Source organism: Manduca sexta, chromosome 22 (assembly GCF_014839805.1).
Source record: "Manduca sexta isolate Smith_Timp_Sample1 chromosome 22, JHU_Msex_v1.0, whole genome shotgun sequence".
Lineage (NCBI taxonomy): Eukaryota > Metazoa > Arthropoda > Insecta > Lepidoptera > Sphingidae > Manduca > Manduca sexta.
This window is the reverse complement of record NC_051136.1, coordinates 8,492,243-8,564,331: the sequence shown is the minus strand read 5'-3', so window position 1 is coordinate 8,564,331 and position 72,089 is coordinate 8,492,243. Positions and strand designations below refer to the sequence as shown.

Sequence of the window (72,089 nt, the reverse complement as noted above, 5' to 3'; positions counted from 1 at the left end):
AACTAAATAATATTATAATTAAAGCTTTGCTTCTTGACGGTGTTAGTTTTTGTTAAAAGTATTCTATGTTTAAAGGGTCAACATTTTTATATTAATATTTTAACCAATTACGTAAATTTTATGTTCTTTGATTTAATTATGTAAGATAAAATAGTAATTTATGATATTGTATGGGCGACGCTTATTGACACTGTAATAATGTTATGAAAGGATTGCAAATTATGCAAAAGTATTAAGTAAAGAACATCTTACGTAGTACTCATATTTCGTTGATTCTTTCACATCGCTCAAGTTACTATGCTCGAATCTAGGACTATATGATAGCGTCAAATGTGAGGCATTTATTTTCGCTTTATTATTTTTAATTAAAATCCAATAAATATTTTATATTAGATGTATTTTTTTTATTTAACACTAGAAGTAATTAATTGCAGAAAAAAATGGGAATACATATTTCATATTCAATTTTTAACGGAGAATTTATTTACACTGGCTCATCTGTTGTATTAACTAAACTTAGTGATGTTTTGCGTTTAATGAGTTCTAAACTACTTAAATGAATGGGTTTATTTATCAATTAATTTATTTATTAACACATATCAAATACAACCTTACGGTCGTTTGCCAAATTAGATTTTTTATCCTTATTCGGCAGACATATAAATTTTAAAGGCGATGTGTACTGATGGCTTATAAACATGAATAGGTATATAGACAACGTTCCGTTATACCGCATAAATCGTTTGGCCGAGCGTAAGCGAGTTGTTGCAGTAGTTTATGTTCCTGAATACTGTGTTTAGGTTCCGAGTCACTCAACGCAAACATTATTCCTGATGGATATTGCAGATACGGTAAATAACGGGTCTCTCCTTTCAACTGGTATTTTAGGCTGATACCAATTGACGATATTAGAAGAGAACACGTTATAGGAACTGAAATAGGAATTAAACAGACTATTAAGTATTGCATAGTTTAATAATATAATGAATGGTAGGGGCGTATAATGCAGAGATACTTATTAGTTTGGACATTGGTGAAATGAAATATATCTTATTTTAATTAATATATTTTTGGACTCGGATCAATGATTAGATTGGGATTCTTTATTGAAAATGGGCATATGTTGATCATGAGATACGTGTTATCTCAGGAACACAATCTCATGAGATTGTTTACAAGTAAATGAGAAGTTTCTTGAAAGAGTAAAAATACATAACTTTATCATAATTGTATGTAAGCAATCATTAATACAATCAACAAGTTGTGGTATAAAGCAACTTAAACGATTAAAACAGCATATATAAATGAAAATGTATAAGAGCGTTAAAGTATTTAAAGCGTTTGACAATACTCGCTTAGAAGCTATTAATGAGAAACGCCTACTGAATAAAGAAGGCCAAAGGAATACTAAATTTTACACCTACAATAGTGCTTTGTACTATAATTGTGACAGGCATTTAAAACTAAGTACGATTAGCTAGGCACGTTAGACCATATGATAAAATTTAAAAAATGTTTTCATCATAATTGAAAACTATTTAAAGGACAATAAATGATTCATATACTTGCATATATTATACTTTGTAGTCGATAATAATATTAGCCCCGAATTACATACTGTCCCACTGCTGAGCATGGGTCTCTTATGCTACTGAGAGTGGTTATTCTTTAGGATACCATGCTGGCCTAGTGCGGATCGACGTTTTCGTATACCCTCAAAATTCTTACACAGAATTTAGGTATGCAAGATTTCTCACAACGTTTTCTTTCACCGTTAAAGCAAGCGATAATTCACAAAGAATAAACACATAACTTTAGATAAGTCAGTTTTGAACCTACGGACATTCTTCACAGCAATCGGTTGTACACCCAACTGGGCTATCGCCATTATAGCATAATGAAAATGAATAGGCGATTAAATAAAAACTAAATTTTGTTTTATTTTTATATATATTTGATTCTTTTCTTATATGCTTATAGAAGCACCTATTAACACCTATTAAACTAAAAGATTTTTTAATTACTAAAAAAAAATAATAGAGTTAATTGCAGCTCTTATGTACTGAATACATATTATTTTCCAATAAAATACGAGATCAGAGATTATAACTAAAAAGGGAATTTTCGGTCATAAGTTACATTCATTCATAATTCTAGTTTTCTAGAGGCATAATGGACGGCTTCGGGTGTTTTGGTTATTAAAAACTAGTGGTTTATGTGAAAAACATTACAGTTCTTCTTTCTTGAATTTGAGGTAACATTATTATCCTAGATATAAACGTCTTAGAATGGGGTCTGAATAATACTCTAAAAATATTTTATATCTGATAAACGTAAGTTCCGATAGTTTTCAGACTCGTATAAAATGTAAACGTGAAACCATTTTGTTGCAACATACTTTCTACGCTGGAACGTCCGCATTTTCCAAACGTTCCTTGTATTGATACGATTCTGCCGACAATGGCGTAATGGCTGAAAATAAAATACCTAAAACAGCACTGCAATCTGTGCACCATTGTCCCTAAATACGATACAAAAGAAGTTCGGATCTAGCGGAAAACTTGTATTTTATCTGTAGATAAAAACGAATTCGAGAACGGACTCTCAAATTTAATACACCTAATTTAACAAAATAGTAATATAAATTCCTCTTATATAAGGAATTACGGCCACAGCGGCCAATCTCAACGGAGATCAGCCCTGCACGCAGGAGATATTATAATGCATAAGTGTGTGCGCAACACACAGGTGCACCCTCATAGTCAGGTGAGGCGGCAATCCGACATGATTGGAGAGAGAACAGGCGCAGTCCCAACAGCTTCATGTGCTTTCCGAGGCACGGGGGTATCACACTGGCACCTTCTTGACGCCGAGCTGTGATTGAGTAATTTTTAAGATTGGAAAACCCAGTCACGTATATTTTTTTTGGCCCGACCCCGGGTTCAATACAACAAAGCCATCGAGATAGCAGTGGCGAAGGGTGAAATTTTTCAAAAGGTAATTCGAAGCAAAAAAGAAATTGCCTTATTTACCATATCGTGGCTAATTTAACAGAAAACAAAAACTAAGACAAAAGTAAATAAATCTAAAAGGGAAGCTGGTAGGAATCGGGTTGTATGGACGCTTCACCACTGCGAGGTAGTCGCAAATCGTCGTAATACTTAATATACCAGATATATGTACGTCGCTTCTGGGGACGTGTATATTATATTATTATGCGCATAAGTTTTGGCTCGACAAAAACGTTACAGTTAGTCACGACATCCGAAGATTCTTAGTAGAAACAGGATTTATTGACCTATTAATAAAAAAATAAACAAAAATCTCGCATTTAGTTAAATCATTTAAATCGGTGACGTCAGTAAACTCAAGCTTATTAAGATATAAAAAATAAGAAACACCTTTACGTGCTAAAAGTTACCGAACTCAACTTTTAGGAGTCGGGAACTTGGGATCTCCACTTGACACTAACTTGACTCGTAGAATATAATTCGGGACACTTACTTAAGAAAAATTTCCCTGAAATGAAATTCATTGCTAAAGATATATATTAATAAATAATTACTTCGTATAGAACAATTAATGCGTGTTTATGAACCAAACTCGTTATATCCCCACGAAATTACCTTATAATTAGAAAACAATTGGCATTTGTCCAATCAGAGAGTTTGGATTCAGGTTTTATTTTTATTATCTAAATATTTTGTGATCCGATTCATAAATCCACAATAGTCCATGGCACGCTCATTCTGGGGTCACTTCAATCAATTACTTTCATAATATGATTAGGTTCAGATTGATCAAGTAATGTATGAATTGAGGAATTAGAACATAGTTACATATTTTATTTAAACATTAAAAATAAAATTTTAATCCAATATCTCCGATTCTACTGCTTCCAGATTGATAAGGCGACGATCCACTTATATACATTATCGGCTCTTAAGAATATGAGCAATGTGATATAATTGAGAGCAGATCCTGCACAGACTTTATAAGTATTATATCATACTAGTTAGGGTCAAGTACAAACAATTATTAAGTAATGTTGTGGGTTAATCATAATTAACTTAAAATTTTTGTATTATTTTTTTTTTAAATACGCTTCAAAACCTTGTTGTTTCAAAATGAATTTAGAAAAATAAGGACAAATTAAATATATATATATATATATATATATATATATATATATATATATATATATATATATATATATATATATATATATATTTGTACTGTACTTATTACACCGAAATAGCCAACGTGTGTTTTTCAAGTGAATAAAACAAAAGATTTTACTGGTAAAAATCGGTGGATGGAATAAAGTGCACGTGCAGTTACATAGTAAATAATTCTAGCGCGAGCCACGCCATCCGCACTTGCAATAAAACGAACAATGCAATTTACCTAGTCCTGTATTCATCCGATGGCTGTTCTATAGAACCATCTTCTTTTAACTATGCAAATAAAGGCTTACATGTCTGAAAAAACATAATGTAATTTACATTTATTTCTTACCATACTATTAAAAAGTCGTAACGCGGTCATTAATTATTATTTTCATAACCTTGATGATAACAATTTAACTAAGTATAGAATATTTGTCACGAGTTATTGGAATTTAGAATAACAGAGGCAAAACACGAAATATCTCATGAAATATTATTATTGTTAACAAGCGCTTAGAAAGGGAAAGATTTGTTGTGACAATAACAGCAATAGCAATAAAAAACACAGTAAAATCAAAAGGATTCGTAGTCTTTACGCCTTTTATAATAATTCATATATTAGAGAATTCTCGTGTATGTAAAAATACTTATAAGTACCTAGTAATAATGGAAAAATAAGCATAATTTTATTACGAATAAATTTTAAGACACAAAACCGTAAATATCCACTATAAATAATGTTAGTAATAAATTATTCGCAGATTACTAGAGGCCAGTGCCTCATAAAATACTGCGACATCCGATTTGTGGAAATGGCATATAAAAAATTCAAAGAGGCTGCATGCGCGTGCAGTGTCCGCGACCGCATCACTCGCCGCTTGCATAAAACATGCAAATTGGACCACTTCGGTTGTGTGCCTAAGTTCGCTCGCTTTTGCACTTTTATGTAAAATTGAGAACCATTAGTCATGTAAATATTGTTAACGTGGCTGGAACGCACCTCTGCAATATTATTCTAAAATTATCTTTTGTTCGTATGCACACAGTCCAGCGCACACGGGCTAGTGAATTCCTTTCCTCTTTGTTTCTACCACGCGAGTTAAGTAAGTTCTTAGTGTAGGAAGTAAATTGTTATTGCTCGCGAGCTTTATTAGTTATCGCAATATTGATAAGTACAGTTCAATGATATTTTTGACTGTATTTTTTTTTTTTATAATTGGGAAGCCAACAATGGCACGTTACATAATGAATTGTCGCTCACGCTGACGATTGTTTAGCAATTATGCGGCTGAATGAAAAACGTTTGGCTCGGTAATGAGTTCTCAAACTACCTACGTAATGAACACGTATAATTTGCAATATTTTATTTTTAGGTAGTGAGGTAGACGTGTCTTTTCTTTCTCTTTTAGGAACTATCAAGGGAATTAAATTTGGTAAATAATAGAAGGAAGTACCTAAGTAATAATAATTACTTATTAAACTTATAAAAATATTAAACGTACGTAAATATCCATACAAGTATAAGTACTTAATTACACGTTAAAAAAATTACGTCTTATATAATTTACACAATATTTACATAATATATTAATAATGTTAGCTAATATAACAAGTATACGCTATGTCTCTAGACATTATCTAGAGAAATATCGTGCACTACATGCTTAAGTGATGTCTTCGTCAAACTGTCATCAAATAGCATCCGAAATCACGTTTTGAAGGTTAATTTTTGGTGAACTTCTAGAATGAAGTTTCTTTAAAAAAGAAGTCAATTAAGGTATACAACAAAAGTAAGAAAACCTGTCGTATACAACAAAGGTGTTTGCCAATTTCGGAGCTAGTACCTAAACGAGACAACACTAAAGGCAAATACAAACTTCATGGTTATATTCGCATTATGGTTTAGCTATATGTTTTTATGGTATTATAAAGCCTGAGTATTGGGATTAAAACATTATTGCGGCTGCAAACCACCTTTTTAGTTTTAGTTTGGAAAGAAATTAGGTAGGCGGTATTCAGGCAAAAAAATCTCGATACATTTACGATTGAAATAATGTTTGATATGTTCCCGATAAAAAATATAATGAGAGTGGTGGCCTTATATAAGCGAGTGAATTTAGAACTAAGTCCACGCAGAGGGAGGGCACGCCACGATAGCGGCGGTAAGTCCCCTCTTCGAGGTGTGGCTGACGAGACGTCACGGCGTCCTCTCATTCCGGACGACGCAGGTACTGACCGGTCACGGCTGCTTCGGCAGGTACCTGTATCGGATCCGGGTGGAGGATACGCCCGCGTGTTTTTACTGTACGGATCGGCCGGAGGACACGGTGGAGCATACGGTGGAGGTGTGCCCAGCTTGGGCTGAGCACCGCCGTGTTCTCACAACGGCCATCGGTGGCGGAGACCTCTCGCGTCGGGGCCTGGTAGAAGCCATGCTCCGGGGCGAGAGAGGGGTGGGACGCAGTCACCTCCTTCTGCGAGGACGTGATGCTCGCAAAGGAGGTGGCGGAACGGATACGGCGCCAAAGCGCCCAACGTCCCATCCGCCACGGCAGACGCACAAGACGCGGGCGTCGAACGTCTGCTGAGGATCGTCGGCCTCCATAGGCGCGGACCGTCGGGTGACGAGCATTGGGTAGCTCGTCGCCCGAAACACCCCAACGGCCCGTGTGTACGGCGCGTAGTGTTCCACGCGAGCCTCGAAGAGCAGTGTCAGCATAATTTGCGGGGCCCTTTAGGGCCGGTGCCTGCCTAGGTCTCAATGCCACCGGATCTTGGACCTAGGCACATAGGCAAAGGATGGGAACACCGTAGGTTCTTAGTCAGTAAAAGTCTGACACGCTCTCCCGCCCATCCCAAGGCGGGAGATAGTCAACTGACGATTTACCTACGTAAAAAAAAAAAAAAAAAAAAAAAAGTCCACGCAGAGGGAGTAGCGGGCACATTTCCACATAAAAAAAATATTATTTCATAAAATTGCTGGTGGTAGGATATATTTTATATCCGCCCGGGTAACGACCACCGTTCACAAGGTGTTAAAACTCGCCATAGCGGCCCACGTAAGTGTGTTGTGTTCCGGTTCCTGTGTATATCTGGTTCCAACAGGCCGGCATAATTGTGTGGACTGTCGAGGGGTAATCATCTCTAGTCAGTCGACATTCTATTGGACCCTGTTCCACTTACCAGAAGGTGCAGCGGGATCATTTTTCCGTGCACATATAAAAAAATAACAGGAAAAGATAAGTATTATTACATTGTATTTGTTATAGACTATAAAATAGTATGAACAACTTCGTAAAACATAACGGATATAAGATTTAAAATCGAGATGATAACATATTACAAAGTATAAATAGTACTGAATTCGCAAAATTTGCTATAAAGTTCCATTACGGTCTCACATGCGTAACTCGCATACGCATAAGTTACTCGCTTCCAGTGCTGTACCATTGCAGGAAATCGCTTTCCATTAAATATATTATATACTTGGCGGAGTTTGTATTTTACTACGGTATGATATGATAGGTGATACGATATAATAGATTGCGAGCCTATTGCCATAACAAAAAAACTAGGTATAATTATTATTTTTTGAAAAGTAAGATGCTTTGTTGCTGTTTTCTGTCGTGGGAATCTTTATTCAGAACTTTGTAGTTCGTCGTCCGGCGTGCAAGTAAATACCACAATACCAATGGAGCGACCTATTTACTTATTATATTGTTCATTAATTAAGTAAACTATTTTATGCATTAGATATAATAATTTATTTTTTGGAAATTTCATTCATAAAATCTAATAATCAATTAGGTATCTTGGTAACAATCAGTCAATGAAATTAATAAGCCCAACAAAAATTACGGTCAGTGTATTAGTGAGACCCTTGCTCGCTTAAGTGTGCATAAAGTTTGTCCTGCTGAAGGTAGACGGGTGAGATTAACCGTTGTGAGGTCTGACGCCAGCTCCATCAATTATCCCTTTCTATACCTTACTTTTTCGATATTCTCGCTAGCTAGATAAAGTCTTACATATCTACACGCCTTTTAACATATATTTTAAAAATTATTAAAATAATGATTAAAGATATACTACTAATTAGGATTTTTGTAAAAAAAAAACTGATATATAATTTTAAGAATATTTTATTTACAAAGGATTCATGCTGAGTATTTCCTTCTCTAGGAATTTTGGTATCAAGAGTATTGCATTTTTTTATGAAACTTAACAAGTCTTTTTTTTTGTTTTACGCGGGGAAAAAACGCGTTATCGCTACCACCACTTGGAGGGTCAGTAGAATGGTTATGTTGGTTTCACTGGTCTTACGGCTCAATGTCGACACTCGGGAGTATAACATCATCCTAGCGAGCGTTGGACCGAGTCGCTAACCCTTGTATACCCTACACCGGCATACCAACCAAAACCCGTGGTGGCCTTCTTCGGTGTATACGGGACGGCCCCGGGGTATCTTGTTGCGTTAAGATAGCTGCACGGACCCGTCCCTGAACTTACCAAGCCCAGCTCTTTTTCCAACACCCTTAAAAACGTTCCAGATTCATTTCATTTAAGTTTCGCTTCTATTACAGGTGACTTTCTTCTACACGTGAATGACATAAGGGTGGCACAAGGTATTCAAGTGACATTACAATGAATCGATATTCATGATTTAATTTTCATCGTGGTCCAGGTTACATTCGATGAATACCGATCTCTAGTCGTCGATAAATTCGTTGTAGCCAGAGTAAAACAATTTATGGCTAAACTTCATGTCACATGAATTTGACTGGTAGTGTCTCCGCGCAAACTGACTACATTTACACATTCTGCATCAGTAGAAACCATTTGTGTTGGCTGATGATGTAGGATGCCATGTTTTGTTACAAAATGAATTATAATTTAAAATTAATGGTGTTGAATAACAATAAAACCATTGTAGCGATCAGGGTGCCGACACCGACATCGTAAGCTGTAGTTTAGTGGCAAAGAAAACCAGTCTAACACAATAACCGTTATGCAATGAAAATCAGGTCGTAAGTCTAATGCGAAGTGACTCTAAACATGCACTCTACTACACTTTATTCATAGATTACCTAGATCGATAACTTGGTAAAGATGTCAACGATTTAATAAGTGTAATAAAATTGTATTGATTTGAATGATAATGTGTCATAGTGAGTGTTTTTAGAAAGTTAGTTTAGGAAAGGTAAATAATTATCCCCTTCTTTATGATAAAAGGAAAAATGTTAAAGTATCAACTGTTAGTTGGAAACAAATAAAATTTACCGACATCTCGCGCAGTTTAATAATACGTCCCGTCTATACGAATAAGGCACGCTTTTCGATGGCATGTGCGTGTTGTTTTGCTTTATGTTAGAATTTATATTAGGTTCCAATATAATATTGCTATTTGTCAAAATTGTAACGTTGCTAAATTGAATTGTCACTATTTTTAAATGTATTTTATGCCAGCGAACTATTTAATAGCAATCCTAAAATATTCTAGTAATTTTCTTTGTCCATTTAAATAATTTATTTAATCGAAATTAGTTACAGGCTTAGTTTACAAAACGATGTACAATGCAGTCGTAATACTATAATTTTATTTTTCCTCTAAACATTAAAGCTAGTAAATAATTAGGGTGGATCATATTTCCATGGATATGATCCATAAAATATTGTAATTGGAGAGCCCGATGGGCCAGTGTTGGGCACTCGGGCCCGTTGGAAGCGGCGGTGAAGTGCCACGAGTCACGACCTTTCGTCTCTAATGGATACCGAAAACCTACTTCACTTTTACGCGAAAAATCTTTTTGGAAAATAAATGAATCCATACCGTATGTAAATCGGAGAAGTCCCTTAAAAGTTTTTATTGAAAAACTTGAAGAACTGATGAAAATGGGGCCGCGACGTTTAAGTTATCTTCGTTCATCTTATGGATGTGATACCCGCTGAATTTTAAACGTATTTTGCATTCAAGTTTTTTATTCACTTTTTGTAGAGATTCGGGTAGAAATTTCACTTACTGACATAACAATTTATGCATATTACAGCAATCATTTAATACTCCTTTTTAAAAGATTAGTAGAACATAGATACTTAAGTTCCCTTAATATAGGCATGTCTAAAAACTTTAAGATAATTTTATCATAGAATTAGAATCACTACAATGATTTATAATTCAACCTATTAATATAAAGGGCGCTATGGCGACCTGACTCACCTCAATAAATAAAATATAAACTGTCGACTGTAATTTCTATTGTGCAGTTTCCAAGAAAGGTTCTTAAAATTGTATGTTCAACGACTCCAAAGGATATGTTCTTAAAAAACCTGGAAAAAATTGTGGACATGACTTCCACTTCTCATTAAACATGACTGTAAGTAAGGTATATTATATTAATATAATTTTAGAATAGTATTATAGCGAATAAAAATGATATATTCATATTGATTCCCTGACAATAAATAACCTAAATCCACCGCATTTTATGGCGAGATAAGAAAAAGACTTTTAGAATTTTCCTAGAGACGATACATAATTTTTTATCTATTTTATCGAAATAGAGCCGTTTCATAAATTACTAAAAAATACAGAGGTAGTTTAACAGAAGTAATATCATATTTATAGAACCCTGCCTGCTTCAGTGTTCACTAATTCATAAAACGTAATTTAAGCACTTGCCAAATTACTCTGAACTAAAGGGTCTATGTCATAATTAAGTTATTTAAGATTAATTAAAGGCGAACCGTGGTTGGGCTAGCTGAGGGTGGCGGCCGCGAGTTTTCCGCAGAGAGGTTGAGTAATTGATAAAGTCAATCGTGCTCTTAATCATGGTCAGCTCAGAGTTAAACTAAATAAATAGTTATTTATTAAGTTGTCTCAAAAGTTGTCAGCGCTCCTGGCAGATGTTGATTAAGCAAAAGTAGATTAGACCGATTTAGAAGTTACTTCTAAATTTTTTTGCTATGTTCGGTCACTAATTACTAACCTAATCATGAATGCACATATTTGTTGTAGTAAACATAAACCTTAATAATTATATTACCTTTACCTAGATTTTCAGTTTAAATATTTGCTTTATGTATTTTTAACTTATGAGCATTATATCAGACAGGATTATATTTTACTGTGATAGTATCGAATGGATAAAATAATAAATTCGATATTACGTATTAGGTATAATATGTTTTTAATGTGTAGAGATATGTCTCTAAGTACGAAAGGGAACGGGACTACCCAAGAACTTAATTAAAATTTTTTCAAATTAAGATTAGTAGTTATTAATTTTCAGTGTATGCTGTGTTTGACTCACTGTTACAAGTCATAATGCCAATGGGGGATATATGTAGTATGCAATAATTTACTATTGTTTACGATATCCACCTATCATCGTGACTCACGTTAAGTACTTATTAACTACAAAAAAAAAATAAACGACCAACTTCCTTTTGCGTGCCTGTAAACATAAAAGTTCATCGTGCGTATCCTAACATAAACATAAATTAAGTAAAATAGAGAGCATCCCCTTCGTTACAATATGTTCGTACCGACACTGAGGGTCAATGCGCAGTCAAATCTCCCTCGCATGAATTCAAGCGACTCCAATCGGCGAAATTATCAAAACTTTTTAAGTTAGAACTTTTCCTTAAACGAGAGAAGCGAGCGGACTTTTCATACGTTTGGACCGTTTGCAGCAAGAGTCGTTTCGAATGAATTCCATCCTTGTCTCGCGCGAAGGCATGAGTCAGGGAGCATAGGCGGCGACAAGCTTCGATAGAGCCGTTGTCTCGCGTGTGCCGATTCCCGCCGGGGCCGGCCGGTCTCACCGTAGCCGCTCGCATTCAGTTCTCGTCGCTGCGATGCCGAGGGCACACGTCACGACCGTCGCTCGCCAACAACACGACGCTTCGGCGATCGTACACCACTTCTCAGCAAACTAATGAGTTAGTCCTGCCGGCCAAACTCAACCCTGGAGGATTGATCATAGCTCGATATTAGATGACAAACTCGCGACACGACCGTGGTGCTTAATCACAACACTTCTTTGAATTACTTCAGCCCGATATGCTCTCCGATTTCGATTGGGTTGGCGTGTAATGTAAACAAATGAACATTGCTCAAGTTTTCCGGAATAATTTGTTGACATTGAGACTTGACTATAGTTCAAAGTGCATTAAAAGGACGATAAATGTAACCAATGATGCTGTTCGGTAACAAGAGTACGGTATAACGCGTCGCGAGTGCGGCATTAATGTGCCTGTAAAGGTAGAACTTCTGTAGGATGAGTGGCGACGGGCAATGGATTGTACGGTTGTTGTGGGCCGTGCTGGCAACGGCTTTGGCGGACTCCTGGACCGCGTACCAGGAGCAACCTTGTTGCCGGCCAGTGTCTCATCACCGCGTGAGGCACCACAGAGGTGAGTCATGCACTCGAACTACATACCTACCACAATGAAAAAGACTGTTGATTGTATTATCACAACGACACATTTATTTCTGATAATCGCTGTCATATCAAATGTAAATATTTACCTATCAAATATAATAGTACCAACGGCCGCACTGGAATTTATTACAAAACGAGCATGACAAATAGGTTAAATATACGGTTTTACTGAGATGATCAGTTAAATTTATATCGGTATCACTCAAACAAAAGCTGAAAATTTACTTCAATTAAGTCAAATTTTATTTATTAATAATGTAGATACAATGAACATGTGATTACATTACATACATTCTTTAAAAGTTATAACTAGCAGAAGGTTGAACAGAAAGTTTCATGGCATCAGTAACCGGTATTTTTCACCGTACACTGAACAGGTCCTGGCAACCAATGCACTTGGTATGCGTATTAAATGATCCTTTGAACCCATTTATGTATCTGTTATATTTTAATGTTGACGTTTGTACCCATAAACCTAGTTTGTTCTATTAATTAACCTACTAATCTTATAAATAGGATAGTTTGTGACGACATTTCGTTGTTCGACAGAAGTAAACGCAGATACTGCTGAATAAAATTTGGCGTATAGAAATAACACAGCTTGGATCAAAATAAAAGTTACTTTTCATCCTGGAAAAGTACACAGTGGGAGTTTAATAGGTACCGAAAAAGGTCTTACACACGGGCAAAGTTAGAGAAAATACCTAGTCTTTTATATTTAAGTAAAAAACCAGTCCCATAAAATTGGCTTTTAAAACTTTCTCTATTTCTGTGTTTGTTTATGGTATTCTAACCAATTAACAGAAGAAAACAAATGTTTTTTGGACTATCTACCGGAGATTAATGTACTTTACAAGCATTTCAAATGATTACATAATCAAGTACTTAGTACATATATTATAATATATAGGTATTGTATGTGCTAAGTACTTATCATTTAATTAATTCAAGTTTTAAGACTGAAACTATGAAACTATAAAGGCTATGAAACAATAATCGCTGTAATATTTATATATAAATTAAACAGACATTTGAGCGTTACATATTATTATCTATCATTTTATCTTATTAGTCATTTTTCCATATTTTATTATACTTTTATTTATTACATCTACCTACATTGTTTTATATTTATATCGCTCAAAGGTGAATAGTACAGAATGCTTTCGGGATCAAGTCCACCTATAATATATTGATGTTTAAAAAGAGTGTAAATAAATATTAATTTGATGTGCTTTTCCTAAAGTTTTTCGCTTCTCTATTATAAAAACTATATTAAAGTTCATAATATGTTCATGATAATATGTTTCTTCTATAAACAAATTATTCGCCTTATGACATATTACGTACTATTATTGAATTATTGTAATTTTCGTAACGAAAATTCTTATTTTCGTTATGAAAATTCGTCAAAGAAATAAAATTTTCTATGAAGAAAGAATAGATTATTCATATTATTTTGATAGCATCATGCTTGTTGATACAAGTTAACTGTATATTTTTTTTGTAACCGGACTCCGTAAAAATTAAAGGTAAGTAGTTCTAGTTAAAATGGTGTTATATTTTCCGGTCTGCGCCTGTTTGACGAGTTTTGATAAAAATAATATTAAATATAAAAAACTGAATGTTCTTGCTGTGATATAGGTGTTGCTTGCGGCTTCATCCGCGTTAAAAAGCCTTCTCGTTACAAAAGTCCTAAACAACTGTACCGATCCACAACGCCATCTATACGACACCGCCGCCATCTATTCATAAAATCAGATTAAGAAATCAATAAGTTCCTACAGAAATAAGTTACCGGGCTAAATAGTATCCTATCTGTTAATCCAGGATATGGTTTATGTTTGTTCAAAATTTTATCCAAATCCGTTTATCTGTTTCAGAGTTTACTTCTAACAAACATTCCAACATACAAATATCATATTTTCACTTTGGTATTTATAATATTAGTAGGACAAAAGGTAATAAGATGAGATAAGAAGTAAGATTAAATGAATCAGAACAAATTGAGGGATGCCTAATTGAGATGTCTATTCCTCAATATTTTGTCTTTGATTCACCATTTTATTTTAATGTAAAATTTATATCGATAGTTGTAAATGTCAGAAAGGCAACGTTGATCGCTTATTACAAAAGACAGTGCTCGACCTATCATCTATTGTTTGAAATTATCAAAATAATGTTTAAATGCGAGTTTTGGTAAAGGTGACATTCATGATTCACTTATGCTAATGTCAAAATACGGCTATACAATTAGCAAAAATGAATAGACGACTTACGAGTCAACAAGCATTCAACGTAGTTATTAAATTATTATTTTCGCAAAAGATTTAATTTTCGAAATTACATATTAATGATTACATATATACGTTCGAAAGATGTGGTTCACCCCTGTTCGCTTTCTGTTACTTATAATGCGACACATTCAAGTTCTTCTGCAATACAGAATTTTGATATCTAAGAAGATATAAAAGTATCCACTGCTATAAAAAAGTTAGACAAAAAAAACCTCTATAACTAAATTTGGAGTTTTATGCATGTAGAGCAAAAGTAAATATGTTTGGTGCCCCTTAATTTCTATTAATCTCGTCCTATAAGAATCATGATATTATTATTATGATATTATGTAGCATAGATAGGCTATAAAGATTACACATGAATAACTTCATTAAGCCCATTATTATGTTCAAATAAATATTTAATATCCGATGAATGGTTGCCCTGAATTCCTTTCGGACAACAAGGGGCGACAAGCACAATTTAACGTCATTAGGAAGTGGCTTACATTCCCATCTGTTTTGTCTGAACAAAAATAAAATATTAAATTTAAATACTATATTTATATCAATATATGCTACGGTATACGACGTTAATTCTTACTTCGTCGGTGACTCTATATTACCAGTTTCACTTCCAGATGTGATGGTATGAATTAGTGTAAATATAGAATCCTTAAACTATGAAAATTTTGAAATTGTTCTGCACAACCGTAATAATTAAAAGATATTTTACAATAATTGACTCATGAAGCGCTTGATACTCTACATTGAGCGCAAGATACTCTACATATACAAAAACCTTATAAAAACGAACATAAAACTTTTGATCTGTGAACGGTTTTATTTCTCACGAGTAAATTGTTGCCTGTTCACAAAGAATGAGTTTGAGCAAAAAATAACATGCATGGGTGCTCACTGGTCTCCCAAGGCACGGCGGGGGAGGATCACTGCAAACCGGTTCGCCGTGCGCTTGCGCAGGTAATTGACTGAGCTCGCTTCGCTTGGCTAAATTAAGTTATAAACGAGCTAGTGTAATCGAAACATAAGATATATCTGACAGTTTTATTATAATGTTCGTGCTTCATCATATCTACCATTGAAACGAATCTTAATAGCAATAATTATTATCCCGCGCGCCGATATTATACTTACTATAACACATGTTCTGTGCTTTAATAGATATTATAAATAAGTGCATCGTTTATAATTTTTTGCATTCATATTTTTTTATTTCGCACGTTAATTTATTTATCACTTAACGTGAAACTAAAACTTGTTTGTAGTTTGTAAGTTTATGCATTGACTTAAATATTTTAGTATTTATCTCTACGATAATATAAACGTATTTAATAAATATTTAACACAGTTTTTTTTGTTACTACGGAGCGTTGTTAGTAATCATTGCTGTAGTTAGTGGAACAATCTCAGCGCGGCGGGCGGCGTGTGGTCCATCTCACATCGCCCAAGCGAGGGTCGCGCGATCATTCAGACAGCGCCCGCCACTGATCTTATCGCGGTTAATATAAACCTATATTTACCAGACAACACATAATAATTAGATATCACGCGTGGGTGAAACACCCACAGGTATTGTGTTACAAAAATTATCCTCATTTCACTTTGGCATGCTTGGCGTCAAATATGTAGATAGCCTACAAGTTATTGATACCAAATACATTTAGTTCATGTTCATTTCTAATAACAACCAACAATAAACTTCATATTAGGTACTGGTCGTCTTGTTCAATAAAAAAAACAAAAGTCCAAAATATTAATTATTGATAAAATTAAAATACAATGACCAAAGCAAATATCAATTGGAGACGAAATAAGTAATTGCTTAAGGTAGGGTACCTATCTGTCTTAATTTCGTTTTTCGAAAAATGAAAGAAACTATCTTGAAATTGCAAAACCAAAACTAATAAACTCTAGTTAAGATTTTTAAACTGTGTCCCTAGGAAACTGATGCTATCGTGCGAACTCGCATGACTACTCTCGTGGAAGCTAGGAGGTAAAGTGAACAAATAGATTTATCGCTTTTCTCTGATCTCATCCCGCTTGCAGTTCATTCCGCCTGGAGCCGGTTTTTGCCGGGGATCAAGGGACGCTATCACGTTATGGTGACCATATTCTTTCACTGGATAGACAAGATATCGAAATCTGTTCGGTAATTTATGATTTTTCAACGTTGCGTAGACAGATGCGGCGGGTGCCTTTTTTATAATTTGTAAGGATTAGGAAATATGAATAGTTACATAACAATTTTAATAAAAATACTCAGAAGGCCTAAAGTTCAAACCTGAGTCTAAGTACTGCTGTAGTACGAATTCAAAAAATAATATCAACCCACCATAATATGTACAGACATAACGATCTCAGAGTCGATCCAACCACCTTCCATTCTAAAGCCTGTACATTGTTACGGGTTGCCATGAAAGCAAATAATGAACCCTGCCAAGTAATACATTTATTAACTTACTCACTAACTAATAACAAATTAAACTATGACTACGAACTAGGTTTAAATCTATATAACTAAAATTGGACGCCAGGAGAGTTTTTATTTTTCGACAACGGAACTCTGCCAAAACCAAGACCCGACCAGCAGGGTGTCTCAGGGATGTAATTAGTGATGAACCTCACATAAAGGGGCATGTCCTAAGTCTAAAACAAGTGAAAACATATTTTAGCTCTTCAGTTAACTATTTCAGCTCACCAGCCTTATTAACAAAAACATATAAACTCACCCCCACTGTGCACAACACATTAATTATATTAAACTCAAAACATATTCCAACTGTCAAGCAACGCACTAAACTATTATGCTATCTCGGTATAATTAAATGTACCGGTAAACACTGCGGGACGTTACACGTCATTCACACGCCAATGTCCTCCCGACAATGTCCGGAAGGTCATTCCTAATTTCGTCACTCGAAGTTAAAATACTTAATTTAAAAAAACATTAAAAACCTGCTACTCAATTGAGTGGATTTGAACTCGGGTGTCGAGATATCTACAGACCAGTGCAAATACCACCGAGCCAATAGCTCATTACAGGCATTTAACAAAACTTTTTATTAGTTAAGGTGCACTCTCTAAGATTTTCTATGCTTATACTTTGCTATGTCAACCTACCCGTCATTATAAAATAATAATATTATAACATTCCCCCAACCTAGCAAAGAAATAAAATATTCATATCTAATATAATATTTTATTTCGTTTAACTCGAAATATTATTATAACCCTGCCACAAGGGCTTTAAATCTTTTGAATGCCATACTCCAATAGGTTTACCATAAGAATTATTTAAATGAAAACATTGGCCGATAACTTTTTACTATGATGGCTTTCTCGAATTTGGGTGCTAATTTAGCCATAAATTTGGTTCCTGCTTTAGAGAGATACTTTGTTCTTTTCAAACCACATCGCCAATTTGAAAATTCGCTATTCTGCGTTTTTCGTTATAGGATTTGAGACTTTTGGCATGGCATGTCTTGAGTTTGGTTTCTACTGCCTTATAAATGGCGTTCCTAGACTGTAGGTCTGTCAAGTACTCCCGAGTGTCACTGATGAAATTTTCATTATTTTTCTCATTCGACACTATATGGGTGCTGGTGTCAGAAGTAGCTGGGATGGATGTTTTCCCTTCCAAAGAACAGAAATGACGGTGTATACTGGGTGGTCTCATGAATGGATGTTCGTATGGCATGAGCAAATTTCTGTAGATGAACATCCCATTCATTGTGTTTTTTTGACGTCATGTAAGACGATATCATTGTGCCTATTACTCTGTTAACCCGTTCCGTGGGATTACTTTGAGGGTGATAGTGAGGAGTAAACCAAATTTGACTATTATATTGTTTTATAAGATTCTTAAAAATGTGCGATTCAAATTGTTTACCGTTGTCACAAATTATTGCTTGTGGTATTCCGAACAATAAGAACTGACTTTCTAAGATTTCACAAATTTTATCAGCCTTCCCCGTTCTTAAAGGGAACAAAAGTATGAATTTGCTGAATAAGCAAGTTATAACTAAAAGCATTGTGTTACAGTTCTTACTTTTAGGAAATGGTCCCATTAAGTCCATGGATATTATCTGCCAAGGTTTTGTCACTGTTCTATGTTGCCCCATTTGCCCCAAGGGTAATTGCTGCGACACTTTTGCACGAGCACATATATCACATCTTCCCACATACTGTTTCACATCTGTTAGCATGTTAGGCCAAAAATACAATTGTTTTATTCTAAACAGAGTTTTTCTTACTCCCAAATGCCCTGCTGTACTATTATCGTGACATCGCTCTAAAATTCTCCCCTTAAGTGATTTCGGTATATATAATTTCCAGTCACAAGTTTTATCTGGAAATTGCTTTAGACATATTTTCTTATACAGTAAACCATTTTTAACTTGCCAGTCCGAGTTGACCTCTTCAGTTTTCTCTATTTTAGCCACTTTCTTTTATACCAATCGTCTTTGTGTTTGTCCAATATTAGAATGTTGTAGCTGTTATCAGTGAGTGCATTTATAGATCGCGATAACGCATCTGGAACAATATTGTACCTACCAGGTCTATGAATTATATCGAAACTAAATTGTTGTATTTTCATTGCCCATCTGGCCAATCTGCCATGGGGATCCTTCATTTTGTGTAACATTTTAAGAGCACTGTGGTCAGTGACAATTGTAAAGTGAGTTCCGTCAATATATGGTCTGAATTTTTCTATGGCATAAACAATACTTAATAGTTCTCTTTCTGAAGTCGAATACAACTGTTCCCTCTCGTTTAGCTTCCTACTCAAATAAGATATAGGTTGTTCAATGTTATTGAGTTTTGGCACAAAACTGCACCGATTCCTTTATTTGAGGCATCACATTGTATTATAAAGGGTTTGGTAAAATTTGGGCATGAAATAACTGGAGTGGTAGTTAGCAACGTTTTAAGGTGTACAAATGCCTTGTCGGCTTCATCTGACCACACAAACTTCTTGTTTCTTTTACCTTTTGTTAGATTATGTAAAGGTGCCGCAATAGTGGCAAAATCTTTGACAAATCTTCTATACCAGCTGGCAATTCCTATAAATCTTTTTAAATCTGTTATTTTTCTAGGTCTAGGAAAATTTATAATGGCTGAAACTTTATCAGGATCTGTACGTAACCCATCCTTATCAATAATATATCCTAAGAAACGCAGACTAGGTCTAGCAAATTTACATTTTTCTACATTTATTGTTAACCCGGCTTCTTTCAGAATGTTTGTAACATCTTTCAATATTTTTATGTGCTCATCGAAGTTCTCCGAACATACTATGATGTCGTCTAGGTAGGCCCAAACTTTTCCTTCTAACGCATGAAATAAAATGTCCATTAACCTTTGTTGTGATTGTGAAGCGTTAACTAGACCGAAGGGCATGACTTTAAATTGAAACAATCCCTGCCCGGCACTGCAAATGCTGTTTTTTCTTTGCTATTTTCCTCTAATTCAATTTGCCAAAATGCTGACTTTAGATCAATAGTGCTAAGAAATTTTGCATTGCGTAGATTGTCTAAGATTGAGGACACCCTCGGCAAGGGATATGTATCTCGTTTGGTGACCTTATTGAGCTGTCTACTATCTAAACAAAGCCTATTGCCACCATTAGGTTTCCTAACCATAACCAAAGGTGAGCACCAGGGACTGTAAGATGGTTCAACCACATCTTTATCTAACATTTCATCTAATTCTTTTTCTATTTCTTTCCTAATAACTGGCGAAAAGTTATATTGCTTCAAATGTACCGGCTTACTGTCTCCTGTATCTATAGTGTGTTTAATAATTTTAGTTCTGCCAAGCCCTATCCCAATCTTGTTCCTAATTTCCGTGATGATATTTGCCAGAGCTTTATTCTGATCTGGATTTAAATCCTCCTTACTCATAATTGTTACTGATTGATGAGTAATTGTATTCACAATGGCTGGTTCTTGCATCAAATCAGATGTAAACTGAAACGAGATACCAAATTTGTCAAAAAAGTCCCTACCCAATATCAATGTTTGTGCTAAACCTGGCATATGTAACACAGGAATAATATAAAATTGGTTGTTAAATTGCATTGGTACATCAAATAATTCTTTAATGCAATGACTGGTTCCATCTGCAGTTGATATGTTCATGCATTTAAGTTTTTGTGTTTTTACTCCAAGGCGTTTTAAAATATTTACGAAATTAGAATTTGCTACTGTACGAGTGGCGCCAGAATCCAATAAACCACTACAAATGTATCCTAAGATGTTAAGGTGTACATAATGCCTGTTATCAAATTGTTTTTTAAATGTTAGAGATAATACGTCTTGGGACATGAAATTCCGAACAAATGACAACCAGTCCTGCCATTCTTTATCATTTCTGTCAAGGGGAAGCTCAGTTGGCAGGTTTTGCGCTTTCCCTATAGCGTTTCCCTTACACGTGCAATCTTTGGAAGTAACGCCGAAGCGCCCACATTTAAAACAGAATAATCGCTGTTTAGGTACTGGACATGATCGAAATGCGTGCCCCGATTCCCGACAATTCCAACAACGTATTTTAATTTTAGCGCCATTGTTTATTGCAACATTTTTATCTCTAGAATTTCCTTATCGACCATTGGGGTCGACGTAGCCTTGTATGCTAAGTCTGGCTCTAGAGAGTTTATGAAAGTTTTAGGTTCTTGAAAGTTGTCACAATTTATTTTAGTTCGCTCCACTATTCTTAGGACGTTAATTAGATCTGCGATCGAAGTAAATGTATCTCTACATACTGCTCTTTGATAATATGGCTGGAGGTTTTAACTATGATCATAATTTTTTCCGTTTCCGGAATTTTGTTGGGAAGTCTATTAAACATATTTTGTAAAACCGCAATAAAAATAAGCACAGATTCATGTTTACCCTGAGTTCTAGATTTAGCTTCGGCAAGCAATTCTTCTTGGTAATACGGTGCCTGAAATGTGCGCTTCAGTAATATAACTAGTTCTTTCCAGTCATTAACGTATTCTCTATTTGCTCGAAACCAAATTAGAGCATCACCCTTAAAGAAGTCTATTGCATGTCGCCATAAATCCAAGTCAGTAGCATTCCTGGCTTCCTTGAGCTCATCCACACGTTCTATGAATGCATTGACGCTGCAACTATTATCACCTGAATAATGGACACCCCATTGACTAATAGGGACTAGTTTTTGTTTACATGGGGGCCGGTCATCTTCAAATGTAGTAGAGTTAAATAATTTGGAGTGTCTAAATTTTTCATTATTGAAATCCGCAAGGTCTAAATCATCTTGTGCAAAATTTACTTTTTATCTTCATAATTTTGGCGTTGGCTTTTCGATGCTATTTCATTCTCAGACTTTGAAGTGGATGGTGCCGTAGGGGCTACAATCGATTTCTTATCAATTAGATTTAAAATTTTCTTACTATCCTCACCTAACGAAGTTTGTAATGCTTCTTTCATTTCTGGTGTTATGTCATCCCCGTCCTCTAATTCATCTTTTACTTCTAAGTCGGACATTAATAAGGCAGTTTTATCTAGTAATAGTTTCTTCTTTTCTTCCTCTAATTCGTCTTTAGGCGACACCAGTTTTAGTCTATTTACTATATGAATTAAACGTGATACTAAGCGTTTGTAAAGTTGCTGGTCAGGTTTTTCATTTAATTCCGAAACATAGCACAAAATTGCATTGATTTTATCCGAACAAATCTCTAGTTGTAACTCTGGAGTTTCAGTACATGACTGTGGTGCTTTTATAGCGTAGGAAACTTCTTGTGTACTTTCAACCTGTATCATTTTCTTTAATATTCTCTTTAACGCCGAAACCAATCCCCCCCCGTGTGTATAACCTCTACACGCGAGTTCAAATTCAACTTCATCCTTTAATAAGTACTGGGGATCCATAGTACAGAAATAAGGGACAAAAAAAAAATCTTAAGATAGTTACTCAGAGCTGTGCACAAAAGGGTAAACTTATCGGGATGTATTCCTTTCTCAAGTTAGCAGTGATTACTTAATGCCTACTGTTTACATAGAACTAAATTACAAATGTAGGTATTTATCTAATAGAACCCCGTAAATGTGTTCTTAACCAAATAATAATTTAATAAAATTACTAGCTAAGATAACACTGATAATATATATCATTTAACAATAGTGAGTATCCAACAAAATCGTACGTTAGAACTTAAACAGACACGGATGATTATACGTAGATCACATAAATTAATTCTTACTTAACAATAATGCACGATATAAATCATTTCATACTGTTAAATCTAAACAAAATTTTACTTTGCCTTATTGCTTAAATAACAACACTATGTATGGCGGTAGATAAAAAAATACTACAAAAAAATGTTAACTAAAATGTATCGAATAACCCGTTTTGTTTTAACGTTGGGCGCTATCTGTTACGGGTTGCCATGAAAGCAAATAATGAACCCTGCCAAGTAATACATTTATTAACTTACTCACTAACTAATAACAAATTAAACTATGACTACGAACTAGGTTTAAATCTATATAACTAAAATTGGACGCCAGGAGAGTTTTTATTTTTCGACAACGGAACTCTGCCAAAACCAAGACCCGACCAGCAGGGTGTCTCAGGGATGTAATTAGTGATGAACCTCACATAAAGGGGCATGTCCTAAGTCTAAAACAAGTGAAAACATATTTTAGCTCTTCAGTTAACTATTTCAGCTCACCAGCCTTATTAACAAAAACATATAAACTCACCCCCACTGTGCACAACACATTAATTATATTAAACTCAAAACATATTCCAACTGTCAAGCAACGCACTAAACTATTATGCTATCTCGGTATAATTAAATGTACCGGTAAACACTGCGGGACGTTACACGTCATTCACACGCCAATGTCCTCCCGACAATGTCCGGAAGGTCATTCCTAATTTCGTCACTCGAAGTTAAAATACTTAATTTAAAAACATTAAAAACCTGCTACTCAATTGAGTGGATTTGAACTCGGGTGTCGAGATATCTACAGACCAGTGCAAATACCACCGAGCCAATAGCTCATTACAGGCATTTAACAAAACTTTTTATTAGTTAAGGTGCACTCTCTAAGATTTTCTATGCTTATACTTTGCTATGTCAACCTACCCGTCATTATAAAATAATAATATTATAACAACATACACTGTCATTAGATTATATCAGAACAGTATATTCTTAACTTTATACATGTTTAAAAGTACCTCAAGCTACGCTTATATTATATTTATAATTATATTCTTATCTTACCACATAGTAATCTGCATGTATACAACATGGTAGCTATAAAATGTAATTTAAAACTATTTACCACAAGATTTCTTAAACAGTTTTCCGCATTACACTCAAATTAGAAATATTTCACTTTGTGTGACAAAGTGGCCATTTCCAATCGGAAACCAATGTCGTAATTTATGTTACAGCATGGAGTAAAAACTATATTAACCCTTGCGAAATATGTTCCGACATCACAATCGACTTACTTTTGGATGCTTTCTTTAGGTTTTTGATAGTCATCACCATCAACATCAACCACGGAATGTCTGCGGCTAAACATAAGCTAGATTTCTTAACCAACCAGTCGGTAGAGTCTTGCATACAACGACTATGCTATCGTATTAAATAGTATTTAACATTCAGTTAGGGTCAAAGACGCCTTTTTACAATCGTTAATTCTAATAGAAAACAAAAAAAATTGTAGGAATGAAATATATTAGCGATAAGTTTGTCGATCGGATATGTCATTGCCATACATATTTTTATTTTCTATCAGCGTAAACGATTGTAGGAATGCGTCTTGGCTACAGCTTGAAATTTTAAAGCCAAATTAGGCTGTAACTACACTAAAGGGATCCATCTGATTAGGACGCTATATCCGATAGTCGTTATGTGAAGTGGATTTTTAGGTATTGTAGTAAACATTAAATTGTGTGTGTGCATTGTTTTGTAAACAAAATGGCAATAAAATCGAACAACAACAAAACAAATCTTAACTAATAACAAAATAATCCCTATTTTGGTATAGCTTCATACAATACAATAAGGATTAAAATAATATTATGTTGGCTTAGTGAAGAAATACGACGATTTCTTCGATTAGTCGTTAAAGCTGATAAATTCCGACGAAATTGGTCACTTTAACCGATTTTCTTGTGTCGTTTTATACCTGTGCTGGTGGTAGGATATACTTTATATTCGCCCGGATAGCGAGTGTAGCACCATACACAAGGTGCTAAAACCGGCCATAGTAGCCCTCATAAATGTGTCGTGCTCCGGGCTCAGCCTGTGTATATCTAGTTCCAATAGGCCGACATATTTTTATTGACTACCGAGAAGTAATTATCTGTCTGTCGACATCCTATTGAACTCTACTTACTATCAGGTGCAATGGGGTCGCTGTGTAGTGCACGTTAAAAAAAATCCGGTGTTGTTTTAAGTTATATACCTATTTACAAAGGTGTTTATATGGAGCTTCGGTTTTATCCGCTATATGTTTCTTCTGGTGTTTTTAGTTGCCTAGTGAAGTTGCAAGAGGTCGATAAAAGGTTTATTGACGCAGTCGTACCACACCGCGATGTAATCTTCGAGAGTACTTTATACTTTACGGTCTAAAGTCTCAAGTTCAGCCAATGTTGTTTTTTAAAATGTTTCGTAACGAAAGTGAATAGTTAAAACAATGTACAATGGCATGATTTAGCATTTTTTGAAAGAAAAATCGTTATTACATATATTTATGAACCTAAACATAATTTAGACAGATTATTGATAATTTTTTTTTGAAAGAACATTATTTATACTTTCCAAATACAATATAGGACTAGAATAGTTTTAAGTTCCAAGTAAAACGACAATATTCCAACTTTCATGTATCATCAAACTTTTTACAATACACGTAACAGTTTCTCGCCAGAACTGTACACCAGTTTCATATTATGAGGTAATCTCTGGGCAATATACTATTGTACCGCGCCGTGTAGGGATTTCCTTGTGCAGTGTTAAACGAGCTTTATTGGGCGTATAGAATCGCAAGCAGTCTAGTCGAGGCTATGTAAATCGAACTGACAGACCTGTCTCAGATTGACTGACGCGGCTTTAACTACTCCATCCGAAGTAAATCACTAAATCTGTCTTTATAACACGATTTGTAAAGCAGTACGGTAAGTGTTTGTTGTAAGTACATTAAAAAAATAAAAATTATGATCATGTGTATTTCATCTATCGAAAGATCTTAAAGATATAAAAGGTCTTTTATTAAATGTGCTTCAATGACAATACGTATTTTGTTTGTTAATTTGTGACTACTATATAAAGACAAAATAAAAACAAAATTCTCATCTATGTCTACGGTAGGTAAATAATTAGGTTTATCCGAACTTTAATAAAATTCGTGATTTATCGCTATTGATATAAAACGATGTCCGTTACTGGAATTACGACTTTTATATCTTTTCTAATGCTTGTGTTCCTGATTTAAATTACAAGTTTGGGTACGAATGCAATACATATCAGATGGTAGTCTGGTAGGCACCACACTAAGCTCACTATACCACCTACGAAGAAAATAATAATTTTCTTAGCAATCTAACGATAGTACCCACAATGTTCAAGCTATAGAGCGAAGTTACTGTCAAGGGTAATGTCATGTGAAAGAATTCTTTGTTTGCACATCAACCACTTTTAATTTTTATTTACTAGATTTATGTAACGAGCTTCTAGTATATAATAACATTTGGCAGTGTTATGTACTCTAACAGATTTCTGGTAACAGCACGTCTTGTGGAAATTAGGAAATATAAGTGAAGTTAATTAAACGTCTAAACTTCAACCTCAATACAAGTATGAACTTAGTAAAATTAAGTACCGCTTGCAACATAATAGAAACACACTAATGAAAACCATTAAGTCTGACGGTATTCAAATATTGTGTGTATTATCAAGATAGCAGTGGAACGTAACACTTTACGATAACAACATACTGTAGCAGCTTCTTCCCTCTCAGAAACCGTTGTGTGCCACCCCAAGCCGAGAAATTTGGTTGTTAGTAAGGCGTTCGATAGATAGTATCTGTTACTGTCAATAGTAACATTTTCAATGGTAAAACCCGGGACTTATCTAAACCGCTTTTCATATACTGCATATTTCTCAATAACACGTGCGTTGACTGTAGTACACCGCGATTACGAGTCTCGGATATTGTTCGCTTTCCCTCCACACTCTTTGTGCCGGATATTGACAGGTTGTAAACTCGTCGAATATGTTTTTTTATGCTTCACATAAAATATCAATATGTTAATTTCTACATGCGCATGTTTCAGAAATAGTTTTTTTTAAATTGAAAAGTAGATCATAGGTGTTTCGTGAATGGAAGTCATTACGTCATTACGTAGGTGGTTTTTTTTATATAATGTTAAAATATTTTCAAACAGCATATGCATATACATATAGAGCATAATTAAACGGGTGTGATGTGGCCGAAGGGCCAAAGAAACGTTATAGACGTTGAGATCATTACACAGATAAACCAACGCATACCTTTTATTTTAATCCCATTCTGTCCTAAGGCAAAAAAAGTAAACCAACTAAATGTTGAACTTGATCGTTTAGCTTTGGTTACATCTGTTGTCCGTACGCTCGTAGTTGTCATTCTTTTATTTTAATGCGTTAATAGAGGAAAATATTAGATATACTATTCTTCCTGGTACAAATTATTATATATGTATTAAGCACATAATAGGAAAGAGGTTATATTTGGAAATGTATATTTTACATAGCAAGAGTTGTCTTGTTTATTTAGAAAGTTGTTGTGTTCACGTACGCAATTTAATATGAATGCGTAGAATAAATATTCCAACAACTGCGATATATTAGCACTCATAACTACTGAAATTAAAGTGAAAATCATTTTTAACGCATATCTTTAACCAATTATGTAGCGAACCGAATATATTAGCCATCTGGGGCGAGGGAATTAAATGTTGATATGCGTAAAAACAACACAAACAATAAATTGGCAATTATTTCCAATTTTTTGTGCAATTCATACCCGCCGGGTTGTGTTTATGGCAACGCTTAGTTGAGTGGAATGATTGTGTAAAACTGTTGGACGGGCTCCAACGGGCGGGAATCGCGGGCGGGTGGTGGGCCCGCGAGAAACAAACGCCACAAATAAAGTCAAATAAGTGAACCAAGCAGAATGGGTGCCCGCGTCGTGCCGCGCCGCGCCTCGCCACACCGCCCGGTGCAGTTGTACACTATTGTTTTATTGAGGCACGGCAGAGTTGTTGCAAGAAAGCCTCAAACACGCATCTCGTTTTTGGCTCATATTACTGTAATAGGGAAGTTGCGCAGACACCGGAAAGTTGAATGAAGTAACATGATATTAGGTAGTGAATACAAAACAATTTCGCATCGGTAGAGTGAAACGTCGCTCCTATAAAAGGAATTTTGTTGTGTGTTATTTTTGTTTAACGCCTGTCTTCCTGTCGAGAAATGTGTCTTAAATTTAGTAGCTATGTTATATTATGTATTTGTCTAGGTCTAAAAAGCTAACGTATAATATAACTATCCTTTCCATAATTTATTTTTCAACAAGAACCTACTTTGATAAAAAATTCCATGTGTGTTAAACCCCTTATTAAATTTTCAGGAATTTTGGTACCTATTGTAAAGTCTAAAAATACAATACGTAGTAACTTACACGGCGATGGTGCATCAGTGAAGGAAGCATTTTACGGAAATAGTCAAACGTATGGCACAACGTCGCAGCGTCTTTCACGAGAGCTGAGCTGTGGATAAAAGCTAGTGTTATATAAAGTTAACATTATAATACATTATACTTAATACTATTAATTAGTACGCTTTATTCTTCTGTCTTATATTCTTTTTAAATATTCGAAGCGCTACCACGAGAATGAATATTAATGTTTTATGAAATAGTTTCAAATTATTCTCTTGGTAACTTCCTAATTGTCATTAATTGACTTGAGATCTTCGGGGTAATTTGAATAAAAACTTACTTACAAAACTTTATGATTACTAGGTTCTTACTTTATTATACTATTCGGTAATCGGTTTTAATATTATACCTAACACTAGAAGACATTCTGTTTGTTTGTTTCAGCGTCCTACACCATAAGGATCATAGTTGAGAATGTAAAATGCAATATGGTATAAATTTAGTAGTTGTTTATTCTGGAGCTGCTTTCTCTGCATAAAAACATTGCAGCAATTTAATTGTTCTTATATATATTGTGACATTAGAACTAAAAACTAATGAATCGTAACCTTATATAGAAGCTGAGATGTGTTATTCTAGTATAGAATACATATTGAATGTTACTCCGCTGGCAAAGATCCAGTCGTTTCAATTTTATCCCACGGGACGTTCAGTGTAAACATCCCTAAATGGTAAACGCATAATTTAACGCCCCTACGAAACATGAAAAATTGTGTATCCATTTATTTTCCTGATAATAAGAACGTGAAGACACCGATGTTTGAAATTTATGAGTTCATACGCAAGTTCACTCGTATTTAACATATGGATTGCTATAAAACGATCTTCTATAAAAGGAATACAATTGAATACTGGTGTTCATTTGTAGACTTTATTAACATGTAGAGGCCTGGAACAGTTTATGTCATAATTAAAGAGGTTTTAATAGGTTTTTTCTTGTTATAAATATACGAAATGTATTTAACTAGATGTTGCTTGCGGCTTCACCCGCGTGGAAAACCATTCCTGTTACAGAAGTTATTCAAATCAACCAACATATATGACACTAATTCCATCTATTTAAAAATAAAATTATACTATAATATTTCCGTTAATAGCAAATTATCGAGATAAAAAGTAACCTATGTGTAAATCAAGGACGCGGACAACTTATGTGCCATTTTTATTCCAGTCTATTTCACTGTTTGTATGTTTACTTTTAACAAACATCTGAACATACGAATATCTTAATATTTTCTCAAACTAAACTATATAAATAAACCACACACACACATGTATGTGTATTGTATATACATACATACACATCGACATGTAAGTATATGTACAAGTATATTTCCTTAAGTTATCGCTTCTAAATGATTTATTTGCTAAACCTGACGCCTATTGTGTGTAATTGTATAATTTTAAATTCCCGAAGCCCATTGAGTAGTGGTGTGTTGCTGCGGTTAGCGTCGATACAATCGGGGCCTTCGTCGCCCCACCACATAAATCTAGCTTTGATACATTTTGGTATGAAGCCAACTATGAAGCATCACCCAGAACACATTGAACTCGATTCTACGATTGTAAAATGGCAATTGTTTTCATATCAGGTGTAGGTTCTAAATTTCCCATTAAGAAGAATGACAGATTTATAATGTGAATGGCACATTTACGGTTACTTCATCGGTTATCATTGTTGCGTCTAAAAAACTGCGCCGGTGATCGCGGGCCGCATTCCCGTTACACTAACTGTGCTAAATATAAGCTGACTCACCACACGTTGTTCATTTGATATTCATATTAACAAATCGGATTCATGGATTTTCTTTTGTACAACAAAGCATTGTGGCCGAAGCTTAAGAATTCGTAACAACATAAATAAAGTTATTGTATTGTTACTTGTTATCCAACATGGACATATTATTTTACGTAAGCTTTAGGGATAATTAATGGTCGCCTTATTGATCTAGAGTCTATAATAGCAGACTACTGACTTGTTCAATATGCCAACTGTAATTTGTATGAATTACTTAAATCCAAATACACCTGATTGATTTCAAACTTGTATGTATATGTTAAATTATAATTAACACAGAAGAACACTAAAAATGTTTAATAAAAATCATTCGTAACGTTTACATAAGTTAAAATATGCATTCGTCTAATTATTGTTTGCATTATTTTTCATATAACTATAAAAGTGTTCGTATTATGTTCATCATTACCTACTCGGTTTTCTGTATACTTTACAGAATACATCATTCTGTTATTAGTGTTGAAATGTACTCAAAGTATTTACTGTAGGCAAGACTTTGTTGTTTATTCTTACTTCAGGAGGGATGTTGGTGCTAAAATGTGTTCAAAGTTGAGGCAGAAGCTTTAGTATTATGTATAATTGGCATTCAATACTTAGTTGCGAGTTGAAGGTCAGTCGTTGCCAGTTACTTTCGACGGATGGACAATAAATTAACTAAGTAATAGGGTTCATTTTCAAGTCTGCAGGGGCTGTCGTTAATCACCGAGCTGGGCTCACTTCCGTCGCCGACCGCTTGCCGAAACACAAGCTTGTTTTTTATTGTTTTTGATAAAACAAACAATGACAAATGAATGAGCTGAATCGTTAATCATAAGTTAAAAACTGTTTTGGTTTTACGCAGAATCAACAATAGAATGCTTAGCTACTGCGTAATGATAATGGAAAGACATTCTGCATCTATGAAACTTTAAAATTATTGTGCCTGTATGAATTTTACATTATGATTATTTAGTTAGTTATTTTAAAAAAGTGTTACGGGCTTGCGGCTAGTTGCGTGTCGCCTAAATCGATATAACGGATTTGAATTAGTTGTACACGATAACAGTGTTGCATAATGAATTTATCTTTAAACATTTATAACGAACTGTCACAATTAATTACCCGAACCGACTATTTAGTGGAGTTAACTGTGATTAAGAATTAAAACATAATCTCTGCATTTCCTTGTTTAGTTTGGGTAATCGAGTCCTATAATACATTTATAGAAGGAAAATTAACCCCGGATAGGCATAAATAATAATTTAATTTTATATATTAGGTACTAGCTTTTGCTCGCGGCTTCACCCACGTGAAAAAGGTTTTCCGGGATAAAAAGTAATCTATGTTCTTTTCAAGATCTCAAACTATTTTCATACCAAATTTCATCAATATCCGTTGGATAGTTTTTGAGATTATCGCGTTCAGACAGACAGATGCGGCAGGGGACTTTGTTTTCTAATATTATGTTTTTTAGAACATTTAAGAGGAATAATTCTGTCATATTGATTGATTGTTGCGTATCTTAAAACGTTTACGCAGCGTTCGCAACGAAAGCTCTCAAAGGAATATTTTTCTCCGTTTTTGCAACATTTTCCATTAATGCTCCGCTCCTATTGGACATAGCGTGATGTTATATAGCCTATATCTAGCTTTTTTAGATAAATGGGCTATCCAGCACTATAAGAATTTTTCAATTCGAACCAGTAGTTTCTGAGATTACCGCGTTCAAACAAACAAACTCTTCAGCTTATGTATCATAGTATAGACTTATAAAGAAACTGTAGATTATTCAAAGTATATTTGATAAGTGGGTGTATTACCGACCACCGACCACCCGATCATGTTGTGTTTGCCTATTTTTTTTTTTCTTTTCTCATGACTGAAAACTATGATTGTAAATGTAGGCGAATGCAAGCTGTACGCCGTTATTTCAGTATGAATTTATGTTCTCTTTTATTTCCTATCGCTAATTTTATTTTATGCCGCTCCAGGTTTAATCGATTGGATTTCATCATATCCCATGTTAAGGGTGATGTGCGTGCATTAGCTTATATAACTATTGTGACTATGTACAAGAAAGACTTGGAAAAAAAAATACAAAAGGAGTACTGAACAATTGATGACAAAAAAGAAAGCCCCGAGTTTCTTTCTGCCTTTCTTCTTCGGGTAATCATCACTTAGGTAGCTAGTGAAAGGCTGGTAGGTTAGCTAGGTTAGGGCTCATGTCCTCGCCAGTGAGGATCGCGACGCGTTACCCTTCTATTTCTCCCTACTTGCCAGCCCCAGCTGGTTACTTCGGTTTGTACCTTGTCTTTAGTATAAATTTTATCCCTAATTTAAAATGCCCATAGTTATATAAGTAATTTTAATAGTTGTTTAGAAATAATAATAATTATTCTTATGCTTTGTTTTGACGTATCATAAGTGCAACTTTGTTGGCCTACGTGATAAATAAAGCATTTTATTTTTATTTTATTTTATTAAACTTTTAAATTTAATTTTATTTACATTACATATTTTTGTTTACATGTTAAACTAACCTTACCCCTTATAGGCATACAATAAAAAAAGTTCATTATTCAATTTTAAGAGATAATTTTTATGTTACGTTACGCCATATTGTTAAAAAAGCATACAGTGAATGAACAACTAATACTTTATCGACATAGTTTTTATTCCATACTGACTTTTACATGTATATTATGTATGTCATGGTTGGTTTGGTAGGTATAATGAAAGTTGAAAAACGACGAACTTTGACGTTTGATTACAATCGTAAATCTGACTCTACACTTGCAAAAGGGTTATTTATTGAACGTTAGTGTAATTTACTGGCATCAAAATATGAACTTGCACGCCTATTCAATACATTTTATTGGACAGGGTTTATTTCACATGCCGAAACTTGTTTAATTTCCTTGACGAACGTCAAAAATAACCGGTTATAGTAAATTATATTATGCAAAGCCGGAACATTCTATGGGATACTAATTCAAACTGCTGCAACCATAATATCGTATCTAATGATTAATAGTAGCATTACTCGGCAAACGTGAGTATGGAGGTTTGCCCGAGATCAGAATGATTATCGTGAGGTTCACGCATGGCTGATCACAACGCAAAATTAATTTAGGTACGTATAAGGCGCGCCATTCAACGCCGAGCTGAGTGCTACGAATACGCTGTATATTCCTAGGTCAGTATACCGGTGATCAGGCAACTTGTATTCATAGCCCTGTCTAGTGGTTGTCAGACGGTTGAACTACGTTTCGCCGAAATTGATCTGTAAAATTGATTTCCATTCGGCGCTGACCAACAAAGGCTGCGGTGAGTGCCTTGGGCGAGCGCGTTTCACTACTTTGACGATATGCGATATTCGCTCTTACGATTATATGTCATCCAAATTTGAAGACTTATATCATTTATGTATTTGTGAAAAATGTAATCTAAGTAAAAAATGAAAATATATTCAAATTATTGGCTTAATATTTTTAGCAGTTGTGGTCAATAAGGAACTAGTATGTGTAGTTAATTATGAATATGTTTGTAAATGTAGGCGTATGCACGCTGTACACCGTTTCATAGTTTTTATAAATTTTTTAGTATTATTGTTTTTTTTCGTTAATTTTTAGTTATTGCTAAATACTTTTATGTGGATTTTCTCCGCACTTTTACGGTGATGTGCGTGTATTAGCTTATATAATTAATCAGACTTTGTATAGAAAAGACTTATTAAAAAAATATATATTTAATAACAATATTATAAAAGAATGGACAATTGATGACAAAAAATAAAGCCCGGAGTTTCTTTCTGCCTTTCTTCTTCGGGTAGTCATCGCTTAGGTAGTTAGTGAAAGGCTAGTAGGTTAGCTAGGTTAGGGCTTTTATTGTCCTCACCAGTGAGGATCGCGACGCGTTTCTCCCTTATTGCTTATTCAAAAATACATATATACATCATTTTATTTCTTCTTCCCTGCCAGCCCGAGCTGGCTTCTTTGTTTACTAGGTAAGTATATTTTTCATTTATTTTATTTTCAATATAAATTGTCTTTATTTATATAAGCTAATCTAATTAAGTAATAATTAAATGTTCTCATGTACCTTGACTTATCATAAGTGCAACTATGTTCGCCTACGTGATGAATAAAGCATTTTTTTTTTTTTTTAATAAAATTAAAACTTAAATTTTCTATAATCTTTGCGTGAATAGAACTAGTCCTCAAATCAAAATATGGAATCTTGGGCCGAAGTTTAGAGGCCGTATCGAATCTAATGATTCTAGAAAGTCACTTGAGGTTTTTCATAAGCTAGCAAAATATAGCATCTAGCAAATTATAGAGCAAGAACAAGAGTAAGCATATTTCTAGATGGCAATTTAGAATAACGTAGTTTAACGGCAACATTGAGAATATTAGAATGAACTCACAGTATCATGAAGTATGGCAGCCGGTTTTTTGGGTTCCGATTTCATAAAATGTATAACAAGATCCCAGGCGTGTGCAAATCTCCACCATCTTCTCTATTGAAAAAAATCGACAGCCTCGGGAAACATTCTAGATACCAATATTAGAATGAATTAAAAATGTAACTACTTTTAGGAATCAAAACGTGAGAATAGATGAATATAATATTAAAATAATTTCTTTAAAGATGATCATGGTCATTCGTTTTTTCCAGAATCTCACACGACTTTATAATTCGGACGAAATTGCGTTTTAAACGCTCATGAAATGTAAGAGATTTTGTAGAAAATTGTATTGTAATACGAATCGTTGTCGAGCTATAGGACTCTGTCTAAGTGATATATATATATATATATATATATATATATATATATATATATATATATATATATATATATATATATATATATATATATCACTTAGACAGATTACCTGACCGTAGATACTGCAAAGGTAAACTAATACTTTTGTTACTGTATTACAAGCCGAGATCTTTAATAACGAAGGCTCGGTTTAGCATTAATATAGTTGTTGCGATGTTTGCAACAATCTACATTTTATATTCTGGTATGGTAGAGCATAGTTGTAGCTTTTTTTTATTTCGTGGTACAATGTCGTAAAAAGCGATTGAAGTATTTTAATCTCGAAGAAATTATGAAATACGATAAACTTTAAAGTAGCTTCAAAATGTTCGTTACTTAGACAAATTATAATTTTTTAAGTTTTCTTTAACGTGAAAGTTTATCACTAATATCTAAGGATTAATTATCACTATCTCTTAAAACCTGAATTGAATCATTTTTGTATAGAGAATAATTAAAATACCATGATAAGTTTCCCAGGAATTTTTCTTTAATTTCACATTTCCATAATAAAATCTAGTAAACAATGTGTTTTAACGAAGTGGGTTCATGATCCATTATAGCAACATTAACTTAAACCGGACGGAGTACTTAAGGGGATAATAACAAGTAAGTTTACACTTACAACAACGAAAATAGCCAAATTTACGTAACTAACACCTAAAACAAACTGTAACAAATGTCCCTTATCTTACGCCATACAAAAAGTCACATAATACAACTACGAAAGTGTGGTTGTGACGTAACAGCAATAACATTTGTTAAAACAAGGATTAAAGTCTTACTCCAATTTAAAAAAGCGTTAGTTTTGTTGAAACGAAGCTAAATTAATTTGTTTTTTTACGTTCCTAATAAATTTATCATCCTTCATGTTTACATGACTGTAAGACATGACATGTATTAAACTATATGACAGTAATTTATCACCGACCTACGCACTGGATCAATGATTGGTCCTGGTAGTTAAATATCCGATATTATGGAGCAATCAGGAACCAAACGCAGTCGATATATTATACGTGTCATGACGGTCCCAAATCCTTGTTCAGTTGTGTAATTATTGTTGTTGATTAGTGATTATCCGCCTTAACTAACGTGTATTATAATCCATTATTACATATGTAAATAATAATTTATAGATTATAAAACGTTTTTTGTGGTTTTATTTGTAAACATGGCATTGTAAAATGAACTTTGAGTGCTGAGTCAAAAAAATATTTTCTTAATAATCATCGCATATTACTTTAGTTTACAAACGTATGATTTAGTATTAAGGACCTAGTAAAAAAAGTTTCAACATAGTAATCAATTCAGTTTTTAGTAGAAACTTTAGGAATATTATTTAATTATTATAATTAAAACAGACGATAGCGGTTAATGAAAGGAGCCTACGATCAAAACTGAATGGAAACCGGCCTTTAAAGCCGAATAGCACTTTTCTATCCTTATACGTCAAAATCATGAATTTATAACAAAATATTTTCACAAAATCGTGGTAGGAACTTAATCATATTACAGTGTTTTGTCGGTATCCAATTGACAAAAATCTCAGCATTTGTAATTCAAGTTGGTTTTTATTAGTACATATAGTAACATTGTTCGTGTAACCCGTGAGTTGTTTATTAGATGTGACCGCGTGGATAGTGGTATTCGTGAGAAGCTGCTATCATAAATCTACCTCGACCGGAATGGGTTACAGCATCGGCTCCATAAATTGGCCATCCATAGTTTACGATTCGCTGTGAAAGGGCCCCGAAGCGGGTCTCGCCTTCAACTACGAGAGAAATAGAACATCTACCCTAGCAAAATATTTTCAGTTATATGTCGTCGTATAGGAAGATAAAATGCATCGGCGTCGTGGATATTTTAGCATTTTGTTAGCATGTGTGCTTGTGGAATATATGGGGCCTATGTCGAGAATATCTGCATTTATTTTATTCCCACCTTTATTAAAAACTGTCGGCCACTGACAGGCTGTTCATTCCTCGCTGTAACAAATTTTAACAGAGGTACATTTATCCTGCCCGGAATAAACCCATAAATTTTCGTTCATACTTTGCCAAATTTAGAAAAGTGTCATCGCATATCTAAATATAGCGCGGCGCGATGGCTGACACGGCTTGCGTTTAGTCATTCCTAGCTGGTGTTTATTTAAAATATACTAATACATACAACATTAAATTATATGCTGTTAGCCTGTGTTATCGAATGGGTAGACTATGAGCACATTCACATTTCTGTGCTATGTAATTGTGTTAGATTATATCAGAAAGTAATAATATATGATCCCTGGAAATGTAGCCGAATGCTTACGGGTTATAGCTAGTATAATACTGTTGTTATAGTATTAAAAGGATTATTTAAAAGACACAGACACAAGTATAGTCAGAATACAAACATCTGCGCTTACAAAAAACAACACAACTGCGAAAACCAAGACATGTAAGCTCTTCTTTTTTATTATAAAAAGTATAAAAGAAACTGAGAGTATGGCATAAAAAATTGCCAGTTCATCATTTTCATAATAAATGCAAAGGATATTTAATTTTACATATCTTGGCAATAACAAACACTAGAATTACTGTTAAACAATAATTTTTACGTAAATTATTCAGATTTCATGTTTAGATATGCTATTGATTGTTGTATAAATTAAAATCATGCATGGCCTGCACGACCTCATAATAGTCAGCTGAAGATTCAAAATTGAACGCCCGCCATAGAATATATTATAGATATTTTATATTCTGTGGCGCCCACTGTTTTGTTTCTCCCTTTCGTTGTTACTAGTACATTGTTACTTCTAAGGATTCACAAATACTTAACTAGTCGAGTAAAATATACTCTTCGTGTTAAACAAAAATGGATAATTTTTTAAGATTAATTAACACCAACGTAATATTAATATTATTAATATCACAGTAAGGAACTAAATGGGCATACCATATTAATGGTTTGATTTTAATATATATAGAAAAAATAATTATGAGATAAAAGGAAACACTCATGCGAAAACGGCAAATGGTGTTCGTTCTTGAATCTCAAACAGTGGGTCGAAATAATTTCCGTGAGAATGAACTAAGGTGAGGATGGAGGCTGGAGGCCTCATTCAAATGCAAGGGATTCGTTTATTACTCCGCTGTACACATTCAATTTGCCAATACCGCGTTGTCTTCAAAGGAATTTAAAAGTAATTTATTTTTTAAGTACAATGCACGTTCTAATAAAAGTTGATCAATTGAGTTTCGGGCAGAAAGAAGCGCGACGAAACATCCGGCATTGGGGAACATATTTAACGTTTTGCTTTCAAGGATTTGCCGTGATACAGGAGGTTGTTGTTTATTTATTTGTAGGGATTAAACACGAACCGGGCTCGAATAGCGAGCGTGTGCGGTAGTGGTTTCTACTTAAACTTTGCTAAACGGCCAGCTTCACTGAAAGCCTTCTAAACTCTCGCAGCGTTTTGCGCTTCCCATTCTGTGTGTTGAAATAACATTGGTAGGGATTACGACACAAAACAACTTTCTGGCAGTAATGTACACGTACTGAGTGAACAATTACGTTTGTGATAGATAGGTTAATAAATTTTTTTAAGCTTTATACATAAAAATAATTCACTTTATAAAATTGTTTTGGTAATGAAATTTTTCAACCATTAAAAACCGACTAATAATATATATATACGTATTCAAATTTCGTAGGTATCTTGTTACTACGCTAAGTTTCGTTGGAATAAAGATTTAAATGAAAATAAGATTGTACACATCTATGAATATTAATCATCTACGTACGAGATGAAACTAAGTATATTTATCCGCGTAAAAATGCAGATTATTCGATTTTAGCATTTATCATCTATTAAGAGTGTCCTTTTTTAAGAAAGATTTTGGGGACTCGCGTTACCTGCATGATATATACGAAATATCAATACGTGTCTAGGGATTTATTTAAGACATAAGTATCGCATCTCTATCCCCAGGGTTGAACCTAAACCTTGTTTCCAAACCTAAGAAACTTTTTAATAGTTTACTTCCTAATGTTAAAGTTTGTAAAGATGTTTGTATGTTCGCTAAAAGTAAATGCAGAAACCGATGAATGGATATGGCTGACATTTTGCATACAGGTACATCATATCCTAGATTCAAAAGTAAGTACACATAGAGAGCTCTCTTTCTTACGGATGGAAACGCGTACAAAACCAAGGTAGCTGTAGAAATACCTCAAGTAATTATACATACATAGAAATCAACACTTAACCAAACGAAATACATACATTATATTTGCCATTGTGTAATGACTCTAGTATTCCCCAATGCGGCGCAGAAACACGTAAATTTATTATCTCACTTTTGTTTTCGTGCTACTTTCGACATTACAACTAGTCTAAACAATGAACATTATCTGAGAGCTTGTCAAAAGTTCCTCTAAACTATTGTGAACGAGTTTGTTGGCTGAATAACTGGGATTCCGGTCGCTCCAGGATCGCCTCGCCGCGACCACCGCGATGCGAAATCGCATATTTTATTTAAAGCCACCTTTTACATCGCGGATGTGTCGCTTCCACAAGTATGCTTCGATTCGTCGGATATTGACGAATAGTAACATTTTCTGTTTTTTTCTTCGCGTTTAAATATGTAGTATGCGAATTATTTTTAATTCTCGGAGTTAATTAAATATTTTTTTTTATTTGAGTTTAGTACATATTCCATTAAGACACTTCATTTAACAAACTATGCGTATGTTACTCAATGTCGTATGTGATAAAAAGCGTATAAAAAAAAATCATAACTGTAGAAAATGCTTTACCACTATTTTAATTAAGCATAGTCAGATGAGTAAATTAATATAATGATAATGTACGAAAATGGATTTTTTTCTCAAAATGTTAATTACCCACTATAAATTGGAATCGTTATGTGTCTATCAAAGTTTACTATTATTTGAAACGAGAAAGTTCTTTGAAATCAAAAACAAATTGAACTGTCGGGATTTATATTAAATCTCATTAAACCGTAACTTATTGATGAGATAGGTTGTGTTCGCTAGTGAAAAATGGTTTCAAAGCAATCCGATCATCTTTGTGTATGAGTAATGTACAGTCAACCACAAAGGCAGCTGAATAAATTCATAATTTAAATCGCCCATACGCGTTCAGTCTAATTGAAACATTGCTTTTTCTACATGTGAAATAAATTAACTACATTTTATTTTATTTTTAAAACGAAAAAAATGTTAGTATAAATTTAAAAGTGTATTATAGGCGATTGTAAGTTTTGAATTTGTTCAGTTACTTATGTGGCTGACTGTATTACTACACAATATCACTTATAAGTTTGTATACGATATGCTTTCTTGTCAGTTAATGACGTAAAGACGACTTTTGTTTGGACTATTATAGTTTTCTTATTTGTAACATTCATGTGCAGTGGCGCAGTGGGAGTCCATTGCATTAGTGAATTAATCAACAGACAAGTCATTTGTAAAGATAGTGACGTCATATGACATACTATTAAGGCCGCTATTATTCATCTTAAACGCCGCGAAATTCCTTAATATTATGTCACCCTCAAATTAAAGGATTTTCTATTACGTTAAGTATTATGCGGTCATATATTAATTTAAATTATCGTCAATGTGGTAGATTACATTTTTTATTATATTTATATATATAATTTTTTAGCCTTTATAATATCTAGCCTTAAGTGTGTACTAGCCCTTCATAGGGGCGTTGACTGATGGTAATCTAAGTACTAAAATTGAGATAATTTTAGCGAGAATAATAACTGGTCTCAACTCTCGACAATGTCAATAATAACAATAAACACAATACAAATGGAAAATGTAATTGGAATTGAATTCTTCACAAACAATTTTAAGTAAGTATTTAAAGTTTTAGATTAGATTATAATTTTAGTAAAATTGATTTTAAAATTTAGACATAACACGTAGTATAAATAGGTATAATAATAATAATAATATCAGCCCTGTATTATATACTTGCCCACTGCTGAGCACGGGCCTCCTCTACTACTGAGAGGGATTAGGCCTTAGTCCACCACGCTGGCCTAGTGCGGGTTGGTAGACTTCACACACTTTCGAAATTCCTATAGAGAACTTCTCGGATGTGCAGGTTTCCTCACGATGTTTTCCTTCACCATTAAAGCGAACGATAAATTCACAAAGAATACACACATGTTTTTTTTTTTAGAAAAGTCAGAGGTGTGTGCCCTTGGGATTTGAACCTGCGGACATTCGTCTCGGCAGTCCGTTCCACACCCAACTAGGCTATCGCCGCTTTTCTAAATAGGTATACAGTAATAGTATTGTTTGGTACAAACTCATATTGAAGTGTGAGGTTATGGATAAGCCATTCCATATCAACCTAGCACCAAAGCTTTTAATATTTGTCCACATTTGAAAATGTTCACTTCGATTTTGTTTTTTATTATATAAAAATATTATGATAAATTATTAAAATGATCACTAGCATCACTAATAAATAGAACGTATGATATCAGTATTAGTGAAACTCTTTTTGGTAATAGGTAAATAGCGCTTCGAGACAAATAATACTAAGGCCTATATTGGTGTTTTCTTGGCGCGAGCCGTGCATGGCGACGTGTCGCGTGCACGTGGCGTGCATTCATCGTGATGGCATGGCGGCGTGTATGTATGTAGAGTATGTAATATTTTAGCAACACACACATAATGTAATGAAAATGGTAAACCGTTTCAGTAAAACTGTCGATCGGGATTTATACTATATGCTCACTAAAGATGCCCCTGCGATGAACAAAATATGTGTAGACTTCGCCGTTGTTGTGAACGAGGGGGTCGAATGAGAACGGATTGCTTATACGTTATGATCTATTTAGATTTTTCATGACCTTATATTATATTTAAGTCGGCTAAAATGCGAAGAAAAGGTTACGGAAATAATGGTGTGAATTAGTTTGAAATCATACTATGTGACGTCATTATAAATGACGAAAAAAATTAGGTGTAATTTTTATCCGTGCTTCCTTGTCTTAAAAATGTGTGCCTAAGCGAAACTGAAAATCGAAATTCCTTTTAATGGAAATCTTGATGTAAAAAAATGTTGTGACATAACTATGCACCACAATTTTTTTTACGTTATTTCCTACCTAGTACCTTTAATTAGGTATAAAATTGCGTAGTATGACGTAATTAAATTATATTATATTAATAAATTATTTTATAGCGGCGATAGCCTAGTTGGGTGTAGAACGGACCGCCGAGACGAATGTCCGCAGGTTCAAATCCCAAGGGCACACACCTCTGACTTTTCTAAAAAATCATGTGTGTATTCTTTGTGAATTAATCGTTCGCTTTAACGGTGAAGGAAAACATCGTGAGGAAACCTGCACATCTGAGAAGTTCTCTATAGGAATTTCGAAGGTGTGTGAAGTCTACCAATCCGCACTAGGCCAGCGTGGTGGACTAAGGCCTAATCCCTCTCAGTAGTAGAGGAGGCCCGTGCTCAGCAGTGGGAAAGTATATAATACAGGGCTGATATTATTATTATTTATTAAATTATTTTTAATATTTTTTTGCTTCAGGTGAAATATTTCACAATAACCAAGTTATCTTGACTACGCAATATGTGCGCTTTTAGCCTAAGCTTTCATCCTTGTTATATATTTAAAAATAACTCGGATTTTAATTTTTTTATTGTCATATAACTGTTATAATATTACTATAAACTCTAAATGGTATGTATTTTAACTATCTAACCTATCGCAGCTAAGAGTTGATTAAGAACTGCAAACTCGCAACACATACAAGTATGCATTACTTAACGATGCTACAATTCAAACATAGAATTAAGCAAATATTTATCTTTATTGCAAACATGTACATATGTGTGTGAAAATAGCTAACAATTGTGGCATGTCTACATCTTATAATACACATAATTGTGACAAGGCTAGTTATGTGGTGGACATCTATGAGAACGGCCGCGGTTGTTGTCCTGTTTTCATTAAAGATACATTACTCCTTTTATTCTTGTTTAAATTGCAAATTCTCTTCCAGCCCTTTGTCTCATTTAGCATTTATTTACGGCGTATTCAATTTAAATACCGCTCCTTTCGCGTTTTATCGCAGTAGAAATTGCCTGAGTTGGTCCTCGACTCGGTTTATTTATTTGTCAGTTTTGTTCTTGTTGCTTCTGCTAAGATTCTTTTTGATTTTGAATGGCTATTTTATTGCAATTTCCTTTTATAAAAATACGTCTCAAAACTTTTTCTAATCACAAACTCCAGGTTCCATCAACAAAATAAGCATTAAATCAAAATTCACCAGGTATAATATAGAAGTGTATGCACAGATCTAGATCACATTTTTGTAAAGCGGAGAAGCAGTTTAATCAATGTATGAATAAATATAGCATGGCAGTTGGAAAGTTTTCAGGCTGTAATTAAAACTTAAAACTTGTATTATGGGTAAAGCGCGACGGGAATGTGAACTGTGCCAAGTGTCGGATTTCGTACGTGCCTCGCCTCCGCAATGCACTCCTTACTCGAGACACGCAGCTCCATTGGCTTCCAAAAGCCACGGGATTTCTCCTTTCCGGTAATCTACGACAGGTATACTTTTCTGCTAAGTAGTGAACAAAAAGAAAATAGCATTACAATCATTTACTTATTGTTAAGATTTAGGCATGGATGATAACTTACTATTGTCAAAGTAAAGATTTTTTATAAAATAAAATAAAATTACCCTCTCAATTATATAAAAATTATATGTTACTCACGCTATTTGCGGTTAAATATATTCCAAAAATAAATTATATAAAATCGTTTATTGGTAAGGATCCCCTTATCTATCTAGATACATCATATTTAGAATATACAGTGTTAATAAAAATATTTATTTTACTTAATTCAAGTAATTTCATGCGTCCATCGTATGATTTAACAACTTCCGAAACGCAATGCGTGATGAGCTAATAGTGATTAGAAGCCGCGTGTTTAGTTCCCCCATGAGACAGATTTATGTGATCCGAAAACATTTAATTTCCATGAAAATTTGAGAGATGCATACAATGAAATATTGTTTGGCTTTGCTTTACAATTCGAAATTACGTTTTAATATAAATGTAAACAACGCAAAGCATGCACAGCGTTGCAGAAATAACAATCTTTATTGACGTAACCATTAGATTAAAGTATGATATTGTATTCAATTGATCAAAGTGTGGGCCTAAATTCTCAGACCGTGATGTGGGAATCGGAGTCGACTACAGTGCTAATTAAAACCTCGGCACGCGAGGGCGGAGTGATGGTATCGTTCGTGACGAGACAGAGTGCTGTTTGCTCTCGCTTATTGCGCTTTTCACTCCATTGTCGGCGGCAGTACATCTTTCCCGTTACCTGCGTAATTAATGAGCTTCATTAACGTTCCCCTTAATTGCTTTATTTAAAAAGGCCAAAACACCGTAAATAGATGCTATTGTGATGGGTGCAACGGAAAAAACCGTTAAGTGTTTTGATATTTCGTCAAAGACGGGGTATGACTTAATTTGGAATGTCAAAAACAAAAAATAGGCAACACTGTTTCTCGTAATATAAACATGGAACGATAAAATCGACATCGTCTTTATTTTTTTACGAGTGATAAAGGGATTCTAGACATGTCTTATCTTCGTGTTTTAAACTAAGTTTAAATTTAGCTTAAATAAGTGGTTTATAAGTTTCAGGTAAATTAGTGCATTATGTTTCCTTTTATAGAATATTTATTATAATTTTGTGGTTTAAACTAGAAATAAAGTTAAACCTAGAAGAATAAATAGAGTGATAAATATAAAATAAGTTTTAATGCGTATAATTTGTTTATGAAGAAACTGGATAGTAGCTTTTGTTTCTAATAGGGTCTTAAAACCTACTATTCGACTAATAAAATGTCGTCTCAAATACTTTGCTAAAGAATTTTAAAGATACTTGTAAAGGAAATACATTCGTAAATTGTGTAAGACTGTATTGTTTTTTTGCGTTTGTCCCGCTGTGAACGAGGAATTGGCTAAGAAACAAGAGACCGCGCGTACGATTTATCAGTTAAACAATGTTTGTAAATATTTCCAGCGAGTTGGGGTATTGTTGGCAAAATTCCTCAGACAGTCTCATCCTTACCACATGTGATTCCTGGAATATACTGTGCAATATGCATTATACATGTCATTATTTATTTAGTTAGACAATAAATTACCTAAATAAGTGTTTATATTTGTTTTATAATTGCATGTTATACAACTAAATTAATGATTAAGGAGTAATATTTACTTAAATATTATTAAGGGTTCTCGCCAATCAAATAAGTACCAACTTTAATTAAACGGTTTCCTCTCTGGGAGGCGCGACGGGCGTCGGGACGGGACTGCAACGCAAGCCGTGCGCGGGGTCTCATGGTGCAAGGCACATTGTGGCACTTCCAAAAGAGGAAATGACGAGCTCATTGCGCACTATACGAACTTCTAACAAAATAAATATATTTTGCTGATTCGAGACGAAATTTGCAAGTCTGCCAAGAATATTCGTACCAAATCGTTTTCCTATAATTGGAGTACATGTGAATTTGTATTCAGTAGCGCATCCACGGCGGATGGAATTTCGCCATTTCGCGGCAACCTCGTCCTCCATCATGCGTGCTTATTGAAGTAATTTGTGTTACCCTGCGTGTAGATGAGTGTATACTTGAATTTTATTGTTCTTTATTAATACTGTACAGGCAATGCTCTTGTAGTTGATTTTTATCGTGTGCATGCGAAGTAGGCAGTAAATACGAACGCCGGGATGTCATCGTTTCATTTAACTTGGGGGAAATGTTTGGGGAAAATCCGAAAGGATATATCCTTGTGCTTACATATTCATTTATCGGTTTTATATGCAATAAAATACTCTGTGCTATCGAATGTTTATATGCCTATCTTATCATCTTCGTAGATAGAGAATTATGGCAAATATGTTTTCTGTTTCATTTATTTGTACTACATATGTTAGCAAAGTCTTATAAACATTAAAGAATCTGTCTATACTTTTACCCTGCAGTATAAATTATTGAAGTAGCTCCCTACAGAGTTTGTCAGTTCGGTCCGCCGTCTTTAAAAACAGGTCGGCTTGTAGAATAAATTGAACCCCTGGGGTTTGTTGAGCTTCGATACTATTTTACAAACAACACAAGCAAATCGGGGTTAACAAGTCCTCGGTGATATAAATAGTTACTTTTCGGTAATGTAATTAGGAGTAGACGCATGTTAGTTTTAATTTAATTAAACCATAAATGTGGTATACTATAACCATTTTTGTCTTTATAATCAATGACAATCTTTTCGTCAAGAGAAGCTTGGTTTACAAGACTACGGTGGTACACTTATTTTTAACAGACTTCTAATTAAAGAGGGGATTATTTCTTATTTTTGTATTTTTTATGTATCTATACAGATTACTCTAAGGGTGTATTTATTATCTAAAGTATTGGCGTGATCCCTTTTTTATTTATAAAGTTCGTGAACTGAACATTACAATTTTTATTTTGGATACATAATTTACTTTAACTAACTTAACAAACGTCAATAATATGAATAATGTTATTATTATATTGATGTAAAAAATGTGAATATTTTGACCCCAAAGATGTGTTTATTACACCTAAACATATTAAGGTGAATGATAGTGCATATAAAAATGTTATCATTAAATTTTTTTGACAAATATTAGGTATAGTAAAAGTTTCTTTTTATTTTATACTGGTATTTGAAGAAGGTTTTATTTTTTGTCAGTCATTTTACAAATAACGAACGTAGAGCATCATTTGCGAAGCATACAAACGGCTTTAGGTCCTGACCGGACCCTGTAGGGTCCATGATTATATACTTTTCTTAATTTATAAAACTTTTAATTTACCATTCCAATTAACAAGTTGAGTTAAATGCCCAATGGCCCTAACATCAAAATATTGGATCAGCTGTGTTTGCTGTGTCAGTTATCAAAAGTACATAGTATTCGGTCTTGGCCTACATACGTGTCATCTGGCAAAAAAAAGAGCGGCTCTACTAATTATTGTCACTATAAATTTACTAAGCCCAAGTCAGGGGAAAATAAAGTAGCAGTTGATGCATTATCGATTAAGCAATCCAACTCAATACCACACAAATTAATTTTAGCGAAATTTCAACCATGAAAACACAAAAAATAAAACCCGCGGAATATCGTACGCAATTATAAAATATTGTTATAAACGACGTCGTGCACGCTAGCCTCGTGTTCAGTCTATGGCAGCATTAGCGTATACCGTGTATATACGGATAATGTATGAGTTGAATTGTTATTTGTGTAGGAGAAACAACGCGCGTTGTATGCGGATACCGGGCACGACACGGCTTGGAGGCTGGTGGCCTATCAGTGTTCCGCTCGGGTGCCTACTCCTATTGTACATATAATATTTCCGCTAAGAGCTATTTCTATGACAATGTACTCATTGTTACGATTTTTTATTTGTTTTGTCAAAATTCACAAAGTGTCGTTGAACTTGTTGAAAATTAATTGTCTGCCTTTATCCTTAAACATAAATTTTATGCGAAGTAAGCGCAAATAGCAATTTATGTTTTATGGCAGGTATGTACTATTTTTCCTAGTTCATTTGATGTTGTGGGCTAATCACATAAGAATGTACGTATTTTAAAGATGAGCTGTCTTAGAATCGATAAACCACATATCGTTTCAGCATTATAAAAGGTATATTATAGTAGTATACGCGTGTCATAGCCTTGAAAAGCCATGCAGTGGGGGCCACGGTGTATTAAGCAGTGCACTAAACCGCCTTATCTCCCCTACTTGTTTAGACGGATAGCGGCTTCTTCCGTAGAATGCATCTTTAAGACCTCGGAGATAAGATTTTATGTTCAAAATAATATTGGGTGCCACGTAAAATAACAAGGAGACGGTGTAATGCCTTGAATATATTTATTTTGTAAATAAAGCTGTCAGCTATGAGATATTGAATTGTCTGAGGGGACGACTTAATACGTATTTGGTTATATTGTTACTTTTAAAGTTTTTGTTTGGTTTTATTTGCTTTCGATAGATGTGTATATAAAAGTTAAGAAAATTAACAGTTTATTATCATCGATCTTTGACAAAAATATTATTACACACATACGCGAGAAATTATTCCATAACGGAAACTAAATCGGTGGCAAGTTAAGAATGCTTACTTGTGTAATGACAAAAATATATCACTGTATAGACATCGCAGAACAATTTCGAAATCCGTGGCGCCGTGCCGTCAAAGACTGAAGGATTTTCCACAACATTCAAATCGGAAACCTACATTCATGAATTGCATAAACATTTTGTTGTCAAGATGTTTCCAGATTTTAAGTAGGAATAAAATAAGGTCAGTACTCACTCCAGTAGGCCTTCATGCCTTTTACGTCACACAATGATGAAATATTTAATGTGCATGTCGTCTCTTTCACATTCGTATATCAACGACAACCTTAGTTTTTCTGTTCTTTTTGATTTTATAGGTACCTACGTAATTTCAATACTTTTTTATAAGTTATCTTTAAATTATAAACGAAAACTTTATTTTAATCAACATTTATTTCCTCAAATACATGTAAAATAAATGTTTGATTTGAAATACGAATCACAATAGCTAAAGGGTTCGTAATTAAGCAATCGTCAGTGATAGTGAAGTGATCGTAAAATTACACGCAAACATTGCAAAGCCGGGAGTGTTGTATGAGTTGCCAAGTCGGCAGGACAATAAAGGTCGTGACACGGCGAGAGCCGAATTTGTCGCCAGTGTCGGCACCTCGGCGGTGCAGCCTCTGGTCCACGCTGCATCACTGACCTACATCTGCGTTGGCACTGCTCACAATCGCCGCTTCAACTTAATTGTTCCGACACTTCGGCCTTCCTAACGACTGCGCCGCAATCGCACGATTTAAGGGGCAGTTTTGAATATAGCGGATGCGACCCCTTTTGAAGCACTTTGTGGAGATATCAATCCAACACCGACAGTGGGTCAAACGTCAGCCGCAGTGGAGATGATTTTATGTATGTAAATCACGGCTTTGTTGCAATTTATCCGTTTGTTAGTGAAGCTCTTTGTGCCTCGCAAAAATAAAATGAAATCACTGTAGGTACATTCGACATTGTACGATCGTGTCGGTTGGCAAATAGGACATATTGTGAGTGCCGCGTTTTAGTTAGATATATAATGAAAAGAGGGGGATTACAATTTGCCTTTGTGATGGCGTCGTCGAATTACATTAATCTGTCGTACTCGTGTCGAGGCGACGTCGCCGCAAGCAACTTGATTAAAAATTCTATTAGTTGAAACGCGCAGACATTTTCTTAATAGATAAAATGAATTGTACAAAGATCTCTCACCGCAGTCAGACGCGGTTGCTCCTTGGTTGCTATACATATGTACATTTAAAACAAATGTTTGAATTTGTATGTCTAACCTTGTATCTAACTTTTGTTTTGTCTTGTTAGTTGCTTAATGATCTTTGACGCGTTATACTCATCATTATTTTACGCAAACACTTAAAATTGTTAATTGATTGAAAATTATTTTTAGTTGATACAGTATTGCATAAAATTTATTGGTATGTCATATTATTATCACTGCTTGTTATTACCTTGCTCTAAGCGTATAAAAATTAAATATCACTATTTTATAAATCCAATTCATCACTAATTCAGGAACCGTGGAATGTCGTTATAAGAAAATTGAATGATACATTTAATTTTAAAGATTGATATTATTATAATACAAATAAATCATGTATCAGATATTATAGCTTAATTCAGTTGACATATTTAATTAATTTTGCGGACGATCAGGAACAATTTCTTGTATAATGACTTAACAAACATCGTCATTGATTGAATTCATAGTTATATGTTGAGCTTTTAAGACTAATGAACTCTTTTTAAATTTAAAATACTACTTCAAGCAATTCTTTATAATTATATTGAACTGCTAAGTGGTTGAGTTTGAAGCGATCTTTTTAATTGATAGAGTTTTTGATTTCGCGCGAATAGTTAGTTCCGATATTCTTTAGAGTTGTTAGATTGAAATATTTTTTAGATAACTATCAAAATAAATGCTAAAAAACTTCCTTAGCATTAAAATTGAAATGTTTGAAAAAATATTTGGATGTTTGTTAGTAGTAGAGGCAAAACAGCCTGAATGGATTTGGATAGAAATTGGCATACCGGTAGATTATATATCGGATTAACACATAGGATTTTTATTCCGGTAGTTTGCTCCCGTAACATTTTTTTTACTGATAAATAAGTAGATGGCACTGGCGTTGTATAGGTGGCATCGGGGATGATGGGGACTCGATAGTCTCGATAATATGTATTATACTTTATCTAGTACATTATACAAAACAACATTAGGAATAATAAAATGAATATTCTGTTTGTTGATAGTTATTAATGTCACATTACGTAAATAATTTGTATATATAGATATATAAAGGAATATTATAACATATGAACTCTATTCTTCTGTCTTGTATTCTAATATTATGGCGGTTTTACAAAGTTACCGGTCTCCGCTAAGTCTATAATTTGTAACAATATCAAGTTGCTATACCCTGCTTAATACCCTATTAAGCCCGACCCTTAAATGTAGGTTATATTTATAAGACTATTCAGTTTCATATAAATACTGGTACAAATCTCTAAAGCTAATTAATAAGAAAGGATATCACTTCTACTTACAAGCCGCTGAATTGTCAAAGCCATACAACAATACACTTAGTAATAAATATTTAACAGGTTACTTAAGAGAGTGTAGTGCCTCGTTCTATCATAATAGATGGTAGGCAACCTGTTTAAATACAAAGCTCGTAAACCCGGCTGGATTATCTGAAGCACAAGCCCACCCTACTTAATAATGGACCAGAGCAATCTAAGATATGTTCTTGACATTTTATAATGCTTTACAAGTACTTAAATAAGTATTTTTAAGTAGATGTGGGCCGAGTCTTTGATAAAGCTGGTCTAGAGTATGGGCCATTTTTAAGACAGGGTTCCATGCTTGTAAAATGAAGACAATAAAATCATATTAATCACATAAATTATTGCTATTTCTAATATAATTATACAGCTGTAAGTTTCCCATACTGTACATAAATAAATAAAAATATTATTTAAATCAATAACAAGAACATATAAATAATTTACATAATGTGTAACGTTTATAAAATCTATAGTAGTTTTCAGTAAAAACAATTTTGCAAGTTGATATAATATTTTGCAAAAGTCCCACACGAAACGTTGATTCTATTCAAAACATATAATAAATCGTACTAGAATTGTGGAATAAAAAGAAAACAAAGAATGCAAGACACGCGGTTCCGTTTTAAGATATCTGCGTATACCTGCGCGCTTGCGGCAGTCGACTATTCTCGACAGATTTACGGAGACACCGCGTCCACGATATCTACTTTCTACACGCTCTTTGAAACTAAAACAACCATTGAAATGTCTATAATAGATGTTTTCTTGATTATGTTAAAGTGCATACGGAAATAAGTTTACAAAATAATGTGGTGGAAGTTTCTCTAGACTGCAATGTTTACCGATAATTTAATTGTTCTTTTAAAGCACTTATACTGGTTCAACTCTAAGTCGCCGACACTCGTGGGTCCCGTGAGCTCTCTGTAAACACAGTTTATTTGGAAATCGGCTTTGCACTGTCTGCTTTACTTTCGGTGATCGTAATGGTAAATAGAAGTTACGGGACTCTGTACACAAGCAAGTTGGTATATCTACTTGAGAGAATAAATTTCAAAGTTGTATTAATGCCCAGTTGTGTTTGTATTCAATTGAATGTAGTTTGTATAATCATTTTATCAAATAACTTATGATATTTATAATAATATTGTTCTTCCTATGTTATGGAGGAAAATAATATCAGCTTTAAGTATTTCATAGTACCTATCACGAAATATAAAATACTATCACGACAAACAAATGAGTAAGTTTAGATTTTTTATTTAGTGAATTTACAATTCCTACTTACTCCAAGTTTAACAAGTATTAAAAGCTGTATTATATACTTACACGTATAAATAAATGGTCTATTTATACCTATATTATAAGGTAATGATTATAATTTACCATAAATATCAAAATGAGCCATCAGTAGATGTTAGCCATAAACATGTTATATTATAATCTAATGAGCTGAAAATTATTATGATGATTCAATTAATGACAAATAATAAGAGTGTAGTGAACGCGGTGCAGGAGTGCTACGAGATTGTACGGGAGGCACGTTTGGTGTTCCGATGTAAACATTCGGCTCCGAGTGGATTCGGCAGTTTACTTGTTGCGGTATTTAACCGACCGATGCTATCTGCATAATGCGGTCGTCAGTGCCAACGCGTATACTTCACCGCGTTACTATGGATTTACATTTTAACCTCACTATTCGTACTTACTGTAAATAAATTTATTGCAGTTTTAACGCCGGTTTATAATGTATGTGGTAAATAAGTTTAGTAAACGTTATGTCGTTGTTTCAAATGCATCAAGTATTTGTTAATAATAAAGCTTTTATGTATTGTTTTACAATCTCTTTATTTTATAGGCATTTTATTCTTTATTAAGTAAACGTTTTATTTATCGTTTAATAAGTGTTTAATCGAACAATAAGGTGCAAAATAATAAAAATCTATTAGCTAGTCCGACCGTATCCTCTACAACTTTTTTTTTAATTATTATAGATTGACATTTGGGTATGGAGTATGATTCATTAAATATACAGCGACTCTAATGTCTTTATATTTACTGAAGTAATGGATCATAATTATTACTTTGAAGGTGTTAATACATAGTATGCACAGTCAATCTTAATTCTTAGATAGGCAATAGTAATGTAAATGTGAAAGTTTGAATGTTATCGTTAAACTGCTGAATTGTATAATATGTTTTTACGTACAAAACAAGTCCTCATTTTTATATTACAGGACAACTTTCAAGCGAACCGAGTCACGAAAAAAGTAGGTTGGTTTTAATCATCCATGCCTTGGGCGCACTAGGCCGTAGCAAACATTAGCACAAGTGTTAATATAAGTTATAACTTGTGCGTGTTTTTGTTGTGTTTAAAGAGCTAATGCTCGTTCTAACGATTTGTCGATGCGCGTAGTTCGTTAGATGGCCAAACAAAGAGTTCATTAGCGTTGTAATCGCTGCGGTATCAAACTAGTTTATTTTGTCCATTGCTCGCGCTAAGTAAATAAGTCACTAGCTAATTAAAATGTTGATATTTGATTCATATTTATGAAATGTCATTTAGACATTTGGTAAAAATCTTCATGTTTGTTATTATAGATGTGCACAAAGCATTGTATAATATAACATGAAGAAAAAAATATTTTGAGACACTTGGAAGGCATGTCCTACCCGTGATGTTATATATTACATAGCTACATAAGTATTTTTTTTTATCTTCAGAGGAATAAGCAGAGTTGCAAATATACGATTTAGTACTTATTTAGCTTATTTTGATCATTTCTACGGTGCAACGCTACATGTTGGTTGTGGAACAAATCCGTAATCGAACCCCACATTAAGACAAATATTTGTAATACGCAAATATTTTTGCCAGAGTTGGACTCTAAAGGCCTTGAGAAGTTGTAGTACGTATGTGAAGAATTTGTTTAGATCATGAGTGAGCCGTTTATGTAAGGCTCACTTCAGGTGATTCGATGAACTTGTTGCCTTTATGGACCATTTTCAGCAATTCATCTAACTCTGTTCGCTTCGAGTCCCAATTCACATGGAACAGTCAACGGTATATTTGATAGTGAAGAATAACTGGAGTGGAGATTTATTAGATGCATACACACGCTTATTCAGAATTTAAGAGTTCTGACTCTGAGCAAGAATTATAGTCAATCTTAAGGAATGAAATAAACTATTGTTCTATTATGAAGAACCAGTTCACTATACGAAACAATTTTTTGACTAGATTAAATGAATTCTAAACTCCGAACCCACTCATTAAAAACATTTGTAACTTTGTGGTAAATCAGAATTAGGTGTATGTATAACTGCCGATCATCGCATACGATGCCTTTATAAATGTACGAAAAACACAAAAACAAACATACATCACGCCTTTGTCTCCGAAGGGGTAGGCAGAGGTTTAACTAAGGCTACCAGTTTTCGTCTGTGTGTTTCGTCACATGATGTAAATAAGGGACGAGCCTGCCGTCATATCAGACACATTTTCCAAACACCGGGCTGATACTGAGTAAATAAACCCAAACATCATTTTGCCTGCCCCGGGATTCGAACCCAGGGACTCAGAGAGATGTCATACAGCGCAGGTAATACAACCACCGAGGCAGTAAACGTAAAAATACGTAAAAAAGACTATTTTAATATGTGACTGAGTCTAAATTTGCGACAGAAAGTCCATAATATTCTCGCCGGTATCACTGTCAATGCACGTTTCACCAAAATGTAAAAGTATTGTCTGCGTCACGTTGCTTTAAGTCTTGGAATATTAAGAAATATGCAAGTATAAATAAAAGTCTCTCTGCGACATTTTATACGAAGCTGCACAGGCTTACTTATATGGTTACTTTTAAGATCTATAAAAATATGAGTTATTCTTAGAACATCTAGGTGTGTCGTCTCTTCCATTACGAAGTCACTGGAAGACATTACATCCTAACGACTACGGCAGAGATAAAATAATTAATGTAATATCGTGTAACCAAAGTTTAATAATATTTAAGTAGTTGTAAAATGTTATGAGGGAGCGGCCGGTCACGAGAGCTCGCGTGTTACTCCAAGACCACCTGCCAATAATCACTGCCTATTGTAGCCGCCATCACAATTAGCCGCCGCTTAAAATGGCAATCAATACATCATTTCGTGAAATAAAATTGTTATGAAAATGTACAATTGTTTGGTTTTATGTTGATTGTAGGAAAAATGTTTACTGGTGTGATTTCATTTGGACATTTGTCTGGAGATTTACTTTCTATATGATATTTTGTCATATGTCGTATGTTTTTTCTTAATACTTATAAAAAAACGTTCATGTGTACCTCAACACTATGACGCCCGTTTCCTATAGGAATAGACAATGACCATGAATTTCCACTTTGCACAATATTGACATACCACTTTCGCTTAATCTAGATTCATTAATATATTCATGCATTATCGGCGGTTTAGGGTACTCTTGACATTAAATATCTTATGAGATAAAATTTAGAGTTACAAGACAGTCACCAGGGATTCCTTTAGTATAATTTATTTATTTATGTTTCCACAGCCGTGATATATTGAGAGGAAGTTAGACCAAGAACAAATAAATAAAAATACAACATAATCATGGTTATAAATAGCTTTGATTGAAAAATATTGTCGTTAAATGTGTAAGTAATGTCTTTTCGTTCGTTTGAATAATGGTTTCAATAAATTTTCCAAATGGTGCAACGCATTGGATATTAGTCTTCAGGAAGAGTTCGAGCTCTTATTGTTATCTGTTCTTAATCTTACAAGTTAACAGTGAATGATAAAAAAATATCGTAATCGCAAACTATGAATAGAATTTGGATGAGTTGGGCCGAAGGGCGGGCTGGATAGTATTTTTAATATATGATTGGTGTGAGACAAACTCATGATCAAGGGACCTTTACTATAGTATCAATATAACCCGTTTGATACATACATACATACTTTATACATATACTACAGAAATCTAAACGATTGGAATCAAGAACAAAATGGAATTACGTAGTTTAATTAAATTAATTTTGTTTGTTTACAGATCACATTCGAGAGTTTTCTTGCGGTAGCCTCTTTTACCGCACGCTCTACTTAAATGAAGACAGAAATACACTTTACGTTGGTGCTATGTAAGTTGAATGTACTTTTGTTCTTTTATTCAACTGTGAAATGTTAAAATATTATTAAGTTACATACCTTTAGTGTGTGGACTATAGTTCATTTAGTTAATCCTTTATACTAACGGTTGTATTTTGAATTCATAAGAAGTATTTTAATTTTTTGTATACGAAGAGATATAACAGATTTCTAATTCTCGGAATGCATAACTCAGTATGGATTGCTATCAAAACATACACGACACCTCTAGTACAGCTGCCTCACAGTCACAAAGGAAGAGTAAATTCCATTTCGAGTCCAGTTTTAGTTCGGTCACCGGCAGTCGGTCCGGGTTTGTTTACATACGACCGCATCTCAAGTAAAGATGTTATCGCAGTTTGACGTGCTACTCGGACTATTTTTATAAGCTTTTCTACTGGCACTTTTATTTTTATTTGTGATTAGTATAAGCACCTATCGAGCCAGCCTCTAATTACGGCTAACGAGCTTCGGCTCATGTTGATTTTTGTTATGAAGCCCGTTCAACTGACTCATAGCCTCCAACTTGTTTGCTTTTTTTTTGATAATTATGGAAAACCCGTAATCTTACAGTTTATTTCTTACAAATCACTGTGTATTAATTCAAAAGTATGCAAACCCAACAATTGACCGTTATTAGCAGTGAGCCGGTTCCACGATGACGTTGTAATGACCCAACAGAAATGGATACGAAACACGAAATCCAATTACCCACCTATTTCTGTGAAATTTTATTTATTCTTGCGCATCTATGCTCACAAGTATAATTTCATGGTTGGTTTCCGCTATTTTACATTTATGTAAAATATAACAACGAGTTAAGTTATAGATTAAATTTCGACTAAGAATGAAAGGAAAATAACGAAGTTAAAATCATCAAACAAAAAAATATTCAGGCTTAAAATAGTAATATTATATAAAATTCATTTGCCGTATTTAATGGTGATATAGACAAAACGGTAAAATTGACAAAGCATGACACTTTTTTTTCTGTTCAAGTATAATGTTAATTCGCTTTGTTCGATATACAGTGATTTCATACGCGTTTACGGAACTTCTAGCTTTAGTTATACTCCTACTTGCCAAGTTTTTAATTTGAAAAACATTCAACCATAGCCTATTTTAGAAAATTAAAGTAATTGAAAAAGTTGAATTACTCAGTCAGCTATTCATTCAGATAGACATTTTCAATTTAGGAGCTTGTATCGCGCGCTACTTTAGTGGTTTAAACTCTCATTTTCAATTAATTGTGCATTGGATTTTTATTTAATCAATTTTTTATCACAGCCTTAAACATTTTCACTGTAAAATGGTTAAGTTAGTCTTTTTGTATAATCTTAATTTGTGTATTTTTTTAAGTTTAATATGAACTTAAAAATTGCATTAAATATATGAAAATTTAAATAATATGTAATAAATAATATCTGATCTATATTGCCAAATTATATTTCGATTAAATGATAACATTAAACATTTTTAAGTCTTGTTTGATTGTGATACATACGAAATGTCTGTTAGCATGTAGTTAAACACATTCAGTTAAGTACTCGTAAACTTTTGTGTGTTTATTTAAACAACTAAATTTATTATAACCTTAAAAATATTGAATAGATAGAAATAAATAAGTATAAATATATATACGGCATGTATTAACGAACCTGTTTGTTTCAGGGATCGGGTATTCAAATTAAATATGTCTGATATAAGTCAATCACACTGTGAGGTAAGAGTGCATAAAATGTACAAGTTCTAGTTCACCTTAATGTAAAGATGGAACTGTAGTAGAAACTTCAGAGACTTTTTACAAAGTAAAATGAACCACTTGCTTACGGCTGCTGAGTTCCAGAGAAGCCACTTTTCCCGCACTGCACTAGATTTTAATGCATTTTACTTTCACGTAAGCTTTTTCCCGTTTTCACACGTGAGTGTCATATTCTTTTGAAACGCAAATCTCTTATTTGATCTTTGTGGTAACACTTCACTTTTGTACATTTCCGCTTACATTAATTTGACTTTATATTTAGGAAAATCAATTCACCTGTCTTACTTGAAATCTTGAGTATCCTTTAATGAAATATTTGATGTCAGTGAATGAGATGAAGAAATGAGATTGGCAACTCTTGTTTACAGCGAGATGCATTGCTTTTAGAAGCTAGTAACGTAGCAAGGTGTGTAAGCAAAGGCAAGTCGGAGCCGTTCGAGTGCAGGAATCACATCCGCGTGCTGCAGCCACTCGGCGACGGGGAGCGGCTCTATGTGTGCGGCACTAATGCTCACAGCCCTAAAGACTGGGTCGTCTACGTAAGTACCGCATTTAATTCTACTTCTTAATCAACTATAGTATCAATTTTTTATATTAACACTTAAAAATTGCAATAAAACCTTTAAGGGAGTTGTATTAGGTAATTTTTAATATTTTACAACAACTTTTTATAACTCACCAAACCAGATGAATCGGTAACAATAACGGTCCCGTCATTAAATATTCAGTTTTATCTGAATTTATGAGGTTGAACGGTACAGGCATCACCTGCTTAAAACTTTTTAAGATAACCACTTTATATTAATGATCCTGTTCCGTATACGGTCGATCCTTTATGTTCAACAAAGCAACGAACTCCGACATTTTATGGCCATCATTATGGGCTATGGAGTTTATCGTCATTGAATTCACTTACCCTTATAGGTGACCGTTCGATAACACATGCTGAACTTTCACAACCCTTTATGTCCTTCCTTTTTGTATAACTGTATCGAGTGAGTTCCCTGATGGTAAGTGATCACCGCAGTCCATGAACATCCGCTATATGAGATGAATTATAGACATCGCGTTCCTGGTTATAAAAGGGAAATGGAGACCGAAACAGAAGAGCAGATGTGGGGCTCCTATAAATTTATTGATCACGATAGGCAATAATAAAGATTTTTACATCACGACTTTCGGACACTACTCGGGCGAGCTATCTCATAAATGCTGTAAAAAACAGTTCTAACACGACTCTACGACTTCACCTTTAGGAATTTCATGTACGCGAAAACATATGTCTGTATAATTCCTTTTGTCATACAGTTAAATTTAACGCATTTGCCGCGGCATGAATATATCCCAGGAGTGGGGCTGGGGGTGGCGAAGTGTCCGTACGATCCGGCGGACAACAGCACAGCGGTGTGGGTCACGGAAGGCAATCCCGGAGGTCTTCCGGCCCTCTATGCCGGCACTAACGCCGAGTTCACTAAAGCCGACCCTGTCATATTTCGAAACGATCTCTTTGATTTTCGTACAGGCCAGAAAAAGTTTAATTTCAAGAGGACATTAAAGTATGATTCCAAGTGGCTGGACAGTAAGTATTCTAATTATATTTTTATTGGTTTTTGAGTAATGTTTTATAGTTAATAAAAGGCATGAGATAAAAAGAAGTACGCAATATTAAGGGCCTCTGTGTCTACCAGACGATGAACCCACCATGAAAATATTAAAGTTGATGTTTTACAAGTATTTGTATTAGCTCTGATTGTTTTCGGACCGATATTCACACATCGTTATCGATTGTGACTATTTGTGTAACTTTAATTGGGTTTGTACTATTCAGAATATTTACTGGACTACTTTTTAGAGATTTCAAATGATAAGTACTACTTATTCGCGTAGCACAGAGAAATATCTCAAATCAAGATAATAGTTTACGACGAATAAATAACGCATGAGAAGTCAGTATTCTCGGTAATGGTTTTTACGCAAATCTTGAACCTTATCGAATAAATAAATGTAGGAACATTCATTATATTAATAGGGGATATTGGGTCTTTGTCCCTTATGTCGTACTTTCTTTTACGAGTCTGCGATAAACCGTTAGATACATTCACCGTACTTATGTACAAGCAAATAAAGGCTCTCGTTGTGTCTGTGTATACTGAATAAAGAGATAGCCTTTGTTCGAATTACTCTGTCGTTTAGAAAATTCAGAGTCCTTTGTTTTTACAAGCTTACTAACCCAATATTTATATATAGATACATATTATTTAAGTAGGTAGTCATATTATTTTCAACCATATTAATTTTGTTACAGAAACAAATTTTGTGGGTTCATTTGATGTGGGCGAATACGTTTTGTTCTTCTTTCGCGAAACAGCCGTGGAATTTATGAATTGTGGTAAAGCTGTGTATTCACGAGTAGCCAGAGTTTGTAAACATGACACAGGAGGAAAACACATTCTTAGTCAAAATTGGGCCACTTATTTGAAGGCGAGACTCAATTGTAGTATACCTGGAGAATTTCCATTCTATTTCGATGAAATACGTAAGTAGGATTTATCTTATGTAAGATGAATATGTGTAAAATTTAAAAGGTAAGGATGCATTTAGAACTAAGAGCTTAATTACAGAGAGCGTGTACCAAATACCGGGTGACCCGAGCAAATTCTATGCGGCGTTCACAACAGGCGCCAGTGACGGACTAGTCGGCTCTGCAATATGTACTTTTACTATGGATGATATTCAAGAGGCATTTGCCGGCCGTTTTAAAGAACAAGTACGTTTTATATAAGTTTATAATATAAAAAGTATATTTTTACTCGCTTCAAAATAATTTGTAATGCCCTACAAAGACTGCAATCGCCAGTGAAGATTTAATTAGACTATAATATGTTATATAACAATATTATAGAGCAAGAACCACCCGATGTAGAGTTTCCCACTTCAATTGGGAGAGTCAAAAGGCTATCGAGATATCTTTCTAACCATTGATGCTATTTTCTACCCCGTTCATAGCCAATGAGGGCTGAGTAATTATATATACCGGTTTGTTGAAGTAATGTGTTTATCAGGCGTCGTCAAGCTCGGCGTGGCTGCCGGTGCTGCGGGCGCGCGTGCCGACGCCGCGGCCCGGCACCTGCGTCAACAACACAGAGGCGCTCCCCGATAATGTACTTAATTTTATCAGGTATCCGATAACGAACCTTTTTATTTTTAACATTTTGTTTAACTGGACCGAGTGGGCGAGCGCTTTTATAAGACGTGATTACATTTCTCTATTGGAAAATTAATTGAACTGCACTATATAAAATAGGAGTAGGGGTTGCTTTTAGTAGCTAGCTAGACATCAATCGCTGCTACGCCTGTGAATAATATGTATTTGATTTGTAATAGGACGGTTTTTAGCAATTGGCTTTGAATTCTACTTGTTCTTTCATCATCGGGCCGGTGATCTGTTTTGGTTAATGCATCCATGTATGTTCAACTTTAAAATGGGCCGCATTAGGCAGTTTTTAGCTATTATTTTTAAACATTAAATTTTTACTAGGTTACAAAATCCTTGTTTTACTAAGGGGTATTTAATATATTTTATATATAGTACATATTAAGTTATATTTATAGAAATTAATTTCGATAACAATAAAGGATCATATACAATACATTTAGTACACCAATTACTACAGCTGCAATGTAATTAATAGTGAGAACTCTCAACTTCCAAGCACTTGTGAACAACATTAATTACAATAATACCCGTAAGTAATTCTAGTGCAGCTACAGATTTTGTCGTATTTATGTGGATGTATCTTTACATACAGAGTCATTTCGTCATTGTGTTACTAAATGGAATTACATACTTATTTTATTGTAAATAACACTCCATACTTATTCGAATCGTAGATGTTAAAACAAAAACTGTAAGTTTCGGATAAGATAAATATGGATAAAATGTAAGTTTCATTTTACGCGGCCTCATGCAACAACATACATTCTTTGAGAATTCGTCGCAGCTGCAACATCTCACTTTCGGAAAGAATTACACTCACGTACACGCCATATTTGCACTAAACTATAAAATTACCAAAATAGTCGCAAAATGTAAAACCGGGATTTATGGTGAAGGTATGCGTTATTCATGGACGACTTTTTACACAATGTTAGCAGAGGTGAAGTCGAGTATATGGTTTCATTTATTAACGCAACGTCAAAATAACCCTGTATGTAAACTATATCTATTTGAAAATAACCGAACTAATAAAATATTGGTAACATCACATTTTATTCGTTATCAAGGTCTGCATTATGCATAAACCAAAAATGAGAAAACGATTTTATAGAGTATATCAGATGTATGGGTAACATTGTATTTGCAATTATATCATTGTATTCAGGAGATTTTTTTTTTAATTTAAGATTATATAAATAATTTTGCTCCTGCTATAAACATACCAGGTAAACTAGGTACCATGTAAACAACAAACGTTGTTTTTGACTTTACGTTGTCTTCGCTAAGTTCTTAATTTGCGTTGTAAATGGTTTTCTGCCTCTAACCTTGCGTTTCGAAGCTAATCTTAACAAGGTTACACATCCCATATTAGTTTCGCACCGCGTGTGCTCTCTAATTGGGTCACATGTTTTAATTGATGACTCCGTGCGTAATTCGTAAGCATTGAAACTAAGTTGCCTTTACTCTCTCTTCCATTAAGAGGACTTAAATGAATTTGTCGCAGAGAAATTTATCTTAGTTGATCGATCCTAAGTGGATGTTTCAGGTTACCTCGTATTTAAACTAGTTTACCTACTAATACTTCACATTCTGTATTCTGTAATTCCTCTCTTGCTGATACTAGATGCCCTTTTATATTAGTATGTATGCGCATACCATTTTGATCCTTACATTTTTGACACAATTTGCAAAGGTGAAATGTATTGTGTATTGAATTACAATCCGCAATTGTCATCCTCCCTATTCAGTAGTTGCAATAGAATAATTTTGGTAAAAGCGTGTCGTAACGGATAGTCCTACCAGTATAGTCCGGAAGCGAAAGGACTATTCTCAAAGGAATCATTTCCCATCTGTTATACCCAATAAAAAAGTTTTACGAGTCATTAATTTGTTTATATAGATCTCATCCTTTGATGGATTCAGCGGTTCGACACGAAGGAGACGCACCGGCTTTCTATAAACGTGATCTGGTGCTGACCACACTAGTGGCTGACAAACAATTCGTCGACATGTTGGGAGACGACATTACATACACCGTGTTCTACGCCGGCACCAGTGAGTAAACAATTTCTAACAAATTCCGAATGTGAATGAAAATATGTAGGTAGAGAGATTTGCACATTTCAAAACGTGAGACGTGTAGTGTTGTTCTGAGACGTTTGTTTAACGACATGAAAGCACATTTCAGAGAATATAAATGTTATATTTCGTATAAACTTGAATATTACTTATGGAATATATTTATATTATTACCAACGATGTTATGCTAGAAACAAAATAAATGTGAAAGTTTATTTTACATAAATTAAATCTCTTATGAATTTGTTATTTTGTTAAATAGTTGGCCATTTTGAAAGTAATTATATTCAGGTAATCAGAAAAGGGTTTCAAAGTACTATTTTATGAATAATTAATCTGTCACGTAAAGACTTTTAGAAAAAACCTTATCATTAAGTACTGTTATCTCAAATAAATTTAAATTATTTAGGGATGACGCAACAAAAATATTATTATTGATAATTAATTTTATTTATGTTTAGTTTTAGAACCAAGACTTCGATGCTATAAAAATCTACACGAACGTTCGATAAATGCCCGGTGTTAATCAATCGTGCTTCGATTAATCAACACCAGACAATAAAACAATTTATATGTAATGATTGGCACCAGGTGGTGGTGAGGTGTACAAGATAGTGCAGTGGGCCGGCGGTGGATCACGCGTGGCGGACGTCTGGGTGGCAGCAGGGGACGAGCCGGTCCGCGCGCTCGCGCTATCTCGCCGGGCACACGCGCTCTACCTCGCCACCGATAACCGCCTGCGACAGCTGCCACTCAGGGCCTGCACACATCGGTGAGTGACACACATTTTACAGATAGACGTGTCACAACTGACAGGGATATCTAAATTAGGACGATCCGGATTATGAAAAAGCTCGGGTGATATCTTAATGATTTCATCTATAAATAGTTTTGTATGTCTAGATTTTTTATTGCAGTTACACGGAATTTTGTAAAATTATCTGAGTAAAACATACGTATTTAAGATCTTGTATAAATAATCAATAGAAAGTTTTCATGATTAAATAACATACTAAACAGATAACAAAACAAATGGTACACATCGGACACAATCGATTTCAGGGACACAAACCCTCTGTGTGTTTAGATTATTTACCCGTCCAGTTTACTTACCTGATGTTGCGGCTGTTACCTACATAAAAGCCTACATTGAACTTATGTACAAAGGAGGAAAAATATATACTAAGTATAATGCGAGTTTTGTTGTAAATAAAAGAAGATTACCTATTTATCCTTGTTACTGCCGTAATAAAACTTTCCCAAGCGTCTTTCAAAAGGTATTACCGAAGCATAAAGGTGTTCTTACAACTTAGAATACATTTTTTAACAGTTACGACAGTTGCGTGCGTTGTGTCCTGGACCCTTACTGTGGGTGGGACAAAGAAGTCGGTGCGTGCCGGCCATATACGCCCGGGCTACTTCACGACGCCACAAATTCTACCCCGTCAATATGTGAAGCTAGCGCGCCATTGAAGACCGTTCGAGCGGGCTACGGACAAAGTGTACATTTAGCTGCGTTTGGAAAAACACCCGAGGCATTAAAGGACCAAAATGTTGTGTGGTACCATCACTCGAGAGAGAAAGGCCGCTACAAAATAAATTATAAGTGAGTTACATCTTTCATAGCTGTATAACAAGTAGGTCAATATTGAAAATAGTTGACTTCATTTTTATTTTACTAGTTGGGAGCGAGTGCTGCAAACGTCGGAACGAGGTCTTGTGCTGCTCTCCGTAACTGATTCGGATCGAGGGCGATACGAATGTTATTTTGGGCCAACGCTTATTGTCTCGTATAATCTGGACATTGATATACACAGGTATTTTATATATATCATTACAATACGACTCGTCTCCCATGGGGACGGACGACAGCAATAATTTCATTTTTCTCGCACAAATTACACTTTGAAGTATCTGTTTCATTTTATATATATTTTAGGATGATAGAAAATTGATCGCTAAAGTTTGTTCATTGTCAAGCTTTATGCTGTGGTATTATTTTTACATATTCTTATTTTAATTATCTTGCAGGTGTACACAGCCTAGTAAATCTCAGGAATACAAGCAAGTGTATTCTGATTGGTGTCATGAATTTGAAAAATATAAAAGCGCAATGAAAGCTTGGGAGTCGCGCCAAATGGTGAGCACACATTACCTATGTCGGCACTAAAAGGCTATTAACCGGTACTTTTACATAAAAGAGCTTTGAATTCGTTATTTTATCTAACAAAGCCAGTGCTAATAATATATTGTTTAAAAAAAATGCCCTTTTTTATATACTGTTTGTCCACCGAGAACAGGACTTTATTGATAGTTAATAAGTACTTCATTTATGAAACTCTGCCTCTAAATACGCGTTGTCGTCTGCAATATTATGATACCGGACGAACCTATCGCCATATTTAACTTAAAACCTTCACCGAAAAATATTTCCTCATAGTTCATCGTCCAAATACTAAGTATATATATATAAATAATAATCTATATATATAAAAATCAATTGCTGTTCGTTAGTCTCGCTAAAACTCGAGAACGGCTGAACGGATTTATCTTATCTTGGTCTTGAATTATTCGTGGAGGTCTAGGGAAGATTTAAAAGGTGAGAAAAATTCGAATAATTGCCGGGAAAATCCTCAAAACAGCATTTTTCTATTTCCCATACAAACGTTTTCTAAATAAAATGGAGAGTCAATTTGTAATTTATTACCGCTGCATAAAGTTCAAATTCGCGTGCGCGTTGGAGGATCTAATATCGCGTTCTGAAACTCAACAAAATTGAAAGTGAATCGCGAACGCGACAAAATTGCATAGTCTCAAAATACATAGTACATAAATAGTGGTCGGCTTCGAGAAACTCAATTTTAGCTAACTTCAGTTAATATAATATATAACTCAAAGGTGACTGACAGGTATATATCAAGGAACAGCCCAAACCATTGGACGGATCGGGCTAAGACTTTACATGCATAAAGCTACTATGACGTAGGCATCCCCTAAGAAAGGATTTTGATAAATTCTACCCTTAAGGGGATAACATAGGGGATGAAAGTTTGTATAAATGTTCTTAGATTTTCGACTGATTGAACTGAAATTATAGATTGGGGATAAAATTAGTTTGAACCTATAAGTACCGGGAAAATATGTAGCAAGACTTTTATCAAACAGTGGAATTTTATCCTGGAAAACACCTTCATGCGGGCGAAGCCGCGAGCAAAAGCTAGTATATATATAAATAAAAATAATTACCAATCTAAATTATTTATTGTTAAATATTGTTATGTAGTTATTTGTTTTAATTATAGAGTACAAAACATGTCCAACATTTTTATAGGTTTGATGTAGGTTATACCGATTATCAAGTTCCAATTTCTTTTATTACGACCAATTACCTATTTTCACGTTAACAACTCCAAACGAGCAGTAGTTAACATTTTGAATTCCACTGTAAATAGATTTTATTACCTGTTCGTGAGATTATATAAAGTTAATCGTATAACTTATAAAACATTTACAGAACCTAAGATTCTATCTAAATCGGCTGATAAATAATCAGAGAACGAAAAGAATATTTGATCAATAAGTATCATATTAATATATTATCTTTATTTAGGGTTGTAAAATAAAGATCTGGTTTATTAATACTAGAGGGCAGGCAAATGAGGCGGCGAGTCATTTGATGCTGTGATTTACACCGCTCGTGAACACTCAGCGGAATTGCGAATGCGTTGCAGAACTTTTAAAACTAGGACCTACTGGGAATTGGATAGGCTGCAGATGTTTATTTGGCATCTGGTATTCCAACTGATAACCTAAATTGATAATTCATGCCGTTTTTCTTCTCGAGCTTACGTTAGGACGAACTCGAACGAGTAGATTAAATATAGAGGCAAGTAAATCTCCAGCGTGGTTCTAGGAATTATATCTTTATTAATATCAACTCCCTTTTTTATCAATTCCATCCAACTTGTGCTTTGTTTTTACCGTTATAGGTAAAATATTCAACAATTAATAAAAAAATGTTTATTGCAGCAGTGTTCCAAAAGCAATAATGCATCGAGCCAACAAAACAGTATGACGAACGAGATCGTGGCGTCGCTACGGTGATAGGGCACAGTCCGCGGTGATTAATGAACGATTACACATACCGACCCACACTGACACAAACTATCCGATATTTTACCAACACCGTTCTAACTGCGAGATCTCGTCTCGTTTCGAAGTGTTTTTGTTTATTTTTAACATTAACATAGTAAATTATTTTAGTATGTTCTCACGATTTGTTTGCTGTTACTTTTTGATTGAATGGAATTGATTATAATGTGTACTCGAGACTGATTTTTTAATAGTTGAATAACTTTTATTAAATGAGTGACTGTGACCTCGTGAGTGTTTCTCAATGATGAATATATCTAGATATTCGTCCAATAGAATTATCCGAAAATGGAAAATAGTCAATCAGTTTAACAATAATTTATTTGTATTAAAGTGTGACTAATGTAAAATAGATATACTTTAATACTCCGAAACAAGTGGTACACAAAGTAAAGAGTCGTGAAAAGTGACATACAGCAATAAATATATAATGAGTTGTCTAGACGAATTAAAACAACTAAATTCGAAAGTAATCAAGAAGTAGAATAATGATGTACCTCATTGTTTATTCAAATGAAACAGCATCGTTATTGGTTGTAATTTGTGGGTCAAAGATCCAGTAAGTATTCATGGTTGGGGAAGTGAAACCGAAAAGGGAGCGATAATGTAGTGAGGGGATGATCTGTTAAAATAGATTTGTTGCCCGTTCCGAAGACTGAACGCCTTGATGGATGACTGAATTCGGTTCAACTTTCACCGGGAACTTTATCTTCGTGACGGACAACATAGGGTATAATATTACCATTTCTTTCTTATATCGGATAATTGTGTCGGATACTAATGTAATCGTTAAGATGAATTATTGTTTATGAAAGCGACTGAGTATATGTAGTGTACCTTGAAATTGTTTTGCCCAAGTCCGTTAGCACTTCAGAAATGTATCTAGTTGTTACCAACAGGCTTCGCGTTATATTGTACATATTGAAGGATTTGAAATCAAAATTACAAGGTATTATGCCACCAACAAAATGCTGTGATATCAGTTCTCATTGGGTAACTAATGTTCTATAAAGTATAATGTTAAACAATTGTATTTTTATTTACAGTTACAGTGTATAAGATATGCTTTTATATACCTATCAGAAACGATTGCTTTACAAAATATAAATCTAAAGAGAATGTTTAAATTATCGTGTACAATTCCCACAGGGCATAAGAATTGTTTAAAGGTATTTTAACTTTTTGTGTTCCAGACTTTATTCGCATGTTTACTTTTCCGTTACAATCTTATTATGAGACATCAGGGGAGTATTAAGAATAATGAGCAATACAAACGCCAATTTAGATATAAGCGTAATTATATAAGGAAAGCTTATATTGAGGGGGTCGAATGTTGACATTATAGCATTTATTTACTTAAACAAAACAGTTTTATGAATGTGACGATGGGTTAATGTTGTGAGTTAAAATAATGTTCCATTTTATAGTATTACGTTCCAACTAATATTATTAATTTGTTGCCATAAAATTATAAATTTAGATCCGGCTTCGGATTTTAAAACCGAATTTAATTCAAGTTGATTTGTTTTCCGTTGGGTTCTTTAATAATCTCGCTAGAATAGTGCCTTGTGAAGCATGCTTACACTATAATAACAATGTAATTAAAATTATTAACTAGATAATATTTTTGTGTACTATGTAAAAAAGATAACATGTAGACCTTAAGAAGTGATTATTTCATTCGTAAAAAAAGCAATAATGTTCCACTGAAATAAAAGTCGCCAGTATTATAATTATAAATGAGAAAGTAGATAGTGATTGTAATAAGGACAAATTGTTAGCCATAGGAGTTGCAAAATGTATTTTATAATGTCATGTTTTTAAGTTAAACAAGTTGTTTTGTTTGTTTAATGTTTGATTGTTTATATAACGTCCCTGTTGGAAAGCAATTTTATACAAAACAATGCGCAAACTATATTAGAATAGTTTCATTACATTACGTTGAGTTAAACTTAATGCATTTATTTGTCAGCTTATTGCTTATACTTATTTGTTAAAAAAATATTGTAAATAGTATTATTTAGTATAAGTAGTAGAAAAATTGCTAAAAATTATGTTTATTGTAAAATATTATAATAATTTAAGGCTAAAAAATAAGCGATTGTTTTATAAAAGGAACACGAAGAATAAATTATTTTAGAGCTATTTTGCTTTTTATTGTGTACACCCATATTTAAGACATGAAAAAGTAGCATCTTAAGTATTAAGTACATCATAAAATACCCCAAAATTCTATATGTACATCTCTAAATTTTGTAATTTTTTAGTAGTTTTGGTGTTAGATCAATTTACTCCCTCAAAATTATTATTACAAATTTATATCAGAAATCGGAAGCCACGTCGAGTCGCTAAAATATTTGGCTATTTACAAATATAATATGGCCAAATACAAGAATAGTACTGAGATTTAATTTATTTTCAATTTAAAAAATAGAAGCAATTTATTAAAAAAATATATTTTAGTACGTAACGTATATTTTTTGCATTAGTCCACTAATATATTTTTATGGTCGACGAAGTCGTAATTTGAGTATCGTAAACGGTGCCAGTCTTAAATTGGCGAGCATCATAGAATTTAATTATCGAGGGAGACTGGAATAATTGGGAGTCGCCTGTAATGGCTACGGTTTACGGCCAAATTAATAGATTTCCGCTGTGGGCCCGCTCAACCTCCGCTGAACTCATTTAATATTAATTACTGACCTGAAATCGACCAACTAATACGCTTTGATAATATTAATAGGCTATTCATCGCAAGAGTCCCGCGAATTTTATGTCTACACTTGTGGAAACAGCTACTAATATCAATATGATTGATGGCTTGCGCCCCTAATCTTTATGATACACTTAACGTTCTTCATAAAAATACTGCATACAAAATGCAACCCCTGAGTGTGACTAATTGAATTATTAATAAACAAATAAACGGAATAAGTTCCTTAATTTACACGGCGAAGTGAACACTGCAATTAAATGTCCAAACATGATGCAACTAATAAAATACGTTACATCCATCGGCAATAGCCAGAACTATACCTGTCTCGCTTATTTGATGTGACCCCGGAACAACTCGCTAGAACGAGCCGTTATACCGGGTTATCTTATCTTTCCAGTTGAGTATAAAATGTACAGGACACTATCCCATCTAAGTGATCAGAGACCAGCCTTTCTAATTAAAATGATTATATCAAAACCATGATTATAATATTCTTAGTAATCCTAAGTATATAGCAAGATACTTAGATTATTTTGATATTGCGTTAATAAATGAAAAAACATACTCTACGTAGTCCACTACTAAAGTTTGATTGATTGATTCCTTCCTAACCGAATTTCGGCCACGGCGCGGTGGCCAATCTTAACGAATATCAGCTAAGTACGCAGGAGATACTATATAGCACAAGTGTGTTGCGCAATATACAGGTGCACTCTCTATTCCTACACTTTCATATACGACAATCTGACATAACCGGCAAGAGATAAGGCGCAGAACCAAAGGCTTTACATGCTTTCTGAGGCAGTTATATTGGCCTGATCTGGGATTCAAACCCAAGACCTCAGCGCGGTAGTCGTAATCGTACCGTGTACAATTACAGCTACGCCACCAAGGTAGTCACTATTACAGTACCGAGAACATGTGTACCACCTACCTTGTAAATGTCGGTTTCTTATTTCACTTTCTGTTCAACGAACCGCTTAAATTACAGCTTTCCGGCGATTCGTTCCATGTTTTTTTTATTTATTTACTCTAATGTCCTACGACAGTAAGCTTAATATCCGACGCAACAGTTTTAAACTGAAAGATGCATTTAGAAATGTTTTATCGAATATCTTCACATACCTGCTAGAAACTAAACATAAATAGAGAGGAACAAAGCTGTATTAATAGTTGAAGATTAAGGGTTGTTTTGTAATAATAAAATGCAAATTGACACAAATTTAATCCGGACTTATACCGCCGCGGAGCCCAATAATAATTATAATCCACATGTAGCGATAAAGGTGAGCCTTTGTTCGTTTATTCGCACAAATATAAGTAGTTGCGCTATTAATGTTTTTTGTTGTTTTAGGGATTGCAGGATACTCATTTTTATTACTCGTTTATAAATTATGTACCTTTTTAATTTTATGCTGTTCGATTTCTGATTTCACCCGTAATGATCAACTCTGAAACTATATTAATTTGGATTGTGTTGGTTGCCTGTCACTGAAACAAATTAAGATATAAAATTATTATCTCTATATCAATATATTGAGTGAAATTACTTTTAGAAAAACATCTTTGAAAACGGATGGCGATCTTTTAAAGATGTTGTGTTCATCGGCGGCAGGACTGACTTAGCTACGAATTGTTTTTTAATAATTTTATTCAAGCGCCTGAGCTTCTGGGTTGCTCTATGAAAACGCCTCTTCTTAGGTAGAAATTTTGTACTACTCTTACGCGTGTTAATAACAAGGTTTATTAAATATATTCGTTAATTTATTTCATGTTAGGTTACCCATAGATAATAAATATGGAAGTTTTGTACTATAATCGCGAATATGTACTCAAAAAATCGCAGACCATAAGGCGAACTGAATAGCAGATGACACATTATAGTCAGGTATTGATAATATATATGATGTGATAATAGATGTCTTGTTGTGTGGTCCGTACAACGGAACTAAAGTAATCGTCTATAG

The 72,089-nt window shown here is 34.1% G+C and overlaps 2 protein-coding genes across 3 annotated transcripts in view; both read left to right on the top strand.

Moving 5' to 3' along the window:
• LOC115449802 (alpha-tocopherol transfer protein-like) overlaps nt 1-394 on the top strand; it is a 3,704-nt gene extending 3,310 nt beyond the window's left edge. The window contains exon 6 of the mRNA XM_037441413.1: nt 1-394. This exon is cut by the window's left edge and continues 380 nt beyond it. The gene's annotated coding sequence lies outside the window, so the exon portion shown is untranslated.
• An 11,563-nt stretch (nt 395-11,957) lies between these two features.
• LOC115453398 (semaphorin-2A-like) lies at nt 11,958-69,551 on the top strand. 2 transcript variants are annotated; one of them, XM_037441358.1, is made up of 14 exons: nt 11,958-12,581; nt 56,102-56,189; nt 57,868-57,919; nt 58,327-58,497; nt 59,267-59,537; nt 60,264-60,494; nt 60,580-60,725; nt 61,021-61,136; nt 63,076-63,230; nt 63,846-64,026; nt 64,585-64,860; nt 64,937-65,071; nt 65,286-65,394; nt 67,287-69,551. In XM_037441358.1, the coding sequence occupies exons 1-14, from the start codon at nt 12,446-12,448 to the stop codon at nt 67,356-67,358; spliced, it is 2,139 nt and encodes a 712-aa protein (XP_037297255.1). In that variant the 5' UTR covers nt 11,958-12,445; the 3' UTR covers nt 67,359-69,551. The 2 variants fall into 2 exon arrangements, with proteins under 2 accessions (XP_037297255.1, XP_037297254.1); XM_037441357.1 differs by having other exon boundaries at nt 11,960-12,581; nt 67,284-69,551.
• Nucleotides 69,552-72,089: the final 2,538 nt, after the last annotated feature.

Bases quoted from the DNA above. Each gene is read 5' to 3' on its own strand.
- LOC115453398 (XM_037441357.1), top strand. From the start codon at position 12,446: ATGAGTGGCGACGGGCAATGGATTGTACGGTTGTTGTGGGCCGTGCTG. The intron at 56,190-57,867 runs GTAAGTTGAATG...TGTTTGTTTCAG, and splicing joins ACACTTTACGTTGGTGCTAT to GGATCGGGTATTCAAATTAA. The intron at 65,072-65,285 runs GTATTTTATATA...ATTATCTTGCAG, and splicing joins CTGGACATTGATATACACAG to GTGTACACAGCCTAGTAAAT.